The sequence below is a fragment of the Ahaetulla prasina genome, chromosome 3, assembly GCF_028640845.1.
Source record: "Ahaetulla prasina isolate Xishuangbanna chromosome 3, ASM2864084v1, whole genome shotgun sequence".
Classification (NCBI taxonomy): Eukaryota; Metazoa; Chordata; class Lepidosauria; order Squamata; family Colubridae; genus Ahaetulla; species Ahaetulla prasina.
The window spans coordinates 173,595,066-173,656,013 of NC_080541.1; the positions used below are offsets into that span (position 1 = coordinate 173,595,066).

Consider the following 60,948-nt stretch of genomic DNA (forward strand, 5'->3'; position numbering starts at 1 on the left):
ATATTGTTGTGACAAAATAAATAAATAAATAAATAAATTTTACAGTATCCTTCTTCTGCCACGCCCACCAAGCCATGCCCACCGAGCAATGCCACGCCCACCAAGCCACACCCACAGAACCAGTAATAAAAAAAAATTGAATCCCACCACTGAACAGATTCCTAATAAGCAAAAACTCAACAGATACCAATGCAGGGAGAAAGCTTAGCTCCTAAAAGTAACATTAAAAACATCAGAATAGACTCAATCTCTTGATTCTTTTGACTTGTGTCTTTGTTTCCTCTCTCACAGTGTGTGTTGCCAAGTGGCTGAAGCATTTTCAACTGACATTTGTTTTTGCCTTCGGTATCTGCTTTCTCCATATACTCGGTAATACTTGCGTTTTGTCTCTGTTAAGATTATCTCTGATTGATTAAGCTTTGTATCAACTCCAGCCATAGCCAAAAGACTTATGAAATCCCAGAGAGCAGATTCATTTTTAAAAGAAAAGAGGTCTTTTATCCTGTACAAGTTGCTATGGCATTTTGCATTTTGCCTAGATAAATGGATAGAATCTGGGGCTTAAAAGGAAAAAAAAAAGAAAAGAAACAGAAGTAAAATGCATATAATACCCACAGGCAAGGGAATGGCAAAATAAAATAAAATGTATGGGCGAATGTAAATCAATTACTGCTCAACCGTTCTGATTTTACTACAATTGTTATAATGATATCAAATCACATTTCTGTTTTAAATCTTAAAACAGCTTAATTAGGAGGGAAAGCATTTAATCTCATGCAAATCAGAGAATTCATACAGTACCACAAATATTTAAGCAGAATCCTAGTGAGTCTTGCGTGCATAATGTAAATTTTCAACCCAAAATGTCAATATACCACTATGTGTCAACAATAAAAAGGTGAACAATGAAATGGGATTATGTTGAGCTTGCAATGTATTGTAGAATATGTGCTATAATCAAATGTCTACACAATGAGGTGTTTTTTTCCCCTCAACTGGAAGCTCTCAAAATGTATTAGCACTGCAATACCCAGAATTCCAGTGGTCTTGCTGACTAGAATTCAGGGACCTGCCCTCAAATATCAGGAGGCTACCAAGATAAGGAAGGCATATGTTCATCTTTTTGGTGAGAGGCTGCCAAGAAATCAGAAATTGACTTCAGATGAAAGTGTTTCATTGTATACAGCAAAATACATTGACAATACAAATGTTCCTTTCTCATCCAAATTATCTAATTATCCAAACTAGACTGCAGAAAATACGACTTCAGTAATAGAGTTGTCAACGCCTGAAATGCACTACCTGGTTCTGTGGTTTCTTACCCAAATCCCCAAAACTTTTACCTTAGACTGTCTACTGTTGACCTCACCTCATTCCTAAGAGGTCTGTAAGGGTTCTGCATAAGTGCACCAATGTGCCTACCGCCCTATCCTAATGTTTTTTTTTATTCATACCTTTTACTTGTGTTTATAATTATGTTTACACTTGTATCTGTCATAAAATACATGCTTGACAAAAATATATTTTTTTTTAAAAAAAATCATCCACGAAAATAAAAGCAACCCATGCTCTGGAGATTAACCGTGATATAAAATACTGACTAATATAAGATGGTGCCTGTGTGTCAGGGGTGAAATCTAAAAATTTTCCCTACCAGTTCGGTGGGCGTGGCTTAATCGGTGGGTGTGGCTTGGTGGTCAGATGACTGGGTGGGCGTGGCCAATAACAATAAATAATAAAAATAATAAACAAAGTATAAAAAAACAATAGGAGGTATCAAAAACCAACTTTCACACTTTACACACACACAACACAACACAACTGACTCACACACAATGTAAAAGCAGCTGCACTTCACACTTCACACAGCCACAAAAAGCTCAAAAACCAACTTTCACACTTTACACACACACAACACACACACACACACACACACACAAAATGCCACATACAGCTTTCTGAGATTTTGTGTGTTTGTGTAGTTAGAGTGAAACACTACAGAAACATACCAAATCTCAGAAAGTTGCACAAATATTTTATTTTATTATTTTATTTTATTTTATTGTATTTTATTGTGGACTTCAAATCCCAGAGTTCCTCAGCCAGCAAAGCAGGAAGTCAAAGCAAGGTGGGTTTTTTTCTTCAGTAGCTGAAGAAAACATGGCGTTGCCAGCCCAAAAGAGCAGTAACTATAGGTGAGTGAGGAGTGGGAATTGGCTGGGCATGGGTGGGAACTCTTGTAAGTGGGGGCTGTTAAAAAGTGAGTTTAAAAGCCTGTGAGGATCAGGAAACTCCTCTGGGATCACCAGAGGAGGCTGTTAAAACCTCGGGTTTTTTTCTTGTTTTTTTTCCCCCCTTCGGCTAAAGACGGTTTTTTTTAAAAAAACTTTTAAAGGGTTTTGATGATCTCTGCTCAGCCCCATGATCATCAGAGGGTTTTGTTTCTTTTTTTATTTTTAAAGGCATGTTTCGGCTGAAGAAAAACTTTTTTTAAAAAAACCTCTGCTGATGGTGCGGTTCAGCAGAGGCAGGGGGAGAGGGGCCAGGGATTTTTGCTACTGGTCCTCCGAACCAGCAGCTGCCATCGCTACCTAATCGGGCGAGCCGGTGCAAACCAGGAGCATTTCACCCCTGCCGTGTCTCCTTCATAAAACTGCTTATAGTACAGCCTATTGAACCCATAGATAACTGATTGAAGGAATGTTTTTGTTTCAGCAGAATATTAACTCAATGACTTTTATCACACTTCTTTTTTCCATGAATAGAGTAGACCAAATGAGTACAGATTTTACATTAATGCATAGTAGGGTGTGTTTTTTTCCAAATGGGCCATAGGCTATTGCAAATATGTATATTCCGTAGATTGAAATAATGGTACAATTGTTCTATTTTGTCATGATATACTGTAACAGGGTACACACATTTCATAGAATCATTAAAAAGCATGTGCCTAGCTTTAAATACTCATTTGTTTCTCTTCTTTTAGAACATGTACATAATAAAGCATGGGCCCAGAAATCAATATTTGAAAATAGCCTGCCTACATTAGCATAGTTTCAGAGAAATTAGATATAAATTCAGCGGACTGCAATGTTTTATTTTAAGGCAGCAAGTATCAAGGCCATGGACCATGTTTCAAATGACCCAACTTAATTTGTGGACCTGCCAATTCTCATATGACCTTACTTGGGTATGGATGATATCATTACCCAAAGCTGTGCTGTCACTTGGGTGGCAACTAAAGCAAGGCCAGCTTTATGATAGCCTCAAGATTTCAGGAGATTTTCTGTCAATTTCACTGTCTTTTTACTTTCTAGCTAGCGTAGAGAAAGTGACATCAGTTTTGTTTTGGTATGCTTTTAAAGAGAAAACATATGCTCATGTTGCGTTTCTGATTTCATGTGGTTTTGAAGTTGGATCTCATTGCATCAGATACTTTTTTATTGAAAAGATAATATCTACATATCTATCACCAATCCACCCTGTTTTTTCTCTCTCTCTCTTTCTCTCTTTTCTATCGATCTAACTACTGTATCAACAGTACAGTAGTCTTACGTAGTCTTACTCAGTTTAATACAAAAGCATACAGGATGGGTCTATGACAATTGCCGTGGCCAACTTGCCATGGTCAACTCACCACGGGACAAATCTCTATGGCCAACTCACCGCAGGACAACTTGCCATGGGTCAAGGGTTATACTAATATTGAAGAAATAGTGGAATAGAATCATTAAAGAAAGGTTGTCAAAGAAGAGACAAAATGAAATGTGAATTACAAAAATGTGAACACCAATTAAAGTGAATTGTTGAATTGTCATGCTGCAAATTGTCCCATGACGAATTGGCCGTGTTGAGTTGGTCCAGCAAATTGGCCATGGCAAGCTGTCTCATTCCAAACTTTCATTAAGCCACAGAAGAAGACATCCTAACCCACCTCTAATGCTTCATCATGTATGCAGAAATAGCAAAGCATAATGGTGATGATAGGGGAATGCCTTAAAATGTGCACCTTGACAGGGGGGAGGGGAAATCTATATTCCACTTTATAGCAGTGAGGACAATTATATGGGATCACCTCTGCACCGCACCGATAATGATGTTGGAAGAAAAGACACTGAATATTTTACTGTATTGGTATAGTAACCAGATTTGGAAAAAAGGTAATCCTAACATGGTGATTGCCTCGGTCAGCAATTGTTCATAACTACAACAGGGTGGAAGTAAGTTTGTGAACAATGCCCACATTTGCTATCTTTGCACCTTTCTTTCTTTCTCTCTCTTTCTCCCTCTCTCTCCCTTTAGTACACAAGTCCGAAGCTGGCGGGGAATTCTGGGAGTTGAAGTCCGCCAGGCTTCAAGTTGCCAAGGTTGGAGACCCCTGCTTTAGTACACATTGCCCTATGTAAAATCTTAAGTACAGTCTCAATCATGTGATTTTTTTTCACTTAATAACTGCTGTGTTTAACAACCAAGTTTCCATCCCTGACTGTAGTCACTAAACAAGGAGTACCTGTAATAGCAACAAAAGAATAACAATAATCACAAAACAATAACGTATTATCAAATAGGGTTGTCCAATAATCTAACAACTGCAAATTCATCTGGAAGTAAGCATTTGCTTGTGTCTCATTTGTTTGTTAGATGTATATCCTAACTTTTCTCTAGGAGCCAGAAGTGGCAGTACAGATAGTCCTCAATTTACGACTGTAGTTGAGCCTGCAATTTTGGCTATATGTCACGATGATCATTAAGTGGGTCACTTATGACCATGCCTGATTTTATCATCTTTTTGTGGCGGTTATTAATGTCATGGGTCGTTAAGCAAACTTATTGTTCACTTTGGGGCAATTTTTTTTTGGCAGAAACAGAAGTAAGTACCAATTTCCAGCAAAAACATCATAGATCCTGGCAGGACATTGCAAATAGCTATAATTGCTGGCCAATTGTTGAGTGTCCAAATTGCAATCACATGAACACTGGGGCAGCCATTGGAACTTTGAATCTGGCCTGTAAGTAGCTTTTTCAGGGTCCATCATAACATTGGTTACTAAACAACTGGTGGTAAGTTGAGGACTAGCTGTATTTATGTAACTGTGGTGTTAGCATGTTACTAGATCAGAGCAGTGCCACTAATTTACTCAGGCAGCTTTTGATTGCCTCGGCAACAAAATTCTACTTTGCATTTTATTTAATAAAGAGCAATAAATATATGTAGACATACCTGGTGAGATTTTGCAAACTTTATCCATCCTTCCTTTACCTCTCTTCCGTTCCTATTCTTCAATCTTGCATTTCCTTGGTTTTTGTCATGTAAATTCTATGATCTTTGGACACGAATGCCACCTTCTCCTAGAGGACCATGAGTCAAAGACTGAGTTCTTCATTCACTTAATTGGAGCAAACCCTCAATTAGTGTAAGTCAGTGTTTGTCAACCTTGGCAACTGTAAGACATGTGGACTTCAACTACCAGAATTCCAGGTTGGCAGGGAATTCTGGGAGTTGAAGTCCGCCAGGCTTCAAGTTGCCAAGGTTGGAGACCCCTGCTTTAGTACACATTGCCCTATGTAAAATCTTAAGTACAGTCTCAATCATGTGATTTTTTTTCACTTAATAACTGCTGTGTTTAACAACCAAGTTTCCATCCCTGACTGTAGTCACTAAACAAGGAGTACCTGTAATAGCAACAAAAGAATAACAATAATCACAAAACAATAACGTATTATCAAATAGGGTTGTCCAATAATCTAACAACTGCAAATTCATCTGGAAGTAAGCATTTGCTTGTGTCTCATTTGTTTGTTAGATGTATATCCTAACTTTTCTCTAGGAGCCAGAAGTGGCAGTACAGATAGTCCTCAATTTACGACTGTAGTTGAGCCTGCAATTTTGGCTATATGTCACGATGATCATTAAGTGGGTCACTTATGACCATGCCTGATTTTATCATCTTTTTGTGGCGGTTATTAATGTCATGGGTCGTTAAGCAAACTTATTGTTCACTTTGGGGCAATTTTTTTTTGGCAGAAACAGAAGTAAGTACCAATTTCCAGCAAAAACATCATAGATCCTGGCAGGACATTGCAAATAGCTATAATTGCTGGCCAATTGTTGAGTGTCCAAATTGCAATCACATGAACACTGGGGCAGCCATTGGAACTTTGAATCTGGCCTGTAAGTAGCTTTTTCAGGGTCCATCATAACATTGGTTACTAAACAACTGGTGGTAAGTTGAGGACTAGCTGTATTTATGTAACTGTGGTGTTAGCATGTTACTAGATCAGAGCAGTGCCACTAATTTACTCAGGCAGCTTTTGATTGCCTCGGCAACAAAATTCTACTTTGCATTTTATTTAATAAAGAGCAATAAATATATGTAGACATACCTGGTGAGATTTTGCAAACTTTATCCATCCTTCCTTTACCTCTCTTCCGTTCCCTATTCTTCAATCTTGCATTTCCTTGGTTTTTTGTCATGTAAATTCTATGATCTTTGGACACGAATGCCACCTTCTCCTAGAGGACCATGAGTCAAAGACTGAGTTCTTCATTCACTTAATTGGAGCAAACCCTCAATTAGTGTAAGTCAGTGTTTGTCAACCTTGGCAACTGTAAGACATGTGGACTTCAACTACCAGAATTCCAGGTTGGCAGGGGAATTCTGGGAATTGAAGTCCACGTGTCTTAATATTGCCAAGATACACGGATGTGGGCAGAGATCAGTTTCTTTACCTGCCTGACATGAAAGTTGTCAAATGGGAAGCTCCAGTGGTGAAATCCAATTTTTTTTACTACCGGTTCTGTGGGCATGGCTTGGTGGGCATGGCAGGGGAAGGATACTGCAGAATCCCCATTCCCATCCCACTCCTGGGGGAAGGATATTGTAAAAACTCCATTCCCACCCAACTGTGGGGCCAACCAGAGATGGTATTTGCCAGTTCTCTAAACTACTCAAAATTTCCACTACTGGTTCTCCAGAAACTATCAGAACCTGCTGGATTTCACCCCTGGGAAGCTCCATGTATGTTTGGATACCTTGTATAATCTAGCGCAGGTTCCAATTAAAAAGCTCTGTGTAAGCCTTCCTATATTAATTCTCCTGCCACCCCAATTTCGACTTCAGCAAGTCTGTGCGAGAGACTTTTTGATGGCTTCTCTGCGATCATGGCTTTTGCAGTAAAATGGAAACAGCAAACATGTGACACACAGCTATCACCGTTTCTAATGTGTTGATTCCCCAACCCTTTAAGAAAATGGAGCATGTTAAAAGGAATTTCCATCTCCACAGTATTACAAAGCCAGCTAAGTGATGCACTAGGCTTGGTCTGAAAATCCACACATATTTAATTCCATAAATAGCTTGGAAGCAGGAGGGAGACTAAGCTAGAGCAACATAATTCTTCATCATAGCTTTGCAAGCTTAGCAGCAGCCCCACTCCTAAGACACGCTTGGAAAAGACCCACAAAATAAATGATCTTCTAGTTACAGAAGTATTGATTTTTGCCCACATCCAGTAATAAAGAGCAAGTCACCTGTAGGTAAAACTGTTGCAAAATACATTTTATACTCTATTAGTTCAAGAAAGAGAGATTGCTATATGCAGCTGAGAGAGAAAGGGAGAGAATGAAAAAATAATAATAAATACTTTCTGGGGATGTATATTTTCTGGCACTTGTTGAATTAGCTAAAGCTATTATTATTTTTTACCGGAAACTTTTACCAAGCAGGTTTCTGGGAGAAATGAGTGTTTTAAACTCTAACATTACATCATTGATGGAAAAAAGAATTACCTAAAAAGAAGGGATCTGTGATACAATAAAAAAGCAGGGCCTCTACAACACGATAAAAGACGATTCAGAATCACGGCCACATAAATAGCAATCATAGTCATCTTAATTATTGTATTAAAAGTAGAATACAGCATGCACTGCTGGCTGATATCTTTATTAAATGCTTTGCATTGAAGCAAAACAAAGGTGACCCCCTTTTTTATTATTTGACAAGATATTATCAAAAAACAGGGATGGATGGGGAAGATATAAGAACTCCCAAAACTAAGAAGTGAAATTAGGGCTGTCGCAGCTGTAACATTATGGTCTGAATGCAGAGGCAGAACCTATTCATTGATTTATACTCAAATGAAAAGGACCCCAGAGTAGTTTATAAGTTGAGGTGTTAAAGGCAGCCATGAAGGTGAGTACCAGCTAATGCAAGTAGCTCCCCAAAATTCATATTTCAAAAAACTTTTGAAAAATGATGAGTTTTTATGTCATCATAAATAGATGGAATAATTACCAATGTCTGATGTAATTAATTCTTGTGCTGCACAAAGGTGTTTTATAGTAGGGGTATCCAAACTTGGTGTTGCGGTCCGCCAGCAGCCTGCGGAGCTGGCAGCGGAGTCAGACAGCGATGAGGCTGAGGAAGAACATGGGCCAGTCCTGGAGGCTGGGGAAGGCCTGGATGAGGGCTCTGCGTCAGAGGCACAGGTGAGGCCAGGGCCATCGGGGAGTGAGGTGCGGACTCCAGAGCCTCCAGAGGCTGACAGTAGTGAGGCAGAGGAACAGGAGGAGCCTGTTCCTAATGCATGCATGAGAAGAGCTGCCAGAAGGCAAGAGCAGCTAAAGCAAAGAGGCTGACTCAGGAGTAGGGCCAAGAGATGATTGGCCCCTCCCATAAGGCTTAAAAGACCAGCAATGGCTCTTGGGCTCTTTGTTGGAAAACAACGTTGATAGACTTGTTTCTTGTCTTGCTGCATTTATTTCTTGTCAGCATCTTCTGCGTCTGAATTTTTGCCAAGAAAAACCTTTGGCAGTTTGCCTAATTAGACCAAGGTTGGTGATAAGGCTGAAGAATTGTGTTATGAAGAATTTGTTTTGAATTAGTTTGGACTATGCTGAGAATGAGTTTAATTCTCAGCTGTTCTAATAAAGTCTATTAGTTTTCGAACTGATTGTGTCTAATAATACCTACTTGGATCTGGGTCACAACACTTAGCAACTTTAAGACTTGTGGACTTCAACTCCCATATAGCTGGCTGTGGAATTCTGAGCAAAGCTGGCTGAGGAATTCTGGAAGTTGAAGTCCGTAAGTCTTAAAGTTGCCAAGTTTGGACACCTTTGTTTTATAGGGTTCTTGATTGTATTACATAGATGAGTGAATATATGATGAAACACAAATTTCCATATACATCATTTCTGCTCTTGGATAATTCACTCTGACTTGCTATTCCCTGATATGCAGGGATGACTTAAAAAGAACCACAGATGTTCACTCAGCCAGGTCCTTCTCCAAACTCAAGCTGAAATGGTATCATCCCAAAAGAATGAAACTGGAATGTGTAAACCTCTCTACTGTTTTGGTAAAGAATGAGTGAGTGCAGTGGTAAATTCTTAGTTATTTTTTTATTGGTGCATATATTTATTTATAAGATAAATAATACTTCTATGTTTATGTTTCAAGGGAGAAAAAAATTGATAAATCATAACTACATCATAGGAAAAGTATCAAGGGTTGTATGTAAATGTAGTGTGACAAAATTGAAGGCTATGGGAATGCTTGTGAAGCAACTTATATTTTTTTTATGTAGCAATAGGTGTAACACAAAAATGCATTTGCACACATCTTTCTCCTATATGGCTTTTTGGTGACAAACGTAACTAAAGAAAACTACCTAGGAAAGAATGAAGGACCTAGTAAAACTCAGTGGTGATATAGATTATATACAGCCAATCCTATCTAATCTTTCTGTCATTGGAATCTTTGATTTTGCGATAGTGGTAAATCTCCGCAGCTCAGGCTAGGGTTTGAGGGTTGTTCTCTGAGCTGAGGGTTTGTTCTCTGAGCTACATATACAATAGCCCACAAATCCACAAGCACACTATGCCAGGAATTATCCAAAACCAAAGACAAAATACAGAAGGATGAAAGAAACAGTGTAATCTACAACATCATCTGTAACCATTGCAACCAATTCTACGTGGGAGAAACATCACATCAATTAAAAACCAGGATCCACGAACACCGTCTGGCAGCCAAACACCACAATCCCAAATCCTTAATCGCTACCCACACCGACACCAAACAATACCAGTTCGATTGGAGCAACAGAAAAATCATTGCCCAAGCTACCCCCCGCCATGCTCATGAGTTCATGGAAGCCTAGAACTTCACAAGCAGTTCCATCAACAGACACACTGACCTACACCAGCCTACGAACCCATCAGAATCCAAATCAACAGCACAGCAAACCAGAGACAGCACTGACCCTCAACCCACCCATGCAATCCCGCCACCAGCATTTCACCTCCCAATGATCTTCACGTGATGCAATCTCCTTATCACAAGGCCCATCACAAGACTCACTGATGACTCACAGCTGACCCATCACAAGTCCCTCAATTGACATATTCACACCTGGAGCCCTTATAAACAGATGAACACTGACACCCCCTAAACTCCAATGAAGATGTTACTGGCCTGGTAATGAAGCATTTGAAAACTAATCCACAAACTTGGAGAATGAACCCTCACCCCCAATCTTTGACTTTGTCCCAATTTGCCACCTTATGATGTCTATGACTTGTTACATATCAAGATACTCTGTACATTTGTTGCACAATTCCTGAATATTCATTGTACAACGTATTGAATGTGGTTCTCCTCACAAGTGCTACCCATTCAATAAAATAAAGCTAAAGAAATATGCAACTTTAAGTTTTTGAATTTGTCCACCCAGTTCACCTTTAAGAGTTCCCAACAATCTGGGTTTGTTGCTCATGCAGAATTGATGACTTCATCTCAAAAAATCCCTCTGTTGAAGTACTGAAGTTTGCAGATGACACAACAGTGATTGGTCTCATTCAAGACAACGACAAATCTGCATACAGACAGGAGGTTGAATAACTAGCCTTGTGATGCAACTGGAACAATCTTGAACTAAACACATTCAAAACTGGTGGTAGATTTTAGGAGAAACTAAAACTACCTATACTACCACCTCTTACAATACTAGACAGCGCAGTATCAACAGTAGAGACCTTCAACTTTCTAGGTTCTATCATATCTCAAGACTTAAAATGGACACCTAACATCAAAAACGTCATCAAAAAAGCACAACAAAGGATGTTCTTTCTGCGCCAACTCAGAAAGCTCAAACTGCCCAAGGAGCAGCTGATACAGTTCTACAAAGGAATTATTGAGTCTGTCATCTGTACCTCTATAACTGTCTGGCTTGGCTCTGCAACCCAACAAGACAGACACAGACTTCAAGGGATAATTAGAACTGCAGAAAAAACAATTGCTACCAACCTGCCTTCCATTGAGGACCTGCATACTGCACGAGTCAAAAAGACAGCTGTGAAAATATCTACAGACCCCTCAAATCCTGGACATAAATTGTTTCAACTTCTACCCTCAAAATGATGCTATAGGGCATGCACACCAGAACAACTAGACACAAGGACAGCTTTTTCCTGAATGCCTTCACTCTGCTAAACAACTATTTACTGTCAAACTATTTACTAAGACTGTATTACTATTATTCTTCCCATCCTTCCTATTACCTATCTCCTCCCACTCATGACTATAACCATGTTGCTTGTGTTTTTACAATTTATATTGTTCTGTTTGTTTCCTAGTATGATTTGATTGCTTATTAGCAACCTATGACTGTCACTAAATGTTGTACCTTATGATTCTTGAAAAATGTATTTTTTTCTTTTCCTTTTATGTACACTGAGAGCATATGCACCAAAGACAAATTCCTTGTGTGTCCAATCACACTTGGCCAATAAAGAATTCTATTCCATTCCATTCCATTCCAACAACCTCCTCTGACCAGGTCTCACTGCGGTTAAAAGGACAATGTGGTTTCACTTATCTGAAGATCTTTTCGAAAAGAAGTCTGGTACTGTAATTGTCTTGTTGGGAACAAGTATTTCTCATTCAAATAATCCTTGACTTACAACCATTCATTTAGTGACCATTCGAATTACAATGGCACTGATAAAGAGATGACTTATGACCATTTTTCACCCTTATCATTGCAGCATCCACACAATCACATGATCAATATTCAGATGCTTGAAAACTGGCATGTATTTATGATGGTTGCAGTATGCCTGGGGTCATGTGATCACCGTTTGTAACCTTCTGACAAACAAAGTCAATGGGAAAGCCAATGGGGAACACATTTGTGTTACTAACTTAACAATTATAGTGATTCACTTAACAACTGTGGCAAGAAAGGTCATAAAAGAGGGCAAAACTCGCTTAACAACCGTCTTGCTTAACAATGGAAATTTTGCACTCAATTTGTGATCGTAAGTGGACAACTACCTGTATATGCATCAGAATATTATTTAAAATATTCTATATTTTAATAAAAACTTTTACCAACGTTCACAATTGTTTCATGAACAGGGTAGAAAGCATTCTTGTTAGATGAAAAGCAGATAAAGAATCCAACCTGACAGTTTTATCATAAATTTTTTTCTTCACAAAGGCCATTGTGCTTAAATAGGTCTGAATCTTCTGTCCCATTGAAAAATGTATGGAAAAAATTGTACGTTCGTCGTGCAGTTCTGAGCACTATAAAGTTACAAGTGACTCCCCTTCAGTTCTCATTTCCTGTAGAGCTTTACCTCTCCCGGAAAGTATTATGGATGCTTGTTGGATTGAGACCCTACCTTCCTTCAGACACTCAGCAGCAGCATCTTACCTGGCTAGGTGGCTTAGTGGCTAAGGCACTGAGCTTATCGATCAGAAATGTCGGATGTGTTTGCTAAAAATTGGAAAAATGAGAAGTTACCTTTGCAAGACGAAATAATTAGGAAAATGATGGAATGTGCAGAGATGAGTAAATTGACGTTTGAAATTAGAGAGCAAGAAGATAATACTACAAAATATGGGATTTGTTTTATCATTGGTTAGATGGAAAGATATGTTAGAAAAGATAATATAAGATATATGATTGAAAGAGATGTTTATTATGTGATTGCACAAGAAGATATGTTAACACCCATGCAGCACATTGTAACTGAATTGGTTTGGTAAGTTTTCTTTTTCTTAAAAAATAAATAAAAATTTTCTTTAAAAGAAAAGAAATGTCCGTAGTTTGGCAGTTTGAATCACTAGTATAGGTCTCCTGGGTAAGCAGGGGTTGGACTATATGACCTCCAAGGTCCCTTCTAACTCTGTTACAGTTATGTTATGAATCTTCTCCAGGTTTTCCCCACAACAGTCCTGTGAGGTAGGTTGGGCTCTGAGAAAGAAGATCCCCTGATGAATTTCCATAGCGATGAGTGACAATATGAGATGGGCAGTTAGATAAATTTAATTAATTAAGTACTTAATTGAAACCTGGATCTTCATGCTCCAATCCAAAGTCTTAGCCACTGCACTACACTGGATTTTCCTCACATAGCATGCAAAAGGAACCATGTTTCATTTCTCAGATTAATGCATTTTTTAAAAAAAACTTCAATGTTGTTATGCTTTTGTCCCTGTGCTCTTAAATAAGAACAGCCAATGAGGGTGGGGGAAAATATTAAACATTTACTGTAGCAGCAACTAAAATAAACAAAAATGAAACGTTCAGTTCTCTGTGTGTGAGATCTGAGAAATGAGACAGAGTAGAAGGTCCCCATTTTATCTCATGACCCTGAGATCACCTTGCCTTGGAAACAGAAATCCTAAGATAGGAGACACCTCAGAGAAGGTGCCAATATTCTTTTTAATTTTCTGTTTTGTTTTGTCCCGTCCCCCCCCCCACACACTTTCCTTTTTCTTCTTTTCATCGGTTGCTCTTGGCATGCAGAGAAGAAAGAAAGAAAGAAGGGAGGCTTAGGGAATGAATCAGAGGATGGGGAAAAAGAGCTGGCCCTTTAAAGCAGGTACCTTCCACAGAAGGTGTGGGGAGGGGGGCGCTTCTTTAAAATGAAATCTGTGCTAATAACATGTCCAGAAGATGGCTTCTGGCAAATTGCTTTGTTATTCTTGTCAAAAAAAAAAAAAAAGTCCCTTGGAAGCGGTCAATTTTAAACCATATATCAAAATGATTAATTGCCCTTAAATGAGCAGATGTTGAAGTACCCTTGAATAGAGGCAAAGAGGCTAAAGCCTCCCCCTCCCTCTTTTTTTTGGGCGGGGGGGAAACGGGAGGATTGCGGGCCTAATGTATTTATCGCGTTGGCGAAATTTCATTAGGGCTATTAATTAGCCTTAAGCGCCCCAGCTTTGAGAGAGGCCAATGTGTATGCAGTGCGCACTGCGCCCTCCCCCCACTCCCATCTCTCCTTTCCTGGTTTTCTTTCCTTAAGGTTTCCGCGCAAGGGGGCTTCCTGGATTCCGTCTGGGGCGATGAAGATTCGCAGCCCGAGGAGACAACGCCGTCCGTCCGGTTTGCGTGCCCTTCCATCAAAGGAAGCATCTCCAGGCCGGGTGTGGAAACGATACGACAACCTGCGCTCCTAGATGTTGATGCGAGGAGATCTGGGACCCCCTATGGGCCACCGGACGAGTAGGGAAAAAGGCCTCCGGCTTTCCCCCGCCCCCTTTCCTTCCTGCACTTGAAGCAGGTTCACATTAAACGTGAGGTTGCCACAAAGAAGAGGGAATCAAGCTATTCCCCAAAGCACCTGAAGGCAGGACAAGAAGCAATGGATGGAAACTAACCAAGGAGAGAAGCAACCTAGAACCAAGGAGAAATTTCCTGACAGAACAGTTAAACAGTGGAACAGCTTACCTCCAGAAGTTGTCGATTCTTCAGCATTGGAGGTTTTTAACAAGAGACTGAATAACCACTTGTCTGAAATGGTGTAGATTTCCTGCCTAAGCAGGGGGTTGGACTAGAACAGGGGTCTCCAACCTTGGTCCCTTTAAGACTTGTGGACTTCAACTCCCAGAGTTCCTCAGCCAACTTTGCTGGCTGAGGGACTCTGGGAGTTGAAGTCCACAAGTCTTAAAGGGACCAAGGTTGGAGACCCCTGTTCTAGTCCAACCTGGAACGCGGACCAAGAACGTCATCCAAGACCATCATTCACCCATTAAAGGCTGGTAGATAATTAGTCAGTGAACTTTGATTAGCCGAAGATGAACAAGTTGATGATGGTTGATAATTACCGGATGTTGGAGGCACACCAAAGAGATTCGGCTTGCCGAACGCCAACACTCTGCTAAACAAATAATTCCCTCAACACTGTCAAACTATTTACTAAATCTGCACTACTATTAATCTTCTCACCGTTCCCATCACCCATCTCCTTCCACTTATGACTGTAACTTTGTTGCTTGTATCCTTACGATTTATATTGATAGGTTCCTGATTGCTAATTTGTACTCTATGACAATCATTAAGTGTTGTCCCTTAGAATTCTTGATCTTTTCTTTTATGAACCAACACAAATTCCTTGTGTATGCAATCACACTTGGCCAATAAAAAATTCTATTCTATTCTATTCTATTCTATTCTAATTTACTGTACTCTACTCTACTCTACTCTATTCAAGTTCATCTTTAGCCACTGAGTATCTCTGGGCCATTCGGTCCTTTTTACTTGTGGGTGAATATTGAAAATGTTCAATATTCAAGTGGGTATACTTTTTTTTTTTTTTGGCGTTATACCTGGAAGAAAATTGGGTATAGAAGCCTAACAAATATATAATAACCAACACCAGATACGTGTTAAGCAAAGCAACGTATCTCTTTTCGGCTCTCCACTCTCAAAGGGTGGTTTGGTTGATAAAACTCTTGCTTCCTTTAGGGTGTTTAAAAGTGAACGTGGTGGAGCCCTAAAGCCAGGAAACACCCCCTTCCCCATTTTTTTTTAAAAAGATAGTGAGATGAATAGCAGAGAAAAGAATTCCTCCCCCATCTACAGTTGTGGAATTTTTTTTTCATAAACTTTCCAAAAGGAGGAGAGGGCGGGAGAGAATCCAAGCCTGAACGACAGCAGCAAGCGACTTCATACTTTTCATCAGAAAATCCTTAAAACTCAGCCTGCTCCGGTTTCTTTTGAAATCCGGCATCAAATATGTTTTCAATGAATTCATGGAAAGGGGCGGGGGGGGGAGAGAGGAGGGAGAGGAGGGATGGGGAACTTTTAAAATCTGTTTAAGTTTATAAACAAGATTAAAGAAACAATGTCAAGGGTCTTATGGAAATGGTGATAGTGCCCCTTTAAATAACAGCAAGCGGAGATTTTCTATATCAGTGTGCAGTTTAAATCTGCCTTGATGGACTGGACATTAGTCCTCCTTAAATCCTTCAGAAAGCAGCTTTAAGGAAAAAGGCTGAGAGGAATTTCTTCTCGCTTTAATTGCTTAAGAAACGGTTCCCACAATGAGCGGTGGCCTAGATTCGCCTCTCATTTAAGTTCTGATTTTTAAAAGTTCACAAGTTAATCCCCTTTCAGTCTCACACGAATGCAGTTGGCATAGGGGACAAAGTAATGGACAATGTGTGTGGTGTGGGGGGGGAGACATTTCGAGCCATTTAAAAAAAAAACCCCCACCGACGCCCCGTTAGGAAAAGAAGAGAGAAAAGGAGGCAATGCCGATGTATTGATTTGGTTAAGTAGCCATTTTAAGTCCTTGTTATCATTAGAATATGGGGTGACTTTATGCATCTTCTGATAGCGGGAGAGTTTGGACTCCTCTCTCTCTCTCTCTCTCCCTTCTCTCTCCCTTTACTTTTACTGTCTTGGCTGTAAGGATATAGAAAAGCTGTTTCCCAATTTAAACGGGTCGGTTGGTGCATTTGAATTCAAGATTTATATACCAGTCTGTCACTCGGAGGGGGGGGGGAGAGAAATGAGAAGTAGGATTCTAGAGTTTTGCAAAAAAGAAAAGGAAAAAAAGAGTGAGCAAATGAGAAGGAATACTTTAAACTAAGCTGGTTTGTTAAACGAAATTAACACACGACACACAATCACAAAGTTTTGTCAATAACTGAAAAAGATCTAATAGGTGAACTACTTATTTGTCTTGTCCCAGTGAAATACAAAAATGGCGACAAGAAACAATAGCATTAAGGAAATTTTACATTTGTTAAAGAAGTGTAAATCTAATTTCAAAATAATGGACAGTACTTTTCCTTCCCTCCCATGCACGCCTTTTAACTAGCATTCCCATCATCCCTCTCTGGGGATGATGGGAGTTGTAGTCTAACACAGCCTGAGGAAGGCGTCACTAGGATCATCTTTCTCATCCACTTCCAGATTTTTGAACACCTGAATTCGGATGAAACTTTTGTTACGTAGAAATAACATCTAAAGGTTGCTTTTTATTTAATAGACAAGTACGTGGTTCATTTAAATGTTAATATTAAAAATGAAGTTTTGGTGGACACCTTATAAACGCTAGAAATGTTATACATCTACGTAGCAGGTAAACAGCATTTCAGGGAAAGCTGATTTAAAACATTGAAGCGCCAGGGGAAAAATATTTTAAAATTGAAAATTTAACGACGCGGATTGGCTTCAACGGGTAGCGAGGTAAGGGATCCCTGCCTGACGGAACCAAAGTCAATGATCAAGTCATCTAAACGTAATTTGAGTAAGGTTCGGAAAGAAGGCGGCTCGATAAAATCAAATCGGATTGGAAAGGAAAGAAAAAAAAGTTCTGTCCCATTCCCTCTGGGAATTTATTTACTAACTCACATCCGGCACCTTTATAAACTGTGCGACCATTCATCCCATCCGCACGTGAGAATCGCAATAGATTTCTCATTAATCAATGAGTAGTTTAAATCGGGGGGGGAGGGAGGGGGGGAGGATAGAGGTCGATCACAGAGTCAGATTTTCCTCTCCCTTCTTTTCCCCTTTCCCGGATGGCCAACCTGTCGCTTTGCAAACCGAGCGCGGAGTGCCGGGAGCCGGTTGCAGGGCAGTCAGCCCACAGACTGGCGAAGTTCACGTCCATGGAAGGACGGAGCCATATAACGGCTTTTAACTTTTTGGGACCCATTTGCCGCCGCCGCCTCCTCCTCCTTCCCCCCGCGCTGCGCTTCTGCCCAGTTTAAGGCCCGCCGGCTCTTTCTTTGCGCCAGACTCCTGCTTCCACGCCAAGGAGAAGCTACAGGTTTGCGGGCAAGCCAAGAGCCGCAGAGCCTGGAGGGCAAAGGGTTGAGAGGGGGACGGGCTCTAAAGGCAAGGGTTGCGGAGATCTCTCGCCTCCCTCCCAACCCGGAGGGGCCATGAAGCAGAAGAGCCAGGCGAGGGAAGCCCCGCGAGTTGCCTCCCCACTGGGCTGGCCGGCGCTCGACCTCTCCTGGACGCTGTGCGCTCGCACCTTCGGTGCGGGGAGCCAGAAAGGCCGCCGTCCCATAAAGTCAAGGGCATTCCCGGAGTCCCAGCAAGTAGAGATCAATGTTTTATTGCAGAGAGCCCGAGTAGCCGTGCTCGGGGCACACATTGGGGGTTTGGGGGGGGCCAATACTTTAGCAGGCCAAATGGGCACCTGTCAAGTTACTTCTGGAAGGAGCTTTCTCACCAACTTCCCGAGTTCAACTCAGGTTAGGAAGAGAGTCCCTGCCCTGCGTCAGAAGTATGCAGCTTGGCTAGATGACAGCAGCTTTTTCCGAAGGAAAAAGGTGGAAGCTGAGAAATAAAACACACGCCCTCGTCCAGTTTGGTGCCCTCTAAATGCGTCGGATTACACCTCCCATTATCCTTAAGTCAGCCCCCCGACACATTCTGGACGGCTCAAACTGGAACGGGCTGCTCCAGATGAACCCCTGTTTTCTAGCACGGGGTTTCTCCCCTTTGCCTGGTTCAGTGGGAAGATATTTCAGGATCTCTGCTGTGCTCAAAAGGAACACCCCTGTTTTTTCCCCTTTCCAAAACTTGCATTTAGAAGTTTCTTCCTTCCCGCTAGTTCAGCAAATAACAATTTGCCATATACGAAGGTGCGCGCGCGTGTCTCTTGTGTTTGTATATAGACACACAAACACATAGCCCCAAAAGTCAAGAGGCATTGCAGATGGCTATATGTTGCAGGCTTAAATTAAAAGAGCTTCTCTTTTCCCCCCTCTTTTTCTCTCCCCCCTCCCTCCCTTTCTGACTGTCTTCTTCCCTTAATTCCTGCCTAAACGGTTTTGCTCTGGGAGAAGAAATCTTTTCTAGAGGAGGGGGAGAACCCTTAAGAAGAGAAGGGTATTATTGTTTTAATCCTCTTATCCGCAGTCATTTTAAAACAGGGTGTTTTGGAACCTGAAATGGCGTCTTGTCCTCCCAATCCCACCCTAAATCCTTCTGGGATGGGAAAGAAGTCTAAAGCAGAAAAGAAAAAAAAGGTGGGGGGGAGAGAAAAAAGAGAAAACCTTGGCATCTATTAGCAAGCCCTGCAAAGGATTTCAACAACTGCAAAGGCATGACAGAGCCGAAAAGCAAATAAAACCAACGGTGCAGCTAGGTCTGTCAAAAGCTATCTCTTGGCTGCCTCCGAGAGATTGAGAGTGTGTGTGTGTGTGAGAGAGAGAGAGGGGGGAGTGAGGGGGATAGGCGCAGAAATTAAAGAAATACTAAAACTGTACTGTCTGTATCACGCCTACTTTTTTCTTCCTTTTAATCCACCGGATTTTTTAGGAATCAAATCTTAATCCCACCCGCAGTCTTCACACACACACACACACACCGCGGCAAGGGCTAACGTTCTCTGAAGTCACCTACGCTTTTGCTTAGCTAACTGTAGTAAGGCTCCCGTAGATTAATTTATTTGGAGAAGGGGGATTTTAACACGCCTATTTAGAAATAAACTCGGTTTAGAAAGCTGTATATGCTCGGGTAAACGGGGGGGAGGGGAGTTTAGGATTTCAGCTTCAGATCCTATGAAAATGCGGCAACAAGCAATGGATAAGACTGCATTTTTAAAAAATGAATCAAAAGCTCTGTTCTTTGACAATATCCCGCCAAGCGTGCGTTTGTGTGGTGAGAGGCGGCTTAGTTGGGGGTATCGTGGTTCCTCCGCAATCAGGATCAAAATCAAATGAAACGGGGAGAGGATGTTCCCGTCCTGGGTTGGATACCCAGGAAGACACAGCGAAGAGGTGGTGGTCCCAGAAGTCAATAGTCCTGTGGAGCAGCAGCACCCAAAGGACGGGGCAGTTCTAGTGATTCAAATCATAGGAATAGTTGGCAACGAGATTTGGGGTGCGTGTGTGAAGCTAAGGGATTTGCCTGGGGACCTGTGCGGGCACCAGGGGGAAAAGAGGCTTCTTCAGCCTTCCAGACGCGACGAGTGTGAAGGGTGAAACTTTGAGATTTCCGGAGAAACCCTAACCTGACCTGGACTTTGGCCTCTCCCGAAAGGAAATGCGTCACAAAACTCTGCGAATATCCGAAGTTCAGGGCTAAGTTCAGGTAGGGGGTCCGAACTCTCAGCGGCGCATCCGTTGCGATCTTTTCAGGCACCTCGTTATCGGCCTTATCACCCTTAAGGGTACAAGCAAAGAAGAGGCGCCGCGGACGGATTAGTCTTCTATCTGTTGCCCCCTTTGGCTCTCTTTGGGTGCGGATCCATTACTCATTAAAGCACTAATGCGACCCTTTCCCCCCTCTTTCCCCTGCTTCCAGTTCGACACCGCCAGCCTGGTTGGCCTATTATGATCGGCCAGAGATTCAATTAGACTTTTTACACCTGACTAGCCTTGGAATAAAAGGACTGGAGCGAGCGGGAGAAGCGCTTAAATTGCTATTAGAAGGGAAGGAGGGACGGAGCGAGAAGGGGAGGAGGAGGGGGAGGGAAGGAGATGTGGCGGCCCGGGGAGGGGGCGATCAGCAAAGCCTCTCTTTTGATTGACGTGGGGAAGAGCCATTGAACATCTTGTAGGGGAGCTCCCAGGTCTATGTGAAGGCTCCTTTTAAAAATCCTTCCTGAATCCGCCTCCCCCAGTAGATGGCAGCTTTGCATGATTGGGAGCCCGGCAGGAGGAGACTTGGAGTAAAGCGAGCGCTCTCGAGTCCCGCGCTGGGCTCTCTCCGCGCTCTGGAGCGAGAGAGGCTGCCTCCCTCAAGGCTGGCGGCTTGCAACCAACCCATCGAGGAAGAAGCGTCCGCTCGAAAGGTACGGCCGTGGTCCCCGGCTTTGCTCCTTCCTCCCTCCCTCTCCTTGGCGGGAAAGCCTCCCGGCGGTTCCAAACTTTGCCCCGAGCTTTGCTTCTCTCGTTTGAGGGGGGGGGGCGCGCGATTTACAGGATTGGGGGTCGAGCAGGTTTTCTGCGTGGCGAGGGTGAGGAGGAGGAAGTAGCGAAGATGTCGCTGCGGCTTTCTCTGGCGGGGACCGAATCCTGACAGGATCCGGGGGGAAAAACTTTTCCTCCTTTCCCATGAACCCCGCGGGGCAGTCCCTAGTCCGGGCTCCCTGGTGGAGAGGTCGCCGCCAGCCCTTGCGCGGAGGCAGGTCTTTTCCTTTTGAAACGAGCTTCCGCGACTTCTCTGGGCTCCGGCTCGACTTTCATTTGGAACAGATTAGTTCGTCCCATAAGTATTTTTCTCCCTTTTTCTTGTCCGTTCCCCTTTTTCTTTTAGGTAAAAAAAAAAAAGAGAAATCTCTAGCTTAGCTTTTCAAATGTAAGGTTTAGCGGACGGTTAGAGGAAATGCATTTAGGCGCACAGGTTCTGTTTGGTTAAAAGCTTCTCTCTTTTTTTTCCCCCATAGCGAGGCGGCGGGGAAAGTCCCACGAATGGTTTTAATACTCCGCTTCGAATCTTCAAATTTGTTTTGGCTACTCTTTGAACTCTTTTCCACGCACTCCGTAAGAGGTCAGACTTTCTTCCGTTCTCCTTGTTTTATTATTGACTTGTGGAGCGCTTTCCCCCCCCCCCCGGCTTAACTTTTCACTCTGGCTCCTTTCCCGGCGTCCCATTTGCCAAAGGGCACAGTTAAAGAGTTCAGCGCTTCTATTTGTAGGCTGCCCCATTTCATCCCTATTTACCCTAACGATGTTTTAATAAGCTAAACAGCCGTGGGAGGCCACGAGAGACAGTCTTGGAGGCGGAGGGAAGCGGAGCCTGAGGCAAAGAGATTAAGTCAAGAGAAAGAAGGCTGAAAGACGAATATTTCGCCTGCAGCAGTATGCAAGTGGGGCGGCGGGCGGGGGGGGGGAGCGGAGAGAGGGGATTTTGTTTCTGATCTGGATGAGAATGTTAAAGAGGATTGAAAACGCCGCTGCGTGGAAAACTCCATATTAAAGCGCGGTTGGGCTAGATGGCCTCGAGGGATCCCCACCTGTTTCGAGTACGAATGTAAATCTTGGCAATACAGTTGAGGGCGAGTCCCCTGAGGCAAGGATTGAATTCATTGAGTGTTCAGCCTAATGAAAGTGTTGAATGGGGCTCTCTTTCAAGTAAGTGGGTGGCCAGAGGTTGCAGGACTGCGCAGGGAACATTTGGCAGCATGGATCTTGTCGCCTTGTACTTAAGCGCGAGTTTTTTCGGCGAACGAAAACTCGCCTTCCTTAAATTATGAAGCATGCCTGTTTTTGTTGGTTCTTTTCTAGGAGCTTCACCCTCTCTCCCGCCCGCTGCTCTTCTTTAGCCCTTCTTTTTTTTCTTTCTTTTATAACATTTATACCCCGCCCTTCTCCGAAGACTCAGGGCGGCTTACAGTGTATAAGGCAATAGTCTCATTCTATTTGTATATTTTTACAAAGTCAACTTATTGCCCCCCCAACAATCTGGGTCCTCATTTTACCTACCTTATAAAGGATGGAAGGCTGAGTCAACCTTGGGCCGGGCTCGAACCTGCAGTAATTGCAGGCTACTGTGTTCTTAATAACAGGCTTTTACCAGCGTGAGCTAAACCGGCCCTCACCGACCCCCTCCACATCGGGACAAATTCACGAGGCGACAGGACACGCATTGTGACCTGGGGTTGATAAATTGGCGGCTGACCAATGCAATCTTGGTTGGGCTTCCATTACGCTGGGAACCCGGACGGAGATCCGGCCAGCATATTTTCGAATCAGAGACTACATGCATCTCGGCCACAGCCTCCCCCTGGGTTTTGGATAATGGATGAACCAGGACGGGAGAAAGAGGGGCGTGTGTGTGCACGCGGGTGGAGGGCGCACCGCAATTCATTCCAAGCCCCCAAGAATTGTTTGGCCAAAGGATATTCTTCCTTATCCCCGAATCCCGGGTACCTTAAAAAAAATCTATGGTTTAGAGACTCCAAGTCTGGGAATAAGTGTGGGGTATTAAAATCCCATTATTCTGTTAGATCGAGGCAAACGAATATTTGCGAGTATGGGCAGGAGAGTTTCAGAACAGTAAGCAAAAAAGTTTTATTTCTTATTTTGCATTCGTTTATACTGCCTGGGATATCGTGAGATCCCCTTGTCTTTACCAACACACTGCGTCTCCAATTACTTGAAAGTTAATCCTGTTGTTGAAGATGGGTCTAACTGCCAAGTAACAAGCTCATACACACACACCACACACACACTCACAATACCTGCCGCGGAGTAAATCAGGTCCAACACATTGTTTGAATTAGTCTACAATTCCAAACTTTGAGGAAGAGGGGAACAGGTTTTCCAAATAAAAAGTGTTAACGTTGCACGACTGCTACGGTTGCACAGGCCTTTTAAAAATAATTATCTTTCTGATACGTTAGTATCAGATGTAGAGCAAACCAAATGAGTTATTGAAGAAAAGGAAGCGGTGGGAGGGGGTGCAGGCTCGGTTTATTTTCAGTAAGGCCAGAACAATTCTTAGTCCCTTTTTTTCCCTGTTCCCGAAAATTGAAAGCAATGCTTGCTTGAAAGAAGGACAAAAATCCGTCTAAAATGTTCAAAATAACTCTTGGAAGATGATGTACAGAAAAAGTTGGTCAACAATTTTCGTATGTCAAAACATTAATTGCTCACATTTCTCAGCCATTTCAACGGAATTCATATACATAGGTCGGGTTGATTTAAAGATGGAGGTTGATTATTTTTTTTAACTAAATTGAGGAAGGTGAAATTGTAGAACACGAGATTAGGGCCAACTAGTAATATATGTTTGTTTGTTTTGCTATGCGATCTTAAGAGATGAAAATTTATCAGTTTATTGGGTGAAAAGAAGAAAAACCAAATGAGTTGATAGCCTAGCAATTTCTTATCAAATGACATCTGGAATGGCTTTTTAGCAAAAAAAAAATGTATTCAGAATTCCTCCGTATACGACATTACAAAACTAATCTCGTGCCTCGTGTTTTCAAAACATGGTGGGTGGGAATCTCTTTTCCCCGCTTATAGCAAAGTGCCCAGAGGACTCCCTCCTTCTAAGTAAGAGATTCCATCTACAAGCCCCAACGCTTGGACCCGCAGAGCGCCGGCCACAGAGACCTAGCCCCAAATCCTCTTCTGCCCTGCGTTTTGAAAGATTCCGCCTTGGGGAAACTGGAAAGTTTTCACATCGTTTTGGTTCCTGCCAGTACAAATACCTCCAAACTGTTCGGGTTGGATCCCCACGAAGAATTTCATTTTCGGCCCACTGGCCCCCATTCCCACCGCATAAACCTGGGACGAAACCCTTGGGGTTCAACGCGAAGGCTCGGCCTGAATTTCCCGACTTTAGATGACGCAAGTCCCTCGGATTTTGACGAAACTTGCTCCGCAACACATCTGCCTCCCAATTTCTGTCTGCGTTAGAACCGGGGCTTGCTGCTGGGTCAAAGGAGGAGCGAACTACTCCCGAAAAGGCTAGGACTTGCAAAAGTCAGAAGGCCACAGAAGCGTTTGGCCTCTCTCCTTAGGAATGCCTGAGCCAATCGACCGACAAGTTCAAACTCTCCAAGTCTGACTTGCGTTTCCTCCGGCGTGGAATCACCGTTTGCCATCCGGCTCCAAGAGAAAAGGGCTCCGGATCAGCACAAAGCCCAAATCTCGGGTGTAAAGCGCTGGAATCCCGATTTCTATTTGACGAGGTGATGCCCTCACACCCCACCCCACCCCTTTCACACGCGCGCTCTGCCCAGATAAGAACTGAGAAAGAGAATCGGCTCGTTTCTGCACCTTGTACGCTGCGCGGCAAATGTTCGCTTCTCGAACCGAAGTGGTCTGAGCAAAGGTTTAGGGGACTCCCAGTGGGGTCTTATTAGAGATTCCGTTGAGCGGAAGAGGAGGCGAATAGAATAGAATAGAATAGAACAGAATAGAATTTTTATTGGCCAATTGGACACACAAGGAATTTGTAATAGGTTGGGGGGCAATAGGATCGTGTAGTACCTATTTGCGTCGTCTACACTAAACTGTCATTCAGCCAAGAACGTGACCCGGTGCGTTTGCCAGGGCGACTCGAGTTCCTCTTTCTATCCCTGCCAGCTTCCCCGCCCGCTTACTCTCTTCTCCGACCCTGTAATCCTCGCTGCGTTTCTCACTGCCGTTGCGTAACAATTTGTTATTTTGGGGGAGGAGTGGGAGGGAGCATATTTTTGGTCCCTAGTTTAAGGCAGGATAAAAACCCGGGGTACCAACCCAATACAAAATAATCAAAATTGCTTTCCCACGAAGTGAGCTGTGCCCTGTCGTTTTAAAGCTGCTTCTAGCTGGGTCTAACGGCTGCAGAGACCACCTGGGCTGGAGGGTGCCACTTCAAAAGTCTTACATCCTGTTTGCTGGCCCAGATTGCTATCTGAACTAGGCAGGCGATCCAGTTAGAAGTTTCTCACCCAATGGGCAACGCTATGCATGTTTCCTTCCTAGGGATTTCTGATTTCTTGTACCGTCTCCCTAAGCCTTACCTATTCCCCACCATTCATGTGCATACTGTAGTCTCCACACAGCTACGGTTCCAAGAAAAGCTTGACTGCTACCTTCACTCCGGATAGACTTAATGCACAGGTTCATGTTCTCAGCAACGAAAGAAATAATTTATCATTGTGGTTTTTTGACTACTTGGGATTTCTCCGTGGTCTCCCATCCAGATATTATCTAGGCCTAATCCTACTTGCTTAGCTTTGCAAATTCAATCAAGATCAGCTACATGTTGCTTTTTTGCTATTACTTCTCGAGAGTCAGTCCCAGCAGAGTCGCCGGAAAAATGACTTTTAGTCAGAACCTGGCAGTCCGACTCGATTCGAGAAGAGAACTGAGAGATAATTTTGCACAAGGGGAAAAAATGATGGTCTCACACATCTTGCCCTCAGCAAACCTGTACATATACACCGCAGGCTTTGTCATCTCAATCCTATGGCAACTCTTTGGGGCCTAAAATATGTCTCGGTCCTGGCCATCTCATTCTGAAGTTTCATTAATTTTTTTAAAAGTCTTCATTTCTTTGGTTAGTTAACTAGCAGAATTTCGCGTTGTCCGGTTACTTCGGACCGATCCGGCTCCGTGGATAAAGGCGGCCGAATGGGCTCTTCCAGCTTTTGCGTCGCGCAGGACAAGCTGCAAAGCGAAGCGCCGCCGCGCCGCCTTTCAGTTCCGTTTGGTTGATTCTTCAAATTTCCTATGTAAATGACAGTAATAAATATCTAATCATGTCCCGCAGCTATACACGGCTTTCTGAGCCGCCCTCATTAATGAGACATCAAGCAAGGGTTGGAGGCGGGGACAGAATCCCTCGCCACCCCCAGCAGCGTTGAGTAAACGGCTTGTAAGAGCCCCGCAGTTGCCAGCGATTCCGAAGAGGAGGGAGGGTTAGAGATCCGCGCACGCGTTTGCCTTTCGAGAATGCAGTAGTTAAGGAAAGCCTCCGTCGGCTGGGGTGATTTCTTAGACACACCCTGTGTAGTGATCTTGGCAACGGTGGTAAAGTCGCTTTAAAAACGCCTTTCGCGGGGGGGGGGGCATTGTTCAACTTCCCCGCTTGCTGAATTCTCCGCCGCCGTTCTCCTATTTTAAGTACCAATAGGCTCAACCCACCTCCATCAGTACTGTACCTGCGTGTTTCGGAGAAGGGGTTTCTAAATCGTTGCATGGGTGGGCTTAAACCGCTTGGAGAGAGGCTGCAAAAGCACTTGCGAAGCGGTATATAAGTCTTAAGTGCTCTCGCTACGGGCCTTGGTGTAAGCACCGGGAAGGTGCTCGGAACAAAAAATGGATTTGAGAGGTTCTATAGGCGGAGGGTTTGCCTGTTCCGATTTCAACCGAGTGGGGCGGATGGAGAGAAAAGCGGAGGTCTTGGCGCCCCGCAGGTTCCATTGGCAAAGAAATTTCCCCGCGGGTTCTATATCCCTTTCACTTTCATCCACAGAATCTCGTGAAAACCGTCATCAAGTTATCAGGTACAGGGCACAGAGAGCGGACTGCTCAAACAACGGACATCTTTTGCTCAAAGGATGTTTGGCAGTCTCTCTTTTTAACCATGAACTTCGGATGCTATCAGTCGCTGGTGTCCAATTGGGGTGCAGCGAAGGAAGGAAGGCTAAATTATGCCTCTAACCCTCTCTGTCAAACAATGCAAGCTGTGGACTTTTTCAGAACTTCTCTTATTCACCACCACACCGCCGAGCTCCCTGATCGTCGGAAAAGACTGACGGATGGGCAAGAGCTTTACTGCCAAAATAGGCTACTAAGAAGACAGAAAGGAGTGGGGAGAGTGATGAAGAATCAAAAACTTAAACAAAAAGAGGAGGAAGGGGGAGAGAGAAGAAAGCAGTAAGCAAGATCCAAGTGAAGATAAAGAATAAATGAAATGAAACCCACAACACCATGAGGAAGTAAGAAATAATAGCAATAGCACTTGGACTTATATACCGCTTCATAGAGCTCTGACAGCCCTCTCTAAGTGGTTTACCGAGTCAGCATGTTGTCCCCAACAATCTGGGTCCTCATTTTACCCACCTCAGAAGAATGGAAGGCATTTTAAGGGATCCAGTGATGGGAAAATCCTGAGTTTTGAGCCAGGAGAGAGACAATTCTCATGGGATAACTTTTTATTCTCAACAAAACACACATATGTCCATCAACAGCTTGGCTCCAGAACAATGCATTGGCCCAGAAGCATACTTCATTGCCAACGGCTCTGTGTGTGTGTGTGTAATAAGGCTGAAATGAAAGCATATGAGTTTGATATTGTTTTCTTAAAACTAAACAAATGGAGTGATCACATTCTCTCCAAACGCATCAGTCACGCTACATTAAACAGCGGAGAGCTAATTATCCCAATTACGAGGCTGATTTATAATTAATGGCTTGGACCAAGTGATAATTGGATGTTAATGGATAACAGTTTTGTCTGGAAGTAACCCCCACCTTTCCCCAAAGGCAATCCAGCTTTTCCGTCCCTTCCCTTTGCTCAAAGCAAATGAAGGTGCGGGTGGGGGGGAATCATAAGGAAAAGGAAGGAAAGTGTTTCCGGTTGCTTTGGCCAGTCTTAAAGGAAACTTAACAGGCAAGAATAAAAGACGGGAAGTGAATAGTTTCTTTTCCATATAATGCTAGAACTGGAAGGAACCATAGACTATACAATTTAACATATTTTTCAGTTACATCGGTTGTTTCCCCCATCCCCCCATGATATGTAAAGCAATGCAATCCTGAACACACTTGTGTCCCATTTATATTTGAACTTTCTGATCAGTCTTTCATTAAAAAACATATTCCAGTGACTGACAGCAAAACTAAAACGACTTTAAATATTTCGATAAGACTATATACGAGCAGCATTAAAACTCAGCCACCCAGTCCCCCAGATTAAAAGTTTAATATCTCCAAACAATACACGGAGCTTACTTTGAAGTAGACACATGGAGGTCACTGAAACTTACTAAATTATTTTCAAAGTTTGCCTACCTAGTCTTTTTTGGCTAATGCGTGATTGGATCCCATAGACTTGTTCCAGACTTTTGAAATTTAGAATGTTTTGTTTTCCTGAAAGGGGGTATGATAAGACAATTTCCTTCAGTACATGGAGGAGTAAGGACAAATGAAAACAAGTACTTTATATCTGCATGGTGCAATAACATCTTGTTGAAATACAATCTTAACTGAAGGGTTGAAGTATCCCAGTGTGGCCATTTCATAGAATTGAAGAATATATGAGTTGGGATGGACTATGGAGATCATCAATCCCAACCCCATGTCTAGTACTACAATACTATCAGATGGCACTTGACTTGCAATGGAGCAGAGTCCACCATCTTCTGAGACAATCTGTTCCATTGTTGAACAGTTTGTACCATTTGAAGATTTCCCCCCCCCTCTTATGATGTCCAACCAAAAATCCGATTTCTTGTAAATTCAGGATTTCTTGTCTGGCTTCTGGAACAACTCTGAATAATTCTGTCCTATTTTCTACACAACATTCTTTCAGATATTTAAAGATAGCTACTACTAAAGGGCTCCTTAACCAGCAACTTCTTGTAATAGTACCAGGAAAATACTGTGTATCTTCTGAAAGTGCCCATTATGGTTATGCTGGGGGGGGGGGGAGGAATGGGACACAAATACAGAAGTGTAGTTAGAGTCACAAATTATGCACATTTGCTTTTATAGAGCCAATGAATTAAGGTGTTGATCTTGGGGGGATCCAGGTTCAAATCTACCCTCTGTCATGGAAACCTTCTCTCTCTCAGCCCAACTCAGCAAAAACAGGCAAAAAGTATCATTTGTGGGGATAACATGAAGAGAGCCCCCCCTCCCCCCCAGGTGTGAAGCACCTTGCAGGAAATAAACCTAAAAAATATTTATATCCTTCCGGATTCCTTATTATCCTGTTTTTCCTTTATAGCAGCACAGAGATCTCAGCAGAATACCTCATCTCCATGAGGCCTTTGGCTGTAGGATCATGAACTTCACTTAACACAGGGGTCTCCAACCTTGACAACTTTAAGACTTGTGGTCTTCAACTCCCAGAATACCTCAGCCAGCAAAGCTGGCTGAGGAATTCTGGGAGTTGAAATCCACAAGTCTTAAAGTTGTCGAGGTTGGAGACCCCTGACTTAACAGGAGCTTTTATTAAAGCACATCACGCTGGCAGTCTCGCCACAAATGCGCCTTTCCAGTAGCCATAGCTAAATGGGTGCTTGCTGTTGCCTGAGAGTCCATGCTCCAACTATCTCTGTCCTCTTTGCATCTATGGTACCTGTCACAACATAAGGCCTATTAGCTGTGCCCTTAAGGGACAATAATAAAGACTACCCAGAAGGCTCCTTTTAGGTCAGGAGAAGTGGACATTGGCGGGAGAAGCCAGGAATATTTTTATTTTTAACACAGCATTGGTCTCTGTAGCCTGTGGATAACTGTAATGGGTTTTGTCCCTAGAGTCATCAATCTCTCCTAAACACCAGACACATCATAACAAAAGCTAGAGAAAAACATTCCGTAGTGTCCAAGCCCAAATGAAGACTTCTGGCTATTACAAGCAGACTTTTTTCGTATGAGGGTCAGGATCAAATTGATCAAACCCAAACAAGCCAATCCATCTGTGTGGATGCTGCTGGCTGCTGGAACAAACTTCAAGATGAATGGCCTGAAGTTAAGAATCCAAAAAGCTGCGCTAAGATACCCAAACACTACAGGCAACGCTTTAGCCATCCATCACTTATTTAATAGTTCTCTGTGCTGCTGCTGCTTAAAGCAGGATTTGCAAACCAGTGGCTTTTCTTTAAAAAAAAAAACGTATATAAAAATATACCAGGGCACAGCAACCAAAATGTTATTAATGCTTTCCTGTAACAAAACTACCATGGATATCAAGTGATTAAAAAATAATAATCTTGAGATTTTAGAATTGGAAATCACCCTGATCCATATTTTTAGGCTTCTGCCTTTCATGCTTCAAGTGTTAATAACATGAAATATTAGAAAAGAACGGAATCATTACTTGTCGGTATGCTGTGTTGGAATTAACATAAGGTTGCCAATCTTGAGCGATCTCAGAAAGATAAGCAGCATTGGACCTAGATGGTACTTGAAACACCAGGAAAAACCAGTGGTGTGGCCTTTTTATAAGGATGCTCACAGAATAGGGTTAAAAAAAAAGTTAAAATGACAGCCAGGACGGTATAATAAAAACAGTCTCTGGTTTTCATGTACATAGACTGCATACAAAAACTAGATCATATTCGATCGCACTGGCATTGCTACTATCTTGATTTTTTTTGTCCACACTCTGTAAATATCCTTGCTAGCCAAGACCTGGAAGTAAAATGTAAAAAGCAAGTACATAAATATGTCAGGTGGATTTGACTAGAAGGAGATGTCATCTTTATTTCCATTTGCAGTAAATACTTTAAAGTGCAAATGTCCAGACACAAACATATTAATATATTGTCTTTTAATAATCTGGTCCTCAACTTTATTTCCTGAAACCTCTGCAGTTTTGCTGAAGCCACTGGAATTACCATCCCAACCTTAAAAGCATGTAGCGATAATAGCCTAATTGTAGTGGATCATGTCAGTATGTTTTTCTTTCGATATATTGCTGTAGATAGAGCTTGTTTGAAATAGTGGTTAAGGTATCAGGCCAGAAACTGGGAGACTGTGAGTTCCAGTCCTGCCTTAGGACAAAGCCAGCTGTGTGACACTTTCTCTCAGTCCTTGAAAGAGGCAATGACAAACCAGTTCCAGAAAAAATCTTGCAAAGAAACTGCAGGGATAAGTCTGGGCAGTCACCAGGAATAAAAAAATAAACTCACTTGAAATCACAAAAAAGTAAAAACATTGCTATAAATGGAGAGAGAGTGTTCCATTTTAACATAAAAACAAGTTTCTGCCCCTCAACTGCTAAAGAGGCTCTAAATGAGGGTGATTTTTTTTCCCATTCAATGAATGGCAGAAGGAAATATGTGATTAGGACATTACTCTGCTTCTCTTTGGAAAAAGAACAATATCCTGTTTACTACTCAGACTGCATACCTTAATCCGCTCTCTGATATTAATGGAATTTACTTGCAAGAAGCTAGGATTAAGATTGTGGTACCATATTCATTTTAATCCAAGAAATTGGACCTAATCCATATTTTAAATCAATATATAAAAAGCAGACAGCCCTTTTTTTAAAAAATGCACAAAGTAATAATACTAATTCCATCCATATAGACCACGGGTCTCCAATCTTGGCCACGTTAAGCCTGGCGGACTTCAACTCCCAGAAAGCCCCAGCCAGCAAAGCTGGCTGGGGCATTCTGGGAGTTGAAGTCCTCCAGGCTTAACGTGGCCAAGGTTGGAGACTCCTGATATAGACCATCTCCTTAACAGATCCTAAGATAGCAGGCTTATAGTAATGTACAGCTGAGTGTTTAATCACATATGTGAAGGCAGGAACACTCTGATTCACATAAATAAAAAGGAGGTGGCTGGGAGTAAATAAAACTTAAGTTTTTTAAAAAATAAAGGAAAACAGTCATTTTAAACCTGTGGAGTGCAAAATTATTGCCGGAGTAAACAAGCCTCTACTGGCAGAGTAGACTATCCTTTTCATTTGAAATGTCTGCATTACTGACATGACTATTGTGCCTAAATAGAAAGGAAAACATACCATTTGATTCTATGTAATACTCATAACAGATTCATCCTGCTGCAGCCAATTTTTTTCCAGTTTTCAAAACCCTTGGCTGCTGAGAATTACTTTTCTTCCACGTTTGTTACGTATGAATTCCTTTATTTGATTTCTGGACCAACCTACATTCTGATCCTAAATATTTGGGATTTCAGCCAGAGTTAGGCTTATTTCCATTAGACCCCTTAAATTTGATGACACGCTTCTAACTGGAACAAAGTTTGAGTCTAGTCCTTGAGGTCATGACTATTAGAAAGAGTGTCTAAGTCTCGCTTAATTTTTATTTTTATGTTACTGTACTCCAGCACAGTTTCTCCTATTTACACTTGATTGTTATAGGCAGGTATCCATAAAAGACAGTGATTTATTTCCTGAAACCGCTTTCATGGTACTTTTACAGAGAAGATTTCGCGAAGAGACAGATCATATGCTAACTAAAGGAGCAAACAATTTCTGCTAATTGGGCATTCCGTATATTTCTCTGAAACAAATTAAAGATCTCAACAAAAGAAACAAGCATAACAATTTTACATAAATTGTTAAAATTGAGAAGCCAGATGGAAACCGATATAAGAATTAAAAATGAAACAGGCACAATGCCATGTGTGCTTTTTAATTTTCTCCCATGACTTTTGAATACCTTTGTACTACAAGTCAAATTTGAATAACCAAATTCAAATTTGCATAAAAGCAGCTGAATTAACAAAGCACACGGAAGAAGTTCTATCTAGTGATTCAGTGTAGATTATCTGTTGCCCACTCTCCTTTTATATACATGAGAGATTTCATGCTTGTACAACAGTTTTGCTATTCATAACTGCTAACAAAATTGCTTGTATTTTTTCAAGGAATATCCCAAACATTGTGGAGGTTTCTAGGTATGTTACAGAAAAAATTCAGTTTGTTTTGGCCATCAGTATTGCAACACATGGGCTGCGAATCTTTCTCCAATTGTCACCTACCATACTCCTATAATTCCTAGTGGTGTGTATGAATGTTTGGAGTGTGCCAGTTTGAGGGAAATTAATATAGAACATGTGTTATGGTGCATTGCTCATCACTTTGATTTCTGGGGAAAAAAATTAGTTTAAATCCAAGGAAACCCCATTGCCCACAGAAGGCAAGGTCAGGTTCACTTTCAATAAGCATATGTAAAAATCCATATGCACACTTAAGACTCATGACTAAAGAGACACCCATATGTGCTGAAGTTGTTACAGTATATCTACAGAAATGTGCACAATAACTTCCAGAATGGACACAGGAACTGCCACCTCATCTAGCACCATGTGAAATGTTTTATTTATCTAAAATCTCGCTTGGATTTCTAGTGAAATGCATCTTGTTCATTTTGATTCTTTGGAACTCCATGTCACTGTTTTGAATTTATGTAACGAGACCACGATTAATGGTCAGACTAATAGCAATATGGGGAACTATTTGGAGAAGGATGTAAGTAGGGCAGAACTGAACCATCTGTCCAGCAACTAATGCTCTGTCAAGATTTCAATGAACCAATTAAGTGGAGTTTATATGGGTTTAATTACGTATTTTATCTAATACTTATTCAGGCTTTTTTTCCCTAACTAGGAAAAAAAAAGCCTTGCATAGTATCGTGTTTCCCCGAAAATAAGACCCTGTCTTATATTTTTTTTGAACCTTGAAATAAGCGCTTGGCCTTATTGCCATGCGCTCAAAAGCCCGATCGGGCTTATTATCAGGGGATGTCTTATTTTGGGGAAACAGAGTATCTAAAAGGAGCAGAATACTCCCAAACCAAAAGGCTCAATTCCTAGATTACTGATATGGTTTTATTTAAATGAGAAGATTCCTGGAAAATAGCCTCCAGGAATGACCATGGTACACTTCTAAATGAGGAGAGACTGAGGCTGCCTTCTATAATCAGGTGCCATTTAATGGTGTCAGTAAAGTTCACAGAATTCCAGTGACTGCTATCTGGGTGTGATGAAACACTCTGCAAAAATCTTGAAGATATTGGATAGAGGACAGCTGGAATAGGCATTTATTTCAGATACCCAGGTCTGAAAGAGGAAATATAGACAAGGTAGCAGTTTAGACTCTTGCCTTTACAGTCTGTAATAAAGTTGCATGCCTTTAAACATTCTGTGGCATTTCATTCATCTGGGGCTGCTATAGAAATTTGCACAAAGCCTTAGTAAATTGGAAGAGCCGATTACCAATCATTATAAATTATAGTCCATATTTTAAGATACCGTGTTTCCCCGAAAATAAGACCCTGTCTTATATTTTTTTTGAACCCTAAAATAAGCGCTTGGCCTTATTGCCATACGCTCAAAAGCCCGATTGGGCTTATTATCAGGGGATGTCTTATTTTGGGGGAAGCAGGATAGTGAAGACACTGATTTCAGTGAAGATCTAAAAATTGATTGTTTCATCACTTTGATATTCTGTGTGTGCATGTGGAAGGATTTCCCGTACCATAATTTTTATGCCAGAGAGAGAGAGAGGGAGGGAGGGAGAGGGAGAGGGAGAGGGAGAGAGTAAAATGCATATGCATTCATGTATATAGCCTACTGCCATGATCTAGACTTGGCTACCCATTCTTGAAACCTATTGAAAGGAATGGGCATCAATTTGTGATAGGAAATCATGTGAATTAAATGTTCTTTCAATTATAGTTAATTTTCCTTGAAGTGTGTGATTCAGTAAAAAACAAAAAACAGACACCTCCAAAACTTGAGAATGTGATATAGGTTGAACCAGGCAAAAATGCAACTCTCTCCCACATTCCCCAAGATATATATCCACATCTACAATATGTGAGTGCATATAGGTACATATATGCACAGGTAATCCTTGGCTTACAACAGTTCATTTAGTGACCTTTTTGAAGTTACAATGGCACTGAAAAAGTGACTTACGATCATTGCAGCATCTCCATGGTCATGTGATCAAAATTCAGATATCTGGCAACTGACTCCTATAGTAATTACAATGGTTGCAGTGTCCCGGGATCGTAGGATCTCCTTCTGCAGGCTTCTGATAAGCAAAGTCAATGGGGGAGCCAGATTCCCTTAACAACTCTGTTACTAACTTAACATCTGCAGTGATTCGCTTGACAAAGGTGGCAACAAAGGTTGTAAAATGGGGCCAAAGTCAATTAACAAATGTCTCACTTAGCGACAGAAATTTTGGACTCAATTGTGGTCATACCCGTACATCCTTGCACATTCATTTGGAAGTCACACCTGTTGTATCAACATAACTGTTTAGAGGGCTACAACCTCATAACTAAAGTGACCGTTTCTTCCTTCCATCTTTGTGAGAACACATACACACACACACACAAATTTACTCACAATTTAAAATTTTAATCTGGTTTAATCACTTCTAGGGGCGTTAAAAATGTACGGAATTAGAATCCCAAATGTAACATAATATTCCCCCACCCAGCCTACTAATGACATCTATCCTACTAAATGTGGATAGCTGCAATTACCTTTGCTACTACTTCTTTTCATGAAAATCTTTCCTTTGCCAAACAAGAAAAATAAAAAAAAAACACCCCGTAGATTGAGTTGCTATTGCATTGTCATTTTAAAGGTAATGAAAGGGGAGATTATTAAACACATGAAGAGCGATAATGCCAACTCTACTGCACTGGATTAACTTTATGTTAATTATACTTAAATATAGGAATTATTACGTTTTTCTCCCTGGCTGCACTCACTGGTTTATCTTGTTTCTCTCTCAGATTTTGGAGAATGGCTCCCTGCATAGGATTCAGAGGTCAAGGGGGATGTTTTTGTCCTGCCTACTTCCGTCTCTGTTCTACCCTGATTCTTTTGCTATGGACCGCTTTCTCTAATTCTCCTCTTTCCCCATCGGTCATGTTACACATTGATGAGACCTTTCTCTTTGCCACACATTGTCAGGCAGGATTGGCTACGAATGACAGGAGCTGTAATCCAGCCCATCTACAAAGCAGTAGGGCATTGTTAACCTGGATGTTATTCTACATGTCTTAAAAAAGACAAGGGAAGGCTCGCAGCTCCTTTGTTGTTATGCAACCACCTCACCCTCTACCTCTTTGTATACAGGGACTAGGCACACTTGATCTTTGACCGGAAAGCACCTTGACCTAAGGCTGCAATTACAGCCACTTTTACCTGGGTAAATGGAAAGGAATAAGTAAAAATACCCAGTGGAATTTACTTCAAAGTGGAAACATCTGGAATTCTAATATGAGGCTATTGTTCTGCATCAATAAGCAAATCTTGAGTTGAGCAGGATTTGCTTCTGAATAGATAGTCATAGGATTTCTCCATAAAATATAGGTGTCAAAGAAACCAGAGATGGTATTCTAAACAGGAGCTCTTATGGGCTTTTGCAAACATTCACAGTGGCCAAGGCAGGAATGTTTCAAGTGTAATCAATATATTAGACCTGAAAAATTGACACTTTGGCAGAAGAATAGGAGCAATCCATGCTGGGTTCCTCAGAAATGGTCAGTATATAAGGTAAAGATAAAGGTTCCCCTCGCACATGTGCTAGTCATTCCTGACTCTAGGGGGCAGTGATCATCTCCGTTTCAAAGCTGAAGAGCCAGCACAGTCCGAAGACGTCTCTGTGGTCATGTGGCCAACATGACTAAACACCAAAGGCGCATGGAACACTGTTGCCTTCCCACCAAAGGTGGCCCCTATTTTTCTACTTGCATTTTTTATGTGTTTTCGAACACATAAAGGTTGGCAGAAGCTTGGACAAGTAACGGGAGCTCACTCCATTACACAGCACTAGGGATTCAAACCACTGAACTGCCAACCTTTCGATCGAAAAGCTCAGCATCTTAGCTACTGAGCCACCACGTCCCTGGTCAGTATATAGAGTAATGCAAACTGGACTGTAAGACAAGACAAGAAATTCTTTTTTTGAATGAAAACACAATTATATCATTGAAGCCTTCTGAATAACCCAACAATGATTAGCAATAGCACTTAGACTTATCTACTGCTCCATAGTGCTTTACAACACTCTCTGAGCAATTAGCAACGTCAGCATATTGCCCACAACAATCTGGGTCCTTGTTTTACTGACCTCTGAAGGATGGAAGGTTGAGTCAACCTTGAGCCAATCAGGATCAAGCTCCTGGCTGTGGGCAGAGTAAGCCTGTAATACTGCAATGTAACCACTGCACTACCGGGGCTCTTTTTAGGATAATATATTAAAATAATTGGCATAAGCGTGTCAGGATCTTTTTATTCATTGCTGCATTAAACTGGAAAAAACCTGCTAAAAGCCAAAGATCAGACAATCTTGAATTCTAAGGTGCCAAAGTACCTTCAGATTCAGAACCTTTTTTTCTTGAGCCTCCCACATCACTGAACTGTTAACTTTTCCTAAGTTTAGACTGAACAGTGACAGCATTCTGGAAGTTGGCTAAGAGAGTTCTTCTGGAGCACTCTTTTAGCCTCATAACCAAGATGTCTTCATGTAAATGTTAATGTGATGTTCTTAGTTTAGAGTGAATCTTGTTATTTTTGATGACTGTCTTGTTATATCATAAACACTTTATTGTTTTGTACAGTGGATATTTAATGTTGTATTTGTTGGTACTGCCAATTATTTGCTGACTGTGGCGGTATATAAATTTAATAATTATCTAACCTATACTGAAATTTAAAATCATTTAACCAACCTAATGTCTTCTTTACCTCTGCAATTTTGTTTAATATCTTACAGGGAAATCTTTTGAACCCTGATTTATTGTACATATATAGTCTGGGTCAATCTGAGGGATATCTGTAAATCTGATTTATATCCCTATGAATGTTATAATAGGGAATGTTGCCAGAGATATCAACTATCCTCTGAGGAACAGAGAACTTACATTAGGACTCAGAAATCATTTATATTATGGGAATTGTGGAGACTTTAGACTTGAAAAATTTAAGACATCTTGCAGAAATCATTTATTTAGAGCCCTTCCAGATATGTAAGGAACTGTCACTACATGTGTATGGTGACTGATGTCTCTAAGTGGAATATGTTTTTCACTTACTAACAAAAAGAATAATACAGTGAGAGTAATGTTTATCTTGTATAGCAAGCAAGGTTCAAGAAACAATTCGGTTGAAGGCCATAGCATTATCTTAAGGCTTTGGGGGTTCCAATGCTGTAGATTACAGCCAATATGCTGTAGACCTCTCTTTTTGCTTGGTTTCTGGCCCATCCCAACCCCCATTTCTTTTTGCAGTACTTCCTTTCTCCACATGCACCCAGCAGGTTCTAACAGGTGAAAGAGATTGTTCTTGTCATAGTTTGGGTACAGTTTGCTCGGTGAGGACTTTTGAAATTAATCCAAGGGTGACATTAAATCTTTGTGCTGGAAAAAACGTCCTTCCCTAATGGAGAATGAAAATATCAGGGATTATTGAAGCTCAGCGAATTACAGAATTGGTAATTATTCAGAACTTATAAAACTGCACCTTTTTTGTGGCTCAGATCATTTAATTACTATTAGAATATTAAAGTCAAAGTAGTTATGGGGAGGCATAATTGGTCTATAGAAGCACCGGCAGCATATGTGATAAAGGGGCCAGAAATGGAATGTGACTCCATGCTTAAATGATGGCAGTGATTTTCAACAAGGTAGGTAAGATTCATTCAACAAGGCTGAAATATCTGAGGGAGGGAGGAAGGAAGGAAGGAAGGAAGGAAGGAAGGAAGGAAGGAAGGAAGGAAGGAAGGAAGGAAGGATTTTCATCAAGGCCGGTAAGATTAATTTATAATAAGGCTGAAATATCTGATAGGGAAGGAGGAAGGAAGGAAAGAAGAACAGAAAGAAGGTGATTTTTCAGTCCTATTTTAACTAAATATCCTGCAGGATAATAACTGGACCTTGAACACAGGAGAATTGTACCCCTTATGCTTTTTGTAAATGCTTCTGGTGATGAATCTAGGGGTGGTGCTTTCTCAGTGAATCACAGATCAGTGTGATTTGTGCTGATTAGAATTAATTGTATAGGAAGACAATCTGGCATAAGCAGCTAACAGATAATATCAGAGGATGGACTGATTTCAGTAAATATACTATGTTGCTCAGATTGAAGGAAAACCGGTAGAAAAAAATAAGGAAAAAGTGTCACCACTAAAATACTGGAAACAATTACAACAACAACATGGTCACCGCAAGAGAGATTAATGAAACATCTAATCAATGAATTAGTATGCCCAAGCCTTCAAAAAAAATGATGCTGAAATAAATTATACACATCATACCTCCACAAAGCATACCTTCCCTTTTCAAGTTCTTTGCCTTTTAGTTGGTCAAGCAGCTTCTTATCTGATCAAAAGCAGAATCTGAGAAAGAGATGCCCAATCCTACAGGTTGCTCACATCAGCAACAACCTTGATGATGAATTCCCAGCTGGCATAAGGGGCACGCTTCCTTTCAACAGCACACCTTAGATACCCCCTTCTCACCACCATGCCCCTGGAGAATTACAATTCTCTCATGGATCCTCCCATGTACTCCTGCTTGCTGTCGTGTCCCACTCCTCCGCTGACGGCCGGGTCAGGGAAATCCGAATCAGGCTTGCCCTCTGCAGCTCTGCCCAAAGTCCTAGCAAAGTCCTCAGAGCAGGCAGGAGACCAGAAAGTGACTTCAGCAAGATAAGTTCGACTTTGCCTGACTCAGAGACTGCCAGAAAGCAGATCCTTTATATAGGCCATGGGGTGTGGCTCCATGACTCAGCACTCATTAAGGCCTGCCCCTCCCTTCCTTCTGTTGCCTCCGCCTATCCAGTCTTCTGATGCGAGGGTCACTCCAATCAGCAGCTGTTGGAAATAAACTTTCCTCAGGCTCACATGCTGTGGAGGAGGGGGAGGGGTCTAGCTGCTCCGTTTGCCTGGGCATGGAGCCAGGGCTGGGGCCGGGGGGTGCTCCCTCCTCTGCAGCCTGCTTGGGCATGGAGCCCGGGCTGGGACCGGGAGGTGCCCCCTCCTCTTCAGCTTGTCTGGGCATGGAGCCAGGACTGGGGCATACATTCCTCCGTGTTCGGGAGCAGATAAGAAGGCCCCGGCTGCTGTGAGAGCGAGCAAGACACAACACTTGCTCTGGCTGCTGAATGATCTGGAGACACGCTATTCAATACTTAAGGGTCTCTTTCACAGTTACATAGCTCTTATCCAGTCTGTTCATTTAACATCACAATATTCATTCTCATCTTATCTAGATTTGGACTCTGGAGCCCTTGGTTGTTTCTTTGCAAAGTTTCATTACCTAACTGGGTAATATTATCAATGCTTCTTTTTTTTAAATTTGAATTTATATCCCGCCCTTCTCCGAAGACTCAAGGCGGCTTACATTGTGTAAGGCAATAGTCTCATCCTATTTGTATAGTTATATACAAAGTCAACTTATTGCCCCCACAATAATCTGGGTCCTCATTTTACCTACCTTATAAAGGATGGAAGGCTGAGTCAACCTTGGGGCTGGTGGGACTCGAGCCTGCAGTAATTGTAACTGCGGGCAGCTGTGTGTTAATAACAGGCTGCATTAGCAGCCTGAGCCACTTCCCAGCCCTGCTATCTCCCTTCTCCTCCTCTTCCTCCTCCTCCAACATCAATGATGATGAACATCATCTGGATTTATTAGTGATGTTTTCCTCTTATTCTCATCTGTAGGAAAATGGATACAAGAGTAGCAGTCATTATTAATGGAGAGGTGAAGGATCAATCCCCCAATGTGCCACGGACAACTTAAGATACGCTCTTTTTCACTGCACAATGTTAATTTATATCATACACCGCCTAATCAAATGCCCCTGCTTATTCTCCAATTGGCTGCAGCATTACCAATGCCCTCCAGCCAGCAAACGACATAAAAGATGCATTTGCAGATTTTGAAAATTAAAGCCATCTATACAGCCAGTGGGGAAGATCAGCTTATTTGGTTGCTTAATGAAATATAAAGATTATTTTAACCAATGTAAGCACAATTCGACAGCTTGAAAAACACCGTAGCAGCTTGACAAATGGCCTCTACCATTTGCAAGAAATTTGCTGCACACTGTCTTTTAAATATTTAATTTATTCTGCTTGGAATGTGGCAAGGAGGTAAATGGGAAGTTAAATGTGCCTGAGCATGATTCAGTTTGTCTCCATCTCCCCATAAATGAATGGCTCTAAGAAAATAGTTCTTTATTACATTCTTATATGGGTTCTAATCAACAAACAATTCTCCTTTCATTTTTGCAAAAGAGCTGTTAACAGGTGGAACTTCAAAGGTATAAAATGAAATAGGGAGATATGGGGGAGAGATTTGATGATGAGTTACATGCAGTTTGAAATCTATGATCCTGGCCTGTTTTTTCAGGAACAAGGATTGTGCTTCTGCAGGTTTATACACTCATGTTTTAAACCTGGAACTATCTCAGGAATGCTTTCGGTCAGTCCTTTTTAAAAGCACAGTTCTATGACTTTTTTTAGGCTGAAGACAACGCTTCACCTTTGGGGTAGCACTCCTAAAGCAAGGGCCACAGTAAAAAATTAAATGTCATGTCATTGATAGTTAAACCCAATGAATAGAAAATGGCATCAACAAAATAGTTAATCTGATTATCCTCCTCATCTTGAAAATTGTACTTTTTATTAGCCACATTTGGAATGGCTCTAGGTAATACGTTCCTGCTTTTTTTAGATTATGTACCCATGTGTTAAATCATGTGTTTCCTAGATTTAAATGATCCTGAAGAGAAGGATTCAATCTCCTCATTAAAATATTCATAATTTGATCATGTTACCTATCTTATAGACCAGTGATGGCTAACCTTTTCTGGACCGAGTGCCCAAAGCATGCGCGTATGTGCGCAAATGCGTGCACGCCCGAACCCCTCAAATGCAATGCGTACATGGCCCCCAGCATGCACCCTCCCATGCATGTGCATGCGCCCCACCCCTGCACATATGAGTGCAGCCCCCGCACAGCTCTCCCGCATGCACCCCAGAGACCCAAAGACCAGCTGGCTGGCGGGAGGCGTGCACAGCGGAACTGAACTGGGGTGGCGGCTTGCATGCCATGAGAGAGGGTGCTGTGTGCCATCTCTGGTATGCGTGCCATAGGTTTGCCATTACGGTTATAGACAATCCTTTAGTGACCAACCCATTACTTAAAAGTGTCTTCTCAACAAAGGGTTGCTCAGGCCAAGCTTTGTTTAAAGATGCAATATGCCGATGGTTAACTTTCCTATTTCTTTTTTTAAAGGTAGATCTTCTCTTTCTGACAGTGAGTAAGAGTCCCCTCCAAGTCTCCCAGGAAAAAGTTGTAACTTTATCAAGTTATCTATTCAGTTCGGAAACATTTCTTCACCTCTAACCAATTTTCTACTCAGGTTTGACTCCTGTTTCTCCTGTTTATTCATGGGAACAGAATATCCTCCAATTCTATCAAGTGCATCCCACCTGCTGCAGCATGCTGCCTATCTTTCTTTGTCAAAGAAAGAAAACATATTTATAGTCGAGCAATCTATTTTTTAAACAATCTTCTTTAAAAGAATCATCCCTAGTAATATTTAGTGTCAAATTCAGCCAAGCCTCTCTCTATAATTTATAATGAACTCTCTATAATTTATAATTTATAATATATAATGAACGTATCTTTTCTTTTATGTACACTGAGAGCATATGCACCAAGACAAATTCCTTGTGTTTCCAATCACACTTGGCCAATAAAATTCTATTCTATTCTATTCTATTCTATTCTATTCTATAATTTCTCAGGTCCTTCTTTTTCCTGGCTTTGAATAAATGTGTTCTGCCAAATAGTGCCAAGTGAATATCTTGCACGATTTCAGCCTGTTTTGCTTTTATTGCATTTATCTTGTGCTGAGGACTCTTTCAGAATTATATTTAACCCTCATGATGTCTTTTCATCTCCACATTTATATTATTTAGCCAATTAGTAGCCAATTAGCATAAGCACCAAAACAAATTCCTTGTGTGTCCAATCACACTTGGCCAATAAAAAAATTCTATTCTATTCTATTCTATTCTATTCTATTCTATTCTATTCTATTCTATTCTATTCTATTCTATTCTATTCCATTCCATTCCATTCCATTCTATTCTAGAACATGAACTTAATGATTAGGGCAGTCCAGATTCAAAGAAAAGTGCAAGCCTTGCCTTCTTTTGGGTAACCTTAGACTTATCACCCTTCTGAGCCTAACCTGCTCCACAGAATTACTGTGAACATTAGAGAATCTCATTACATTGCCCTAATCTATCTGGAGTTAAAAGTATAATAATAAAAATAAGGGTTTCATTTATTCTCCTTTGTTGGAATCAGCAGGAAAACCAGGAGTAAATATAGGTGACAAAGCTTAAAGGTAATCTGTCATAGCCACAAGGTTAAAGATGTAAAGTTCCTTAATAGAAATTTGTCCTAAGTGCTAATTGTTCTTTACTTTACACACTTAAGTGGGTATGTTCTCTACCTCCAGGTGCTGAGAATGTCTTCTGCTTCTTGAATAATGTTAGACAAACTAATGAGATTCAACAACAAAGTTTTACATGAGTCTTGTCTGCCTAGAAATCTGAAGACAGGTTTGTTCTGCTACTGGTCTACTTTTCTCAGAGTCTTGAAAGTTCAAGCTTGTCTAGAGAAGGCTGCCTTTTAAGATTCATTCAGAATATTTCAACTAGCCCAAAAATACAGTTTGCCATCCTGTTCAAAAGGGACAGTCCCTTCAGAGAAGAGAACAATGTTGTTCAGATTCATTGGCTTTTGGTGTGATGCTTCAATCCTGTGAAACCACACAGAAGGCAGCTAGCCATGTGCACAATTTTTGATAGGAAAGCCACCTGAATGTACATACAATCATTCTCAGATATTAATCAGCAAGTAACTTTCACAAAGAAGGGATGCGGTGGCTCAGTGGCTAAGACGCTGAGCTTGTCGATCGAAAGGTCGGCAGTTCAGCAGTTCGAATCCCTAGTGCCGCATAACGGAGTGAGCTCCCATTACTTGTCCCAGCTTCTGCTAACCTAGCAGTTCAAAAGCACGTGAACAATGCAAGTAGAAAAATAGGGACCATCTTTGGTGGGAAGGTAACAGCGTTCTGTGCGTCTTTGGGGTTTAGTCATGCCGGCCACATGACCATGGAGACATCTTCAGACAGCGCTGGCTCTTCGGCTTTGAAATGGAGATGAGCATCGCCCCCTAGAGTTGGGGACGACTAGCACATATGTGCGAGGGGAACCTTTATCTTTAACATTCACAAATCACTGCATCAGCTGGTTTTAATCCCCGGTTCAGACAGCTATACCTGCCTACTCAATCACACAGGTAAACACCTAAAGTGTAGCAGATAATTTTATGGGTGTGTGTGATTGTGATTGTGCAACTTCCTGCTGAAGGGGTACTCCCTTATGGTGTGTCTCTAAACAAGTGGATCTTTTATTCCTCTCACAAGGCATCATCTATTGAATGTTGATTTTGATTTCATTTTGTTTGTTTCTTTGCGACTTTAATTGTTAGATGTTGCTGGCTAGCCACCTAATCGTTAAGGAAGTTGGATACGTTTTTTAAACCAATAAATGGAATAGACATTTTGGAAAGAGTAATTCTGAACTATGCGGTGATGTCTGACTATTATGCACTCATGCGCAGAAGGCTGGTCAAACATTCATGTGCATTTTTTATCTCTCTGAATGTTGTTCATTGGAGTCCGATTCTTTCACGCTACAGAACAAAAATGATCAAAATTGGGCATTCTGTTGCACTATTGTAGAAAAGTTGTCATATTTAAAATTTACATAAGACGCATTATGATCTCTTCGCCTTTTTAAAATGAAAGGAGGAATAGATAACCGAAGTATGTTTTGAATACTGACTGTTTTCTAACACCACTAATTTGATGCATTGACAACTTCATCACACTGGAATTAAGATCTAGGATTATATCTCTTGTTTTGGAAACATTGATAAATATTCTGTGAAGAGTAAAGAAAGTTGTGTTGGACTAAATCTAAGGAAACCTACATTTAGATCTGCATGGTCTTTGCAGATCTAAATCTAACCATGTACTTTGTCTTGAGACAAAAAAAAATGCAAAATAAATTAATTAAAAATAAAATTGTTTTTGAGGGAAGTTCAAATTTTCTGTGATTGCTATGCATGGTTGGATTTCATTGGTTCTTGGTTAACTTTTTTTTTTTTTTAAAGATCCCTGCACCTCTGCAAAAGCAGACATTTCTCTGACTTGTTTCTCCTTCTCCCACCCTCTTTCCCTCTCATATAAATGAAGATGCTTTGATTAGGTTCAGGGAAATGAGTTCACTGTCAGTATATATAGTGTGACCTTTTTTCAGCCATCGATCCCTTGTTGTTAACATTTTATGGGGGAAGGGAGCCATTTGTTTTCCTGCATTTCCCTCCTGCCCCTGTTCCTTCCAGATACAGAAAGTACATGATTGTGACCAGACCATAAAGAATAAAATCTGTCTACAAGCCATACAAAGTATAATATTGGGAATAAGATTTTGACAGCTATGATCTATAGGGCAAAAGAAAACACAGAGGAAAGAGCAAAAAACAGCCCCTCTGTCCAGTTTTCATAAGTCTTTTATTATGTGCAGATGGAACTTTATGCCATAATTATTGAAACGAGCCTTGCAGGACCATCATCCAGAATAGCTGAGCAGTGGTTTCAGCTGAATGACAGAAAGCTACTTTCTATCTCCCTAATATGGAAAGACCAAAAATGCCAAGGAAAGATTATGAGAGGCTGGATTTCAAGAATAAAATGACTGCTACAGCTAGAGGCTACCTATTTTCCAGTGTTGGAGAATATAAGATGACTGGTTAGAGACGAAATCTATATCTAGTGATACTTTCTCTCTCAGCAGTACACAAATAATATTCAATAGCCAACAGCAAACAAATACCCAAAGCTTCAGTCTTGCTCTCAGTGTATTTCTTTTCATTCTTACGTCAATGTTTTGAAAGTTGTAACACTGGAGGAAATAATACAAACATAAAAATTGCATTTTAAAAGTAGCAATTCTGAAGATCATCAACTGTCTAAATAAGATAATTTGTGCATCTCGAATCTCTTACCAGAAAGATGCTAACTATATCAGTTACAGCTTTCTCTCCCATAGCAAAAGTCAAATTATATTACTGGTAACTACATGAAAACTTCATCACGTGCATCAAGTTCATTATAAAACTCTGGTGTAGTTCATTTATTCCTCACAAATGTATAAAATTTACATTTCAAATGAAATAGATTTCATTTATGAAATGCAGAAGATTTGACAAGTAGACCCTACACTCTAGTTTATAAAAGCATATTGATGAACCGGTGGTATAGGTGAAAAGTAATATTATTGTTTGCAGAAAAATAGATGTTTCTATTTTGAAAGTGATCATAAAGTTCAGTCTGTCACCTATATTTTCTTTGAACAAGCAAAATGGTACTTTCTGTATCAAATATAAAGGTTTCTACCTAGTTTTGCAAAAACAGTCAAAAGGAAAGGGGGAAAAAATCTAAATGGGACACCAGGTAAGTCAGAATTCTGAGAGTGTCTGGACTAGTGCCTTTTAAAGTCGGCAACTTTAATATGCATGGTCTTCAGCTCCTAGGGGGGTGGCTAGGGAATACTGGGAGTTGAAGTCCACCTCTTAAAAGATACCAAGTTTTAAAATCAATGATTTGGAGGGAGGTAACAGAATTGGCCATCCCATGGAAAGGCATAGGAGGGTGAGAAACCCTGAAGATGAATATTCCTAACAACAACACACAGTGATATTGATCTCTTTCTTTGGCTTCTTACATGCCTATCATATCTCCTCCTTTCACTGTAGAACTCAGGAAATTGTGCAGGGATTTGGGTTATCTATTTAATCTTTAAAATAACCCTACAAGGTAGGTTAGGCTGAAACGGAACCTGTGTCCTCCAGCAACAGAATATGGATTAGAAATGATCTCCCCATTCCCAATCCATCATTCTAAACAATTCACCTCAGCACTTCAGTGCAAGGAATAATTATGTTTCTCTATATTACATTTACCCCATCTTGCTCGGTTACCTTGGAAGTAAGATATTGCTATTATAATTGCCTGATCCATAGTTGGACAGGGCATTAAAGACGAAACACGTATTCTTCGAACTCCAAGCAGAAATAGGGACCTGAATCCAATATGAGATTCGAATTTCTTTCTTTCAGCATTCTTGTTTTTCTTTTGCATCCATACATTGCCTCAACAACAACCCTCCAACCGGTTTCATTTCTCTGTTGTTTCAGGTCCTATGTCACCATGCAGCACTATGGAGTGAATGGCTATTCTCTCCATGCCATGAATTCCTTGAGCGCGATGTATAACCTGCACCAACAAGCAGCACAGCAAGCCCAGCACGCACCCGATTACAGACCCTCAGTGCATGCTCTCACGCTGGCAGAAAGACTGGCTGGTAAGAACAAGGATGGGTTTTGTGCCAGGTGGGAGCGGAATATTGGAACAGCCTCACTCCCATGAGTTACCTGTGTTGTGACCCAGGCCCAAGTAGGTAGTAGAAAACTCAGTCAGTTTAAAAATAAACAAACTTTATTAGAACAGCTGAGAATTAACTCATTCTCAGTGTAGTCCAAATTAAATCAAAGCAAATTCTTCCCAACACAATTCCTCAGTTTTATCACCAACCTTGGTCTAATTAGGCAAACTGCCAAATGCCTTTCTTGGCAAAAGTTCAGAAGACGCCGATAAGAAACAAATGCAGCAAGACAAAGCTATCAATATTGTTTTCCGGCAAAGAGCCCAAATGCCGTTGCTGCTCTTGCCTTCTGGCAGCTCTTCTCATGCATGCATTAGGAACAGGCTCCTCCTGTTCCTCTGCCTCACTACTGTCAGATTCTGGAGGCTCCGGAGTCTGCATATCACTCCCTTGCCCCACTTCTGCCACTGATGCAGAGCCCTCATCCGGGCCTTCCCCAGCCTCCAGGATTGGCCCATGTTCTTCCTCAGCCTCATCGCTGTCTGACTCCGTTGCCAGTTTCGCAGGCTGCTGGCGGACCACAACAACATGGGGGACTGGCACTTTTAAAAAGTCAGGATTGAAATAACTAGAAATATCCAATCTGCCCAATTGTGTATGGATTCAAAAAGAAGAGGAAGAAAGTATGTTGCACTTGCTCATTTCTCTTCCTTGCCATTCTCAGCACTTATCACTGTGGTGATATTGTTAGTTTTTAGTATATCTTCCCCCTTGTATTCATTTATTCGGCAGTACAGATAGTCCTCAACCATGGCTTGGGACCTGGGTACTTACGGGACCGCCTTCTGTTACCGCATGCCTCCCACCGACCCGTACGCTCGCACAGAGAGGGCCTTCTCAGGGTGCCGTCCGCCAGACAATGTCGGCTGGTGGCCCCCAGGGGAAGATCCTTCTCTGTGGGGGCCCCCACTCTCTGGAATGAACTTCCCCCTGGTTTACGTCAAATACCTGACCTTCGGACCTTCCGCCGCGAACTGAAAACATATCTGTTTGTTCGTGCGGGGCTTTCTTAAATTGTTTAGTTTTAAATTTTAAACTTCTCTCTGGTTTTAATTGGGGTTTTTAGATTCTTAACTATTTTAATTTCGGCCACACTGTATAATAAGTTTTTTAATTTTATTTAACTGTACATTATTTCTTTTTATTTTGGCTGTACACCTCCCTGAGTCCTTCGGGAGAAGGGCGGTTTATAAATCTAATAAAATAAATAAAATAAATAAATAAACTTACGACACAATTGAGGCCAAGATTTTTGCTGTTAAGTGGGACATTTGTTAAGAGAGTTTCGCCCCATTTTAAGGCCTTTCCTGCCTCAGTTGTTAAATGAATCACTGCAGTTGATAAGTTAGTAACCCCGTTACTTAACTTAACTTATATTAAGTGGATTGACTTCGCTTGTCAGAAGGTTGCAAAAGATGATCACATGACCTTGGGACACAGCAACGGTCATAAATATGAACCAGCATCTGAATTTTGAATACATAATCAGGGGTGAAATTTACTTACCTTACCTACCGGTTCGCCAATGTATGTGCATTGCACGCACAGAGGCCTACTGTTGTAAGTTGAGGACTACCCATACTTATAGAAGAAATGCAAGCTTGAAACATCCATATTTGGTAGCATCAATTTCACCTAATATTCAGTTAATAACTTGTTAAAAGTATTCGTAAACCCCTTCTCATTAGAAAAGCAATTTACAATAATCCTTAAAGCATTTCCTGAAAATATTTCTTTCATGCATTTCACTTTCCAAAATATGTACTGTTTTAAGAAGCATCTTTGCTATACAACTTTGTGCAAATTTCTATGACAAAGTGAGAGAAGACCGCATTCACTGTTACCACCAAATGAGTTTATTTTCTCTCATTTGGAAATCCCTGGAGGACTTGTTTAGATTCCTTTTGAGACATCCTTGTCTCTTCTGTAGTGGAAACTCTTTCTTCAGATTTTTAGAAAATAGATCTTCCCAAAGATCCTTCTTTTTACCAGGTATTACAAGGGTCTGAACTCTGTGGAATACTTCCATGGATACAGAAATGTTGAACTCTGCAGACAATAATCTTCTACATATACAGTAGGGGTTAATAGAACAGCAAGAGGCAGAGCTTCCTTCTTTTCATCCATAATGTTTATCCAAACCCTGTGCTGTCCAGATTTGTTGATTTTGCTAGCTGGGATTATGAACGCTGAAATCGTTTTACTTCCGGTGAGACCTGATTAGGAAAGATTGGTTTATATACAAGAGCAAATATCTGAAAATTATTTGTACTTCAAATAATATAATAATGCTCACTTGGATCTTGCTTGCTTTGGTCAAATCAGGCAAGTGATATCTATCTAGAGGTGATGGTAGGTTTGAAGCAGAAGTTTCCCCCCCTCCCACCCCAATTATTTATTTTTTGTTGGCTGCCATATTATTGTTATTATTTTTAACACGCAAATTACACTAATTAAATTGGCCCTATTTCTTATCTTCCAACGGCTGTACGTTTCAAGACATCATCTTGGAGGCCCGTTATGGCTCCCAGCACCGCAAACAAAGGAGAAGCCGCACAGCTTTCACTGCCCAACAACTGGAAGCCTTGGAGAAAACTTTCCAGAAGACTCACTATCCAGATGTGGTGATGCGGGAGAGATTGGCAATGTGCACTAATCTACCAGAGGCTAGAGTACAGGTACCCAATCAATTAGTATTTCTCATGGGAATACAATTGAGTCAATGCTAAATGATCTGTGAATACATGTTTTATCACAATAACAGTGTCTCAAGCACAGCTAAGTATATCTAAAGAATCAAATAGTTCTTTAGCAGCAAAAATTCCTATTAGCCAAGATGGAAGAGGGTTTGTTACTCTTAGATCAGGGGTTGGCAATCTTAAACACTCAAAGAGCCATTTGGACCCATTTCCCAAACAAAAGAAAACACTGGGAGCCACAAAATCCTTCCCCATGCCTGACTATTTCTTGAGCGGCCACAAAACTAGCACATGTTAGTTTTGTGGAAAACAGAATTAAACATTCTGTTTTCCTCTTAAACTTTTATTTTCTTGGATTTATCCATGGTTGGCCTACTGGGGGTCAAAAAGCTCAATCAATCATGTGCCGGCATGTGTTGCACATTGGTGGTTGTGACACCTATTTCGAGCGACAGGGAGCCATAGTAGAAGAATAAAAGAGCCACATGTGGCTCCAGAGCCGCAGGTTGCTGACCCCTGTCTTAGATGATGACTGTATGTGAGTGCTGTTTTTTCTGTAGCCTTAGTCCAAATGTTGGATCTTTGAACTCTGAAAACAGATGACGTAGTTCATAACTATCCTTCTCCTAATTGTGCATAACCGCTGCGTTAAGACCCAGGGTTGGTGCGCAAGCAACACTTGCTAGGTGAAAGCTAGTCAGTCTTTATTCAACCACCATCCCCCCCCCCAAATCCCCATAATCCAACAATTTCTGGTCTGTTCCCCAAAGTCTCTGCCCCCAGGGAACACCTACAGTCCCAGAGCAAGGCTCAAACCCATGTGCCTGCACATGCTTTGTGCAACTTCCTGGCAGTGGAAGTCCCCCGATGTCAAGGCAAAGGATCAAACCTCAGTCAACAGAAGCAAGGATTCTGGAGCAAAGTTCTTCTAGGAGCCCTGGAGACTATAGCCGTGAAATGCAACACTTGTTCCTGACAAAAGCCCCTTCTCACAGTGTCTCCTTAAATGCTACTCTCCAGGTGATCCTCGTGAGGAGGGGCAGGGTGCCTCCTCCTGAGTAGTTGGGTTGCCCTGCCTTGACTCTGCGTCCTCTCCATTCTCCACACTTGGGGATCAGGTGCGGGAAACCAATTTGCTTGTCTCTGGAGCTCGGCTAGTCCTCTGCTCCACTGTCTGCATTTTCCATCTCCTCCTCCCTTTCTTGGTCAGGCTGCACCCTCTCTTCCTCCCTGACTACTCTTCCAAGGCCCAAGGGGCCTGGGACTGTCTCCTCCTCCTCCTCCTCCTCCTCCTCCTCCTCCTCCTCCTCCTCCTCCTCCTCCCTAGGTCGTTCCTCTTCAGCATAGGAATTAAGCCCACCCCCTCCATCGGCCCAAGATCCATCTCCTCAGACCTGAGCCCTGATGGGACCATGACATGCTGCTTCAGAGCATAATATGATTATAAAACACCCAGACAAATAAATCAAGCTTCCTGGCCATATTTCCTTTTTTGGTCCTTCAAGTATGACATTCACTTGGTGATTAACCTGCACTTATTTTTGCTTCTATGCTATAAACACAGGGTTAAATTGCACAATACACTTGATGTAATTTATATATAGCAACCGCCTAAATGTTCTTTATGGTACAGTAAAAGCTTGGAGCTCATATTCTGATTGAGATCAATGCCTGGGCAGAGGAGCAGGCTTAGAGTTGTTTCAGAAAATTGAAATACCATGGGTGAATTAAGAAAGGAAAAAAAACCCAATGATGCCAATGAAGCTTTTTCCCCTTCTCCCTTCTCTTTTTCATGTGAAAAGGTAGATTTCATACACCCCTTCTGTGTGTAATGGTTTCCATTAGGGCACATATACTAGTATAAAGAAAAATGAGGATCACTTGATATATATTTAACATGTAAAATTAAGCCTGCAGATGCAAGCTAAGACATGTTAATTCATAGCTGTTCCTCATTATGTGTGTTTAGATATTATTTCTGCTTGTACTTTATACACACACTTCTAATAGCTGCCAATGACACGGGATCCAAAATAATTGTTTTGATGATGGCAACCCAGGACGTGATCTCAAACTCACAGCAATATCCTATGCACATATTTTTATATAATTTTATTAACGTTTTTAAAAAATATAAGAATTAATGCAATGTAATATAAAGTAAAAAGAAAAAAGAGAGAAGTGTAGGAAAGGAAAAGAAAAATAGAAAAGGAAGAAAAAAAATAAAATGAAGTAGCTTCCAATTGTCTTTACAACAATTATAAGTACAATTATGTTTACCTCTTACACTATGGTTACAACTTATCTCCCTTCTTTCTAAAATTTATTCTGTTTAATAATAAAAAACATGAATCATGATTTCTTTTTCTATTCCATGCAAAAAAATTACAAGAAGTTCCCAGTCAGTTATAAATGTAGATATTGTCTTTTCTTTGATCAAAAAGTCAATGTAGTTATGCATACAATAATCTTGCTGTAGTTATCATGTACAAAAACAAAGATTCATGACTTTTTTTCCAACTGTTTATCCATTTTATCCCTTCCAAAAAGAACCCCTCTTTTTTCTATTGTATATTAATTTTTAAGATCCTTCGAAGCAATGTATGTATTTGGATCCAGAATTTTCTAGCTTTTTCATACATCTACCAAAAATGATACAATGTCCCTTGTTGTCTTTATACCAGTTCTCAGGTGGCAAATACTAATGATACGTCATCTTATAAAGGTTTCCTTAAGATTATATATAATGTAAGTTTCAATCCTTTTAGCCACATATTTTCCCATTGTTCCATCTGTATATCGCAACAAAAAATGTTAGCCTCCTTTTTCATAAAATCATAAAAATGTGGGTCTTACTTCTGAAGCAACAAAAAAGAAAAATTTTCTGATACCTCCATTTAGATCTCCTATTTTTCTTGGATTTTTCTTAAACTTCCCTAATTTTCTCAACATAATTTAGTCAAAACTTCTGCTATTTAAAAATAAAAATCAAAGTTTGTAATTTGTCCCATCAGAATGGGATTTTTTTCTGCTTTAATCTTTCGCTCAAAAAAAAACCCCTCTTATGCAAAATTCTAATAGGAATTTTTGTAAAAACAATTATATATGATTTATCAATCTTCAGTCTTGTATTAAAATGTTACTTCAAAACCTGATTTCTTGCCTTCTTCCTGATACATTTCACCAAAACATGCCTTAGCAGATTTCTTGTTCATGCACAACTGGAATTTAGTCTGCATACTTTAGCAATTTCTGCTTCAGTGTTCTCTTCTTCCTAATCCACAAAGTTTGCCAGGGCTTTAATCAACTTTTCTCTAATATCTTTATTCCTCCTGGATTGCTCTAAGTCTCAAACAAAATTCCTTCTCTCTCAATTCCAATAGAGATAAATTATCTAGTTCTCTTTCCAATTCTATAGCTATAACTTCTGTCTTATGCTCTAAAATTTTTGATTTAGTCATTGACCTGTTTTACTCTATGGACACTTATTTTACAAGCTTTCCATCTTTTTAACTTCATCTTTCATATCCTCTTCCATCTTTACAAATCTTTCACTTATTCCCCCCACCCCGCCCCAGCAAAAATTATCAATTTGGTAATAAATGATTTAGTTACTTTTTTATCAAGTGATTCTGCTGATATATTGACCAATTCCTCAAACATTTCCTGAAGCAGATATGGTTTAATGCTTTCCTCTGCAGGTTACTCAAATTATCCTCTCCTCCCTTGCGTTCTCTCTGCTTTTCTTGTTTTCTTGCTTGTAATGCCGAAAGGAAAACGTCTCAAAGAAGGGGGATGGAGGCAGACTTTCCCTCCTTTTTTCTTTCTTTCTGTGCCTTTAATACTTTTATCTTTAATGCCACTCCATCATCAACCTCACAATCCTCATCTTCATAGATGCAGTCAGCATTATAGTCTGACTCATTACTTTTTTCTTTTGGTTTGCAAAATCCACCCATTATCGACATTTACTAATAGTACACAGATAACATTTCCACAAAGTTCTGGTTCATGTGTCTAATATATTTCCAATTTATTTAAAAACATTTTCACGCAAAAAAATAATCTTTCAAAATAACTGTCCCCTTCATCCATTTTGAACTTTCTTGCCAAGCTTTTTGCAAAATAAATAAATAAATAAATAAATAAATTTAAGTCATTAAAGCTCTTCTTTCCTTCCTTTGTAATCCACCCCCCAAAAAATTATAACTCACCAAATGGAATTTTATCCCATCACTCTCTCTTTAGCTATAAATTAATTACATGCTGATTGACTCCTCAGCTCCTGCAGTCATGAGAAGCACCTATCCACAGTGCAAATGGGTGATCACAACACCTCTCATTTATCCAGAAAGATTTGTGCCTGCTGATCTCCGCTGATCTGGCTACTGATCTACATTGTATTGCTATCCCTGCTTTTTCCTCATGATCCTCACCAGAAGTTCAGTGTTAATTTATGCATATTGTCTCAACAATAAATTCAAATACACTTAATGTGGTTTAAGTATGCATAGGATTTATTTATTTATTTATTTATTTATTTATTCGATTTTTATACCGCCCTTCTCCCGAAGGACTCAGGGCGGTTTACAGCCAAATAAAACAACATAAACATAGACAAAAATTAAAAACTAATTATAAAATGGCCTAATAAAATTAAAACTAAGATAAAACCATCATAAAACCCCACTTAAAAAATTTCATCAGGCTAGCCCCGCACGGTGGAATAAAAAGGACTTGAGCTCACGTTTAAAAGACCAGAGGTCCAGGAGTTGACACAACCCCGGAGGCAACTCATTCCAAAGGGCAGGAGCCCCCACAGAGAAGGCCCTCCCCCCGGGGGCCGCCAGTCGACATTGTTTGATTTAAATTTATATACTGCATCAGCATCTTCTATCTGCTTTAATTTTAAACGTTTATCAGACTCAGATTTGTTGCAGGTCATATTTTCAAACAAAACCATTAGGAGTTTGCTGCTAGCCATTTATAAGCAGGGGAATATGCTGATTAAACATTGAATTTGTTTGAATTTGTACATGTAGTTTGCTAAGGTTTCTAGAGTGGGCATGATGAGAAAAATTCAATATTAAATCTAAAATTTTATCTTTTATTCTTCCTTTTTCCCCTTTTCTTCGTCTCCTTTTTTTTGGGGTGGGTGGGAAACAAAGGTTTGGTTTAAAAATAGAAGAGCTAAATTTCGAAAGAAGCAGCGCAGCCTGCAGAAAGAACAGCTACAGAAGCAGAAAGACTCAGAGGCCAATCACAGCGAAGGCAAAGCAGACACTCCCGTGTTAGAAACACCAACTCCAACTCCTGATGCAGACAAGTCTCTGAGCTTGCCAAGGGAGGTGAACGCAGAGCTCAGCCTGACTCTCTCAGAGCATTCAGCCAGCGAGTCAGCAGCTGAGGACCAGACAGACAAAGAGGAAGAATTCAAGATCTCCCTGGAGGAGAACAATGACGAGAAAAGCCCTGGAGCAGAAAACAAGGTGCTGAACAGTAAGAGGGCAAGTCCAAAAGCAGGTGAGAAGAAAACCAGTTTCCTTTGTTAAGACTTTTTATCTCAAAATCCATGTTAGGTTAAAGCCTGCAAACTCAGATTTCCAGATCTCTTAACAATGTAAAAGATGTTTTAAAAAAAAAAGGTGTTGAAGGTAGAGAAGGGAAACACAACAAGGACAAGGTCAGAAAATACTGGGAACATTAAAAACCCCTTAAAATAATCACACCAAATGAATCATTTCAGTCACTTACAGACTGAAAGGGAAATTTTTGTCTCTGAAGAAAAGTGGCCTAAACATTTTTTTATAGTTTGCTTCTTTTTCTCTTGAGCTGTTCACAATGGTGGGATTCAAATAATTTAACAACCAGTTCTCTGCCCTAATGATTTTTTCCAACAACCAGTTCACCAAATTGCTCAGAAAGTTAACAACCAGTTCTCCCGAAGTTGTGCGAACTGGCTGAATCCCACCACTGATTATTCAGTTACCTCAAATTCCTTATTTCATTCACTGAGTCAGGCAGAACAATGCGAATAAAGCAATGTGGCTGCTTCATTTTTTTGGAACCTGGATTAGATAAGAGGTCGTTTCACAAATCCTCAATAGTCTCAAAGCATTATCATGACTCTGAAGTTGACAACTTTTACCTAAACATCGAACTGAACAAGCACCAATTTAATCTGGTAACAAACTGTTAAGTGTGAAGGTATTGCCAAAGAAGACTACTATTAACCCAGGTCTTGGAATTACAAAGTTACAGCTTTATATTGTAAAAATAATCATGGAAGACCTTCATCCATCTTGGTGCAGGTTTAGAGCAATTTTTCCAAATATGACAGGCCGATGGGCTATGTACAGCATTCTCAGCTATTTCCTACAAGCAGAAACCCTGCATCCATCTTAGTGTGATGTGTTTTTTCCAGACTACAATGCAGGTTCACATTCAACTTTTGTTTTAATGAATGCTATGGTAACATTTCATATAAGTGATGATTGATTCCTGGATGAGTTCAATCCAGGCACATATGAAGCTATGTGGCAAATATTTAAAGATTAAATTCTTGGTGCCAAAAAATGAGGTTGCCTGTATGGAAAGTTGGTGTTACCATCATTTTGTTGTCACATATCTGGGAAAGGAGTGATGTAGTAATACTGAGTGTGACAGCAATAAAGGAAATAGAAGTGTTATAAATGGCTGCTATGTAAATTTTGGCCTTAGACTTAGATCAGAGAATATTGTTTTCTTCTCTTTCGAACTTCCGCTTTAAGATTTTTAAAGGAATCTTCTAACATCTTCTAACCCAGGTCCAGTGGTGGGATTCAGTCAGTTCGCACCACTTCGGGAGAACCAGTTGTTAACTTTCTGAGCAGTTTGGTGAACTGGTGGTTGGAAGAAATCATTAGGACAGAGAACCGGTTGTTAAATTATTTGAATCCCACCATTGCCCAGGTCTCTAAGCTTGTCTCTATGCTTAGAAATATATGCATGTTTTAATTTTTGTTGTAAATCCCTACCTCTGAATGAAATTCGTGGTATATAAATCAAACAACTGTTTTTTTGCATTTGTATAAAAGGAAGAGCAAATCACTGTTCCTTAAGATATCATATTTTAGCTGGATCAGAATTACGAAGAATAATTGGCAGGGTTTTCGACAAGAATGTGTCCAGTGGCATCTGAAATTCGAGGGCCCAAGGTCTTTTACATGAAAGAGGGAGCTGTAGATTTTCAGAGGTTGCTAAGTACATCCCCCTACATCTCTTGGCATTGTGAGCTCTGTCTGGGGCTGCTGGCAGTTATGGAAAAGCAACAAAAAGGCCTTCCCATTTGTGGAAAGGGTTTCCACAAATCATGTTTTCAAGCACGGTGCTACATCACTGTTTCTCCCTTACCCTGCTGCACAGAGCTTGAGACGTCTTTTAAAAATCCCAGTGCAATTTATTCATTCCAGGTCGGAGCTTGGGTCTTCATTGACTTGATTTTGTTGTGTTTAACAATGCAGAATCCCCTGTCGGCACTGCTGCCACTGCATCCTCCAGCAGCGGCATGTCTCAGGCGCATTCCTATTCGTCTTCTCCTCTCAGCCTCTTCCGCCTTCAAGAGCAGTTCCGGCAACACATGGCAGCTACCAATAACTTGGTCCACTATTCATCCTTTGAAATGGGAAATCCTTCTTCCATGCCGTATTTGGGCATGAATGTCAACATGGCACCCCTAAGCTCGCTGCATTGCCAGTCTTATTACCAGTCCCTCTCTCACGCTCAGCAAGTGTGGTCCTCTCCAATTCTCCAGGCATCTTCCTCTCTTCCCAGCCTGAACAGTAAAACAACCAGTATTGAGAATCTCCGGCTGCGAGCAAAGCAACACGCTGCCTCTCTGGGACTGGATACTTTACCAAACTGAGGGCCTAGCCAAACTCCAGCAAAAGCCCAATAAACAGATGGCTTCAAGGAAACACCCAAGTCTCTGCCACTGGAGAGGATTTCTGATGTAGAGCCTACTACTTTCAATTCTGTCCCCATTAAGGTGCTCCCATTTGTGGGGAAGGTTTGACAGAAGTCGTGTGGAGACCACATCTGGCATTACCTCTGCCTCTTTGCACTGGCCAATTTAAAAAAATAGCCTACAGAAAGGTGTTTTAAAATGTGAAATTGTCTTCAGAACTGTGAGTCAAGTATGAACTATTTGGGAACGTTGTTATTATTCTATGTGTTAAGAGCTTTCCTTTTATTTCGGGCGGGGGCAGAACTGGGAAGAGGAAGTCCCACTTCAAACTGTATATAGTCTTCATGTTCTTTCACTTGTGTGTTAATATCGGTGTTGCCTTACGCAGAATTGTGAAACATCCCTCCTTCCATTTTCTTTTGCCTTTTATACTTATTCAGTAGATGGAATCAATACTGTCATAACAACAACAACAACAACAAAACAGGAAAAAGAGCACATTCTTTATCAGCTGGTTTTACACAATCCGTATTCCTAATGCAGTTGAACAAAAATAGTTCTGAAACTCCAGTGCCACTTTTCGCTGTATGTTATGAACACCAGGATATCATTAAGAATGGATTCCTGGTTAAGCACTTCCAGTCGAATAAGTTCAGATTCTTCTTTGAAGCACTTCCTCAGATAAAATGGCTGAAAGCCCTACTAATTTTTCTGTACAAATTCCAAAGACCATTACCCACGTTCTTTCTCTCTTTTCTGCTAAGATACATCATTTTCTATTTGTATGTTTGTGCAACTTTGAAATGGAAAAACAGTTACGCAATGGTGTGCTTTATCTGCCAGGTCTTTTCTATATTAGTTGCATGCAAAGTCAAGGCAAGAGATGTTGGCACCCTTCCACTAGGCAGTGCATGGCACCTTTCTCCTGCCACCCGGGCAAAGTGCCCTGTATTGTGTCTAGTAAATTTGCTTGGTGTTGGAGACAGGAAATCCCAAAGGCCCCTTTCATCCTCCCTGTAATAATAGTAATAAATTTCATCACCAACTATCCGCTGACATTTTATACCCTCTCAGTCTGGTTAATGGTAGAGCTAGTCATTACATCTGTGCTCTAATTCATACCATGATAATCTAAATATGTCCTCACACCCAAGAAGATTTCCTGCAATATCATAGTGCTTTGTGTCCAATTATGGAGTGGTATGTCAACATCAGAAATGCTCTTAAGAAAATGTTAAAAACTTCTGCTCTATATATGATGCTTTTTCATACCGAGTCTCACAATTTACATAAATTGTAACTGGCCTAAATCCTCCTGACTTCGATGACTCTAAATGATTTAAGGGCAATTCAAATCCAAACAATGACTTTCTTTAGACTAGGTCAACCAAAGTATTTTTTTGTAAGACAATAATTGTGGAGAACTAAGTCAGGATGTAAGTGTAGATTTTGACTCAAAAATATCAAACAGAAAAACACTTATTATTTTCATTTTGGAAGACAATGGTTAACATTCACTTTTATATTTTAAAATACCTACCTGATATTTACAAGCAAGGCCATGGATTCATTCTGCTTAAAAGAATATTTCTTAAATGCCTACAAAGTAGTTCTCTCCAGATTTGTTAGATTTCAGGTCAAGTCTTTCTGGCTATGAATTATAAAAGTTACTGTAGCTCAATATTCTTGGAATGCAACCAGGTTGAGGAAGGCAGAGATTCAATAGAACAAAAATGAACATAGGACATTGAGAGTTTAAGAAGCGGGGAAAATCAAAGTAATATTAAAAAGTTATATGTAATATGCTACAATGAAATTAATCTTTCATATAAATTAATTTCCTGTTAGAAGACATTGTGCAAATACCAGATATCACCAGTTTGGTTTGTAATGCCAATGACTAAATAGAAGAGAAATCTTACAATGAAAGATTGTCAGTTTAAAATATTATTGGCTAAAGTCTTTGGTACTTATGAAATTACATGTTTCCCCAAAAATAAGACCTGTCTTATATTTTTTTGAACCCTGAAATAAGTGTTTGGCCTTATTGCCATGCACTCAAAAGCCCGATTATCAGAGAATGTCTTATTTTGGGGGAACAGGGTAGCAAACTTATTTTAGAACTTTTATTTTCTATAAATGAAACTCTTTCCTATGATTTCTTTTCCCTAAGGGGTTGCAAAGCTTCTTCTGGTAAAATTTAGGCTTGCCTAATCCAGGTTTGATTTTGAAGTTTGCAAGCATACCTCTTTTGTTGAGTGCAAAACTTTCATTATTGTCATAATTTTTTTTGTACACTATTTACATATCTTCAAAAGTTAAGATCAT

General features: G+C 40.9%; 1 protein-coding gene across 1 annotated transcript; it reads left to right on the plus strand.

The window, feature by feature from the left end:
• Positions 1-21,033: 21,033 nt before the first annotated feature.
• DMBX1 (diencephalon/mesencephalon homeobox 1) lies at positions 21,034-58,578 on the plus strand. The gene is made up of 5 exons (XM_058177849.1): positions 21,034-21,061; positions 47,729-47,895; positions 50,476-50,654; positions 55,844-56,198; positions 58,178-58,578. The coding sequence occupies exons 2-5, from the start codon at positions 47,742-47,744 to the stop codon at positions 58,576-58,578; spliced, it is 1,089 nt and encodes a 362-aa protein (XP_058033832.1). The 5' UTR covers positions 21,034-21,061; positions 47,729-47,741.
• The last annotated feature ends 2,370 nt before the right edge of the window (positions 58,579-60,948 follow it).

Coding starts and splice junctions, on each gene's coding strand:
- DMBX1 (XM_058177849.1), top strand. CDS start 47,742: ATGCAGCACTATGGAGTGAATGGCTATTCTCTCCATGCCATGAATTCC. Junction 47,896..50,475: donor GCTGGCAGAAAGACTGGCTG/GTAAGAACAAGG, acceptor GTACGTTTCAAG/ACATCATCTTGGAGGCCCGT. Junction 50,655..55,843: donor TACCAGAGGCTAGAGTACAG/GTACCCAATCAA, acceptor TGGGAAACAAAG/GTTTGGTTTAAAAATAGAAG.